Source organism: Vombatus ursinus, unplaced genomic scaffold (assembly GCF_900497805.2).
Source record: "Vombatus ursinus unplaced genomic scaffold, bare-nosed wombat genome assembly UNPS02005143.1, whole genome shotgun sequence".
NCBI lineage: Eukaryota > Metazoa > Chordata > Mammalia > Diprotodontia > Vombatidae > Vombatus > Vombatus ursinus.
The window spans coordinates 1-52,157 of NW_020944921.1; the positions used below are offsets into that span (position 1 = coordinate 1).

At 43.4% G+C, this 52,157-nt stretch overlaps 1 protein-coding gene across 3 annotated transcripts; it reads right to left on the bottom strand.

Moving 5' to 3' along the window:
- Positions 1–2,382: 2,382 nt before the first annotated feature.
- On the bottom strand, positions 2,383–33,952 carry PHF19 (PHD finger protein 19). Of its 3 annotated transcripts, none has more exons than XM_027843528.1 (15): positions 33,723–33,952; positions 26,859–27,050; positions 24,573–24,654; positions 21,083–21,178; positions 18,632–18,732; positions 17,607–17,755; positions 15,946–16,041; positions 14,693–14,761; positions 14,110–14,230; positions 12,600–12,667; positions 8,320–8,496; positions 7,544–7,625; positions 5,614–5,699; positions 4,710–4,805; positions 2,383–4,382 (listed from the first exon to the last, which is right to left on the bottom strand). In XM_027843528.1, exons 2-15 carry the CDS (start codon positions 27,033–27,035, stop codon positions 4,040–4,042), a joined length of 1,743 nt encoding a protein of 580 aa, XP_027699329.1. In that variant the 5' UTR covers positions 27,036–27,050; positions 33,723–33,952; the 3' UTR covers positions 2,383–4,039. The 3 variants fall into 3 exon arrangements, with proteins under 3 accessions (XP_027699329.1, XP_027699315.1, XP_027699322.1); XM_027843514.1 differs by having other exon boundaries at positions 33,582–33,952; XM_027843521.1 differs by lacking the exon at positions 33,723–33,952 and adding an exon at positions 33,504–33,568.
- Between the last annotated feature and the right edge of the window lie 18,205 nt (positions 33,953–52,157).

The following is a 52,157-nucleotide window of genomic DNA, read 5'->3' on the forward strand; positions in this document are numbered from 1 at the left end:
GGGGGGATGGAGCGGAGAGGAGGGATAGATAAGGAGAGGCAGACAAAAAAAAATACAAAAAACAGATTTACTAATACTGGACTTCAAGTCAGACAATGAGAGTTTGTGTTTCATCTTTGACACTGACTAGCTGTGTGACCTTTGTCATTGCTTTACTGTTTGGGCCTCAGTTTTCTCATCTATAAAACTGTATCTTATAGGTTTGTCAGGGTAGTGTTTTGTAAACCATAAACAATTAGAGAAATGGGAGGTGTTACTGGTGATGGTGTTGAGAACTTAGGTTACTGTTCCTCAGCCTCAGTGGGGCACAACCAAGAAGTTAGTCACTTTATTTTGCTTTTGTCAGTTGTCTCCTTCGGCAAGCCTAATGACTGATGTCGAAAAAAGCATGTGATTTTACAAAGGGAGATTTTAATTGTACATCAAACATTAATTACAACTTTAATATAAAATGTTGGTTATTAAAAGCAGCAACTTGGAACCATAAATCTTTTTAAAAGGTGCACAACAGAGTCATTACAGGACCTATTACAACTAATGTTGAATAGCCTCAGCAGTCCAGTGAGGATGCCAAAGTTGTGTCCAGCCCCTATAAAGGGCTGAGGGAGGCTTCAGTGTGCCCAAGCAGGGACCCAAGAGACTCCCAGAGATGGGTAGTGCACTTGCCATTCGAGTATGGTCCTTTAGTGGGGAAACTCTCAACTACCCATATATGGTGACTTTGGGGGGGCCTAAAAGTGCCCAAGGCATGGGAAAATGTCTACATAATCTGGGAAAGCTGTTCAATTTTCCCCCCACATCACATGGCTCTTGGGATTGCCAGGGAATTGGACTGTGAATAACTAGGGACTGATGCCCAAACTTCCCATGTTTTTAGCTGCCCCATTTGTCCCCACAATTCAAAGGCATCCATAGCCATATAGTATGGAGACAATATCTTGAAAAGGTTACCCGTCCTAAGGTCCCAGCTTGGCCAGTGTCCTCAGTGACAGTACAAGACCCAGCTCATTTTTTGGAAGATCCCAGGACTAGGGCCCTGGACCAATTGAAGGAGGCCCATTTACCACCTCAGATCCCCAACAGAACTTCCAAATAGCCCTACTGAACTCCCTGCTTCTTCACCCCAGGTTTAAAGGAACCATTAGCTCTGCCTAAGGCTGGAACCAGGGTCAACTTGATTGGGCATTTGTTTTAATTTGTGAATGGTATTCATGGGCCCACTGAGTCAAGAGGAGGGGTCTCTATTCTACTCTTCCATGGCGAGTTTCTTAGGGCCCAGACACCACCTAGCAGTATCTGAGTGGATACTCACCAAGGCTCAGAGTCATGGCTACTCAGACAATACAATTTTTATGATTGAATGGGAAAGTCAGTGGAGTGTTGGCACTTTTTTTTTTGTAGGGATGAACAGAGTGAGGAATTTAATTTGAAAGGCACTGTCAGTTCTGAGGTTTGTAAGTATTGATTTAAGTCCCTCAGTGGGACCAGAGATGCTCTTTCTAAGGCATGAGGATAGATGTTAAGACTTGGGGTCCAGCAAGGTAAAATAATGGAAATATCTTAAGACCTACTCAAATACTTGTTTGGCCACTTAAAATTGCTATCCTTCATCCTGTCCCTGATCTTGAAGATTCCCAGGGCCAGCCCCATTTAGAGACCTAAGTCTACATAAGTGCTTCACCCCATCTCCACCCCCACCTTCCCCACTCAGAATTTGGTAGAGCTGGTGAGTTTTCTACGCTATGAAGAAACATGGGCATCTGGTTTCCCTTTTCTGTGAGTTGGTTTTGATTATTCATAAAAGCAGCAACATCAGGAACTTCCCACTTTCTTCCAACACGAGTGATTCCTCTTCTAGGGAGAAGCGTGGGGAAGGGCCTCCAGCTTGGTTACGACTTTCCCTTTGCTGTTCGTCACTTTGCTCATTAACACAGCGTTTATCTGTCTGAGGAGGCCTACTTCTTTCCCACCTCATTCCCCAACCCCTCAGCTCTCCTCTTGAGAGGACAGGGACAGTGCAAGCACTGGACTTCCTGGAAAAATGATTGTCAGTTTCAGGGGAGGGGGATACCTCCTCTGGATGAAGCGTAGCCAGCCCTATTGCCACCTTTAGGCTGTTAGCTTGGCATCCGTTGGCGGATCAGTGGTAGGGTTACATACACAAACATACAATCAATCCAGAAGGCTGTAGAGTGCAGAGAGCATACTGCCTTTGATGTCAGAAGACCTGGGTTCAAATCCCAGCTCCGGTACTTGGTATTTTTGTGACTTTGGGCAAGTCACTAAGGAGAAGATTTAGAACTGGAAGGGAGAGATCATCAAGGCCAACCTCTTCATTTTACAGAGGAAGAAAATTAAGGTTCAGAGAGATTTAGTGACTTGCCCAAGGTCACATGGATTATAAATAAGAGAAACAGGATTCAAACCTGGATCATATAGCTAAAAGCTGGAAGGAACCCGAGAGGCCATCCAGTCTCATTTTACCACTGAGGAAACTGAGGTCAAGAAAAATTAGGTGACTCATCCAAAGTCACAGAGGCAGGATTTGAATCCAGGTCCTCTGACTCTGGAGTCAACATTCTTTTAGATCCTTGAATTCCCAGTCTAATACTCTTCCCCTTACACCACCACTCCATTTCCTTATCTGTAAAAAGTGAGGTTGAGCTAATAGCCTTATGAGGTTTCTTTGAGATCTAAAGTACCATGATCCTCGTTATAGCATCCCTATCCCTAAAAACACATACATTCAACACCCAACTCCATCTCTTAGTCTTCCTGTTCCAGGAACTGGGTAAAGGGATTGTTCCCAGGAAAAGATGCACTTAATGAACCCATCTGACTGCCCCCAGGAAAGGGGGAAATGTGATGTGTGTCCAGGATCCCAGGAAGGGAAGAAGCTGGGTTTGGGGCACTGCCTTTGGTCAAGTTCTTGTCTTCCCTCCTGATCCAGGGCTCCCACCACAGAAAGCCCTTAGTGACCAAGTGATTTCTATCTCAGCTTCACAGCAAAGTTTGGGGAGAGGAGAGGGGGGTTTCGGTTATATCAAACAGGAAATAGAGATTCTTCAAAGTTAAATGCCATTCCATTAAGGTAAGAAATAAATACAATGGAAAGAAATGACCCTTTCTGTTGTTCATTCTGGGTGGGTATGATGGGGATGCAGGCCTCTCATCCAATAGAGGAATTCCTCTGTCCCATAAGTTGGGCAGTGTGAGGTTGCATTGATGTCTTTGTCCTACTTATTCTCAATCTCACCTTTACCCCACCAATGAAATCCACATTCATGTTGGATGGGGGGAGATTGGAGGTGAGAGTAAAGCTGCAGGAGGGAGCTAGCAAGAGGGTCTCCTCCACATTCCAGAGAGAGGAACTCCACCCCACTCCCCCCTTGCAATTCCCCACTATGCTAAAGGCACTCTCATGTCATGAGAACATCTTGCCAAGGCCAGGTCAGAGAAGGGCATGTAGCAGCTGCCCTCTGCATATATTCAGCTACTAAAATAATATAGCTTGGGGAAGGGTGGAGGAATGGAGTGGAGAGGAATAGATAAGGAAAAACAGACCAAAAAAAAAAAGACAAAAGCAGACTTATATCATGGAATAGAAAGAAACACCTAGACGGGTAAAACATGTGGGTACAGAGATGAAGATGCAGAGAGAAATATGGACAGACATCAAGAAAGAGTAAAACAGGACTAGGGAAGGAGACAAAAACACAGAAAGAGGCAGAGAATTTTTTTTTTAAAAGGACACAAAATGGAGAGAATATGAGAAGAGAGAAGTCAGTCCAAGCTAGGAGCTCAGTCAAACACCATGGGAGCTTCTGCCCCAGAGCTTTTATCTTAGCCTTTCCAAAAGGCATGGAATTCTAGAGCTGAGCAACACTAAATTCCCATCTCCCTTGAAACCCCTGGGGATAGAGAGAAGCCCAAGAGCTTAGTAGGCCCCTGGGATAGACTTCCCTCTTCTCTCCTTTGGTTAACAAGACTCTTTAAAGACTGTCTTCACACTCTCCCCACCCCCATCTTCAACATTGGGTCAATAAGGGGTAGTCCCCTCCCATTCCACCAGGTACTGGACCTTCCCTTCGGGGGTCACCCTTCGAGCAAGGACCTGGTACTTTTCACCACATGCCAACCGCCCAGCCGCACCAAAATAGTTGGTGATGGAGGACTTGAGGTGGGAAAGGGATGAATCGTCCTCACTGATGCTCTCAAAAGTGTGGCTATCAATGCCATCATCAGGTCTCTCAGGGCCCGAGCCCCCTTCGGCACTGCTGTCTGAGGTGCAGCGCCCATCAGGCTCTGTTGCCCGTCGCTTCGCCCCTAGGGATGTGTATGCTTTGGCTGCCAGCTTCCTCTTCCGGCTGCCCACAGTCCGCCTGTCCAGGAGGGGCAGAAGGTGATGATGGGACTTCTAACTGGGAATGGGGAGCTGGGTGGATCAAACTGGGGTGTGGAGGGGTCATGAGTGAATGTTTGAGGACCACATTATGCAGACTTACTCCATACAGAAGCCAAGCCTGCTTCACCCCTGCCCACCCCCCAAGACTGTTTAGTCCCACCCTGGGTACTTAGAGTATTAGGGATGGAAGGGACCTTATAGCGTAGGATATTAGAACGTAGAGAGCACAGACTCATGGGATCAATGCTAGGGTACAGCCGGGGCTTGGGACCATTACGTGAGAGTAGCTCCTGCTCTTGCTTACCTGGACTCATAGGACAGGCTGGTGGAAGCCGAGCCGGATGTGCTAGCAGCGTCAGTGGAGTCCACATCTGAGAAAAAGGTTTGGCCTGAGCTGGCACTGAAAGAGAGAAGGGGCAGAGAGGTAATGCTGTCCTCCTTCCAAGCAGGAGCTCAGATCTCCAAGGCTGCTATAGCATGCCACAACCTAGATCATAGAACATTACGCCCAGAGTGGCCCAGGAAACATAGTTTAGGCATCTTTAAAGGTCATCACGTCCACCCTCTTCTTACAGAGGGGGAAGCTGGAGCCTACTGAGGGGACACGACTAGCCTAAAATTACAAGCTAGCAAGTCTTGTAACTCCCAAATCCGGTGTGCCTTCTATAACTCTAAGTTACCTCCCTCTTCTCCATTAAAATAGTCGCTCCTCCCCACCCCCGACCTCCACTCACTGTAGAAGCATGACACAGTGCAAAGAACACTATATTTGGAAAGAGAAAGACCCAGAGTTCCAGCTTTACCACTTGTTAGCCGTGTGACCTTGGGCAAGTCCGTCATATCCCTTCTTTGTCTTCAGTTTTCTCATCTTTAGAATGAGGGCATGGGACTAGATGATCTTTCAGTTCCCTTCCAGCTCTAAATCCTCTGATCTTTAGCCCCTTGTCTTTTTTTTTGGGGGGGGGGGTGAGACAATCAGAGTTAAGTGACTTGCCCAAGGTCACACAGCTAGTAAGTGTCAAGTGTCTGAGACCGGATTTGAACTCAGGTCCTCTTTACTCCAGGGCTGGTGCTCTATCCACTGTGCCACCTAGCTACCCTTTCCCTGTCTTTTTCAAGGACACTGGTAACACCTTCCCTTCCTCCCCACCTTTTTCAACCCCATCTACTATGTTCAGACCTATGAGGTGGGAATTAGCTTCAATTACCTTTTTAAACTCTGAATCTCATCTAGAGTAAAGTCAAATATGCTGGCCAGGTGGTGATTGGTACTCCAGGCTGAGGTGAAGTCACTCTAAGGGCACAGAAGAAAGATGAAGAAAGTCACTGATTATCTGGCATATAGTCTGGACCCTTTCCCCACCCTCTTTCAGAAAGCCTTCCTCTTCTCTTCCTACCCTTTCCCCTCCAAAAGACGTGTGAGAGCCCTGAACCCCAACAATGGCATAAACCCTAGGAGAGCAGGAAGCATAACCTCATCATCCCTTGGACGCTCTACAACACCTAGTTTAGGGCTGGGGCTCTGGTCAAGAGACTAGCTTCCATGAGTCTCAGTTCTCTCTTCTACAAAATAGGAAGAATACTTCTCCCCACCTCATAGGGTTGTTGCAAAGAAAAGCATGTTGTAAACCTTAAAGTGCTGGAGAAATGTGAGTTCTTATCCTGGCCAGTACTTAGCACTTGATTGGTTCAAGCTTCTGATGCATGGTGAAAAGAAGATTAGGCTTTGAGTCAGGAAACCTGGGTTCAAATCCTGACTCTGCCAGTTAGTAGCTGTGTGACCTTGGGATAGATCTTTTGTGAAAGTGCTATGTAAACATGGGGCTCTTAGTTGTTCATGCAACTTTCCTGCCCTTTCCCAGGTAAGTTCAACATATTTCCTCCTAGGCTGTTAGTACCACAAGGGCAGAGGCCATATCTTCTTTACCTTTATCTCTCTGCTGGAAACAGAGACCAGATTTAAGGAACAGGGTTCTGCACCTAATAGGCAGAGATTGTTTGTTAAATACATGAGCTGCTCTCGGAGCCTTCTAACCAACAGGGTAGTGAAGGCAAAGTGCCAGATTCAGAATGGAAGGGACTTTAGAAATAATGAAGAAACTGAGGCTCAGGGAGATTAAATAACTTGCTATATGTCACAAATAGCAGAGACAGTACTTGGACCCAAGTCCAGTACCTTTTCTACTACATACCTGAAGAAGAGGGTCAGGCACTCCCTAATATTTGCTCAACAATTCCCTCAGCACCATGACCCAAATAGCCCCTTTAAGCTAGGAGCACTCCTAGTTCCTCCCAGGATGGGCAAACCCGGCCTGCTCCTAGCATCACTGTTATCTTCCCCCACCCAACCTGACGTTCAGTCGTTTGGACCTAACAGGCCTAGGAATGCACAGGACCACTGGACCTTCAGCTGCCCCGTCCTCTGAAATTGACAGGGGAAGAAGATGTTCTGTTCCTTAAGTCTGGTGTCTGGTCATGGATGCCAGGGTTCAGGATGAGAAGGTAGCACTAGAGGTGACATGTTCTGAAAAGAGTACAGCGGAAAAAGCCCCGGCTTGGGTTCTAGGCCAGACTGTCAATGGCCCACTAGTGGACCTTGTGTATATTATTTACCCTCTCTTGGCTCTTATTTCCTTACCTATAAAACATGGATAATAATCCCTGCCACACTTCTTAGACAAGATTTATAGGTTCCAGAAGTTAGAGTTCAAATGGCCCTAAATAGTTGGACCATCTAGTCAAACTCCCTTATTTTATGAATGAGGAAATCAAACTCTAGAGAGAAGAAGAGGTTTGCCTGGGTTTATGGAGTGGCAGAGCCAGGATTTTAACTCAGGTCTTCTGACTACACATCCCTCTCCCTTCCCATTATTATACCACAAGTTTTTACAATGATCTAATGGTGTGGTCAATGTGTAAGTGCTTAGCGAAGTATAAAGCACTGCATAAATGGAGGGGGCATTATTCTCACCAAAGGTACTGGAGTTTTCTCCCAAACAGGGCAAGTTACATATGGTCACCAAAATTAGGGATTGGAGGAAGAGAAGGCATATTTTTTTTTTAAGTAAAGTTTTGCTGGTTTGTACAGACCCAGGAAAGTAAAAGTGTGGAGAGTAAGACAGACAGTGAGAAACTAACACTGGGAATAGCATCTTCCAACAAAAATTTTGATCTTTTTCTTCTAACAACTCGCCTTTTCTGCTGTTCATGAGGCACCGAACTGTGGACACAGAAAAGGGAGAAAGAGAGAGAGTGTGTCAGCCTCCCCCCTCTTCCCCATTGCCTTGGGGAAAAGGGGAAAGGAATGGGAGTCTAACGTGGGGAGCCTGAGCAGCTGGATATCTAAGAGAGGGGAGGCCAGGGCAGAGATCCAGCTGTTCACACCCTGGAGAGAAGTGAGTACTGGCCAGAGAGGGACAGGGACTAGGGTCATGGAGAAGGCAGGGGATCACAGGAAAGGCCAGGGGCTTGGGTTACGGGGGAAGGGCAGAGGGAAGGTCTGGGCTCATAAGATTTTAGCAGTGGGAAAGGACAGGGGCATCGTACCATGGAAGGTTGGGGCTGGAGTCATGGAGAGGTTACGCTTGTAGGGGTGAGAGAAAATGAGGACCGGTATCAGGATGAAAAGCAGGTGGAAGATAGGGGCGAATAGGGGTCATGAGAAGGCTGGGAACATGGGGTGGAAGGGGCTAAGAAACTCTTCAGTTTCCATGACATAACTAGGATGAGAACTGAGGTCATGGTGCAAAGGGCAGCGATGGGACGGAAGAACAGGAGATGGGGAGGGAGGGGAAGTTCAGTGTCTACTGTACTTCCCTGTCTTCTCAGGCTGGGATCTGAGGGCAGAAATGCCAAGTCACTGCTGCAGCTCCAGCCCCCTCGGCCTGTGTGGGGAGCCACCCTAGGGCACTGACCTATGCTTAGTTTGGTACTTGCTCTTCCCTCTCTTCTGTAGGTCAGAGGAAGTGCCGCCATTTTCCTTCAGAGCCACCACCTTGTCAGGCAGCAGTTTACCAGGTGGGTTGGGAGGGACCCGGATCCTTAGTCGAAAGATACATTTCTTCTTCTTGATCTCCTTGCCACAGAGAAACCTAATACAACACATGCATATAACCAAAATTTCTTAAGTACTCAGTGTATGCAAAGCACTATGTTTTAGGGCAGTGGGGTAGGAGGGGAGAAGAGTAGTGAAGGGCCCAGGAAATGCTTCAGAGCTTATCACAGCTCCTTATCTCTGAGGTCAGAGATTAGGCTCTAATCCAGCCCCAAATACCTTCTCTACATACTCTGTGGTCCAGAGACAGACACAATATACTTATGAGCTGTGAGGGGCACGAGGTAGCCTCAAGTTCCCAGGTAACTGGGGACCCCGTGGCTTTTCATTGTCCTTTCCCCTTTATCCTTTCAGAAATAAAATAGAACAAACATTTATTAAACACCTGCTGTATACATAGAACAGGGGTTCTCAACCTGGGGTCCATGAACTTGTTTTTTAAAAGGTATCTTGATAACTGTATTTCAAAAGCAATTTTATGTATTTTATTTTATATGTTTTAAAAACATTGTTCTGAGGAGTCTACAGGATTCACCCAGTCTGCCCAAAAAGTCCATGACACAAAAAAGGTTATGAATCTCTGCTTCGGAATATTGTGGATAAAAGACATAGGTTTATATAAGACATGACCCTTGATTTCAAGGAGCTCACAGATCAACAGGGTCAGTGACACCAGGGTCAGTGACACCAAACCAGATACCATCACCTGAGTGTACTAAAAGGGTACAAAAGAAATCCTACAGTGAGATCTAAAGAGGAAGATCATTACAGGCCCAGAGAACCATGGAGGGCCTCCTGGAAGAGGTAGGATGGCATTCTGAGTTTTGAATATTTCTCCTCATTGCACCCCCCCCCCCAAACCTATCTCCCAAAATTCTGTTCTTGCTGTGCTTCGCATCTAGAATCAGATTTAGAAATGGAAGGAAACTTTGGGGCCATTTAGCCTAGCTTAATTTTACAGATGAGGAAACTGACGCCCTGAGGTTGCTCTAGGTCGCCAAGGGAGGCAGTGTGAGCGTTATGGAATATGAGTCCAGCCCCCCTAACTCCAGATTCAGGGCTCTTTCTGCTGTAACACACAGCTTCTCTTGAATGCCTAGACTAAGGGTAGGGAACCTGTGGTCTCCAGGCCACACGTGACCTTCTAGGTCCTCAGGTGCAGCCTTTTGACTGAATCCAAGTGTTACAGAACAAATCCTTTCATTACGAGGATTTGTTCTGTGCAGTTTAGCTAAGAGTTCAGCCATGCCCTAGGCTCTGCCCTTATGGACCTTAACGTCTAATACTTTCTTCCCATTATTCTTCACGTATCGTTCTTCTTTGTGTCTTTGTTACATTTTGCATCCTGGGCCAACTCCAGTCACCCTGATAGACATCTGGCCACTGGACCCAGATGGCTCCGCAGGAGAAAGTGAGGCTGGTGACTTTGCACAGCCCTCCCTTCCGCACTCAAATCAAAGTCAATTGCAAGTCATGTCATCATCTCCCTGATGTCCCGGTCCTCCTTGAGAATGAAGGTGAAACCACACACAACCGCAACAATTAGAAAGTAAACTCCTTGAGGGCAGGAACTATGTAATTTTTTATCTTTGTATCTCCAGTACCTTAGACTGTAGTAGGTTCTTGATAAGTTTTTTTTTAATCAAAAAGCTACTTGAGTATGCTAAACCATCTGCCTCCCACTTCAGAAGAATTTGAGGCTAAGTAGCATTGTCTTGGGCAGCCCCAGAAACAAAGACAAGTGCTTAAGGAAACTGGGTGTTGCTGCCTTCACAATTCTGCTCACCTTATGTTGAATTTAACTTAATACATTTATCAAGAACTTGGACTCCATCCTGGAGAGCAGGTAGGAGAAGACAGCTGTGACCTTCAAGGAGCCTAGAACACTCAGAATGTAAGGAGGTGGGCAGGGTTGGGAATAAGCATTACTATAGCACCTACTATGAACCAAGCATTCTGCTAAGTATTAAATGCAAAATAGAACAATTTAAGATACTATAAACAAAGTCATAGATTTAAGGTTGGAAGGGACCTTTGAGATCATCTAGGGGCACTTTAGTATCTACTATACATTGTCTGGCATACAGCAGGTGCCTAAGAAATAATAGTTGATTGAATGACCTGTGATCTTATCAATATGGATATTTCCTTCCAACAGAATCTGATTCTCTAATCTAACCTTGCCATTTCACAGATGAGTAAGCAAAGGCCCAGAGAGTTTAAATGACTTGCCTAATATCTGAGATAGCTAGGGGCCATGGCTAGAATTTTAACCCAGGTTCTCTGACTCCAAACCCAGTGATCTTTCCACTGGACCATGCTGCCTCCCAAAGGCTAAAAGATGTTATCCAGGTCTCAAGTACAATCTATGGTAGTTGTCATGTGGAAGAGATATCAGACCTGGTCTGCTTGGTCCCTGGGCAGAACCAATGGTGGGAAGTTCCACAGGCGCAGACATGGGCTGGGCATAAGGAAGTAGTTGTCATCTACAAAGGCACCTCGTTGCCTCCTGACATAGGGATTTCCTCCTCACTTGAAGTGTCTAGTCAGAGGCTGAATGGCTCATCTCAAGTCTTGGACATATCAGCGTTAGACAGGAGACTGGACTAGACAAATTCTAAGATTCCATGATTCTAAGAATCAAGGTCTAAATGGGAAGAGAGGCAGCATGGCATGATGAAGAGAAAACTAGACTGTAAGTCAAAAGAACTGGGTACTTACTATCTGTCACTAGATCTGTGACTACAGGCAATTTGCTTAACCTCCCTAAGCCTCAGTTTGCCAAGATGTAAAATGAGGACGTTAATGGTACTTGCTACAGCTAACAGACCCAGAGCTGTTTTGAACAACGTACTTTGTAAACCTGAAAAAGTATGCTTCATGATTCTCAAGGATCCTTGGTACCTACTGCACAGTGCCTGGCATACAGTAGGTGCTTAAGAAATAGTAGGTGACTGAATGACCTGTGATTTTATTAATATACTATGGACACTTCATTCCAATAGCAATAACAATAATTAAAAATATTTACATAGTGCTTTCAGTTTCACAAAGTGCTTTACAAATATCTTATTTGATCCTCACCATAACCCTGAAAGGTAAGTGCTATTATTACTGCTAATTTACAGATAAGAAAACTGAGGCAGGCAGAAATTAAGTGACTTGCTGCTAAGAAGCATCTGAGATTGGATTTCCAATCCAATCTTCCTGACTTTAGGTGTAGTGTTCTATCCACTATACATGGCTGCCAACAGAAATCACAATTCATCTGCTTCTTCTCATCCTGTGTAACTCTTATCTATGTTTTACTTGTAAATACTCTACCCAACTGGACTTGATTGGGGGGGGGGAGGGAAAGGAAGTATGGCCTTTAGTTCTCCTAATGTGGTTTCTAGAGAACACACAAGCTGACCACTGGCTATCCCTCACTCTTGCCACACCTTTCCTGATGACATTATCTTCCTAATGGTATCTTATACACTGCCTGCCTAACTCCTGGTTGGTGGTAGTTCAAACTGCTCAGATTCAACGTGTGTCTCTCTATTCACGGCTTTTTGGATGACCCTCAGCAGTTCTTCTCCACAGCCTATAACATCCCATGACTTGCAGCCCTAGAGCACCTCTGGAATGGACATTAAAAAGTCGACAGTTTGTTTCAGGGAGAAGCTCAGGTCACTAAAAGCACTGCTTGATGATTCAGCCTGCTCCCTTTTAGACCTCACTCACTGTTGAGGATGTATGCACTAACAGATGGGCTGTCAGTTCTAAAATGCTATGGAAATGTGAATTATCATCATTATCATCTATAAAATGAAGGCCTGGACCCTAGATGATCTCTGAGATCTCTTCTAGCTCTGTTTTACCATGTTTTAAGGTCTTTTCTAGTCTCTACATTCTACTTCCCTGAGATTATTGGGGAAAGTATGGAAAGATGCTCTGTATTTATATGGGCACAGAGAAGGGCATTTTTTTTGTAGGCAAGGCTTGTAAGTCTAGAAGGTTTGGGGTGGGGAGGAGGGAAAGAACCTGATCAAAGGTGCTGAGGTAGGAGGGAAGAGCACCAGGGTTGTGGGGAAATCAAACACTTGGCTATGAACCCAGCCTGTCTTTCTGTCTCTCCCAGTGTTGTCCCCTGCTCACCTGCTTTTGTAGCTGTTCAGTGCATTAAGGAGATGGGGTCCTCGCTCTGTCACTGGGGTGCTGGTCAGCTGAGGAAGGAATTCAATTAAACATTAAGCACCTACTATGCACCAGGTATTGCTCTAGGTGCTGGGGACACAAAGGCAAAAATGAAACAGTTCTGGATCTCAAGGAGAAATGTGAGCATTGGCCTTCAGTTTGAGATACCTGCAAAGTCCCGGGTCAGGGTCAAGGTGTATACTCTCTACTGCTTCAAGCTGTCTCCCTAAGCAACAACCCCAATCTCAACTTTTAGATAAGCATGGAGTTCCTTGAACCTCCTAAACTAGGCAGTGACTTCATTAACCTAATTTTACCTCTGGCCTAGGGGCTATGGCTGACAATTAGAGCAGTGCCTTTTGTCAGAGAGGCAGCATAAAAAGGGAGAGGAAGCCTGGATTTCAGGAGACCAGAATTTGAATCCCAGCTCTGCCACTGATACCACATGACCTTGGATAAGTCACTTTCGTCTCTTGGGTCCTCAGCATCCTTATCTGTAAAAAAATGAGGGGAATGGACTAAATGATCTCAGAAAGATCTTTCCAGATCTAGCTGTCTAGGCTGTAACGTCTCAGAGCCATGGTCTTCTCATCTGTAAAACGAGACTAATATTCTTTGCCTCATTTATGCTATATGGCTGCTTGGAGGATCTAGTTGGATTGTAAAGTACTTTGGAACTGTAAAATGGTAAGAAGATGTAAGTGAGATGAGGCATTGAGCACTGGATTCCAAGTCAAGAAACCTGGGCGGCGATGCTGGCTCAGCTATTTATTAGCTGTGTGGACCTGGGTAAGTCACTGTACCTCTCTGAGCCTCAGGGATGGTGTGGGATCAATTGGGAGCTCCCTAATGTTTCATGATGTGTATTAAAACTATGAAAAAGATGGAAGAGCAAAAGAAGTTTCAATCTTCGTTCACCAAAACATGCTATTCACAGTTTCACCAGCAGGGAGCAGTATTGCCTTAGCTTTCTCCCAGAACCCATAGGTCTCCAGCTAAAGAAGCAAGCATTCCCCTGAACTGCCCATCTTGGCTTTGCCCTTCTTCCTATCCCTTCCCTCTCCCAACTCTCTCCCAGACCACCGAGGCCCTAGCTAGGCAGAGCTAGGTTAGCAGTCCCATTTCCTGAAATTGGAACCTCTGGGTCACAAACAGTCTTTTGGACTTCACATCTTTTTAGTTCAACTTAACATACATGCAATGCAAAGAAACTTGAACTGAGTCCTGGATTTGCCACGAGCTAGCTGCGTGTCCTTGCAAAAATCACTTCCCCGTGATGGGCTTCAGTTTCTCTTTCTGTAAAATGAGCTGGTTGGAGAAGATGCTCTTTAAGATCCGACATTTTCTCTTCTTGGGTCTTTTCCAGCTTCAGCAGACTGATTCTCAGCTCTTAGTTTTATTTCCTTCTCTATTCTCTGCCCCCATCTCAGTCACTGCTTGCGCTCTCCTTCCCAACCCCCAATCCCAGTACCTTGCCAAGCTGAAGAAGATCCCAGTGGTGATTGACAAAGGCCAGGATTTCTTCAAAATCAAAATATTTCTTTTTGCTTTGTACTCCCAAGTTATAGAGGGCAAGGTGAACCACATCCACCCTGGGGACAGAAGGAAAAGGTTTAGAACTGGCTTATCCTCTAGGCCTCCTGCCCCTCTCCCAAGTGAGAGACTGGGGGATGTTCCATGCTCTAAATCCAGCTTGGTGATGGGAGCATCATAGCCAGAGGAAGGGGGCTTATAGCTGAAGAGGGTCAAATCTGGGGCCAAATGACAAAGAACAAATGGTATCTTTCTTTCTTCTAGGAGGGACAAACCAATTTAATCCAGAAAGGGTCAAGACCTCTGTTCTTTTGGCCCCACTTCCTGATCCATAAGTTGGTATAAGAATAATAATAGCTAGCATTTATAGAGCACTTTAAGGTTTACAAAGTGCTTTACATCTTATTTTATCCTTATAACAGCCCTGGGAGGTAGGTGCTATTATTATCCCCATTTTACAAGTGAGGAAACTGAGGCAGAGGACACAAGATGAGATCTACCCAACCACACCCTACTCTCACCATCTTAGAGGTAGCCTCTTAATGTACTCTGGTCCCTGGTTACACACCGAGCAGAAGAACACATAGAACCTGCAAGAAAAAGGAAGAGAAAGGGTCAGGGACAGCTGAGAAAGCTCCGAGTGGCAGAACTGGACATCTAAGAATCTGTATGACTCTGGCCTGGAACACTCTTCTTCATCTCTGCTGCCTACCTTCCTTCAAGTCTCGGCTAAAATCCTACCTTCTGTAAGAAGCCTTTCCTTGGGGCAGCTAGGTGACGCAGTGGATAGGGCACCAGCCCTACATTCAGGAGGACCTGAGTTCAAATCTCACTTTAGACACGTAACATTTACTAGCTGTGGGACCCTGAGCAAGTCACTTAACCCCATTGCCTAGCCAAAAAAAAAAAGAAGCCTTTCTTAGACCTCCTTAATTGTACCTTCCCTCTGAGATGAACTTCAATTTATCCTATACATATTTGCCATGCACATAGTTGTTGGCATGTGGTCTTCCATATCAGACTGTGAGTTCCTTGAGGACAGGGACTGTTTTTTTCCTATTTTCTTTGTATTTTCAGCACTCAGCATGTGCCTGGCCCACAGTAGGCATTTAATAAATACTACTTAAGTGACTGGTTCATCAAGATTCTTCAACTTATCCCCTACTTCATGTTCTTGAAAATCCCTGGATTGCTGAGCTTTTGATAGGCGGTCCCAGGTGTGCTCAGAAATCCAGTCAGTCCTTGCCCCCATAGACTTTTTAGACCAAGGAGGCAGGAGTTAAATTAAACGGGCTTGGTCAGAGGAAAGAGATGAGGCAGAGTGGCTTTCCTCTGGAAACTTCACCATGAATATATGCTCAAGGAGTTGAGAAATTCTATGCACTCACTCAATGGGCCTCCTCAGAATCAACTCAGGCCCTGCTGTTGAATGCTAACAGGAATTGGCTGCAGAGTCAAGACACAGAGAACCAGTCCATGTTTTGTGATACAACATGCACAAATAGTCGCACAAATAGACAATCACACACATACACAGAGAACTAGAGATGCATATACATAGTATTGCATGGGCATACACATACACATACAAAGTACAAATAGAAATAAACATAAACAAATAGAAACACACATAAACATGTGTGAGAAAAGCAGAGATGGTTGCAAACATAGATACAACTGCCCAGAGAATGAAGTATACATAATCTTATACGAGGACATATATACCACACAGCCTTGGTGGGGCAAGCCAAGATCACCTAAGAAAAACACATACCTGTCTCCAAACATCATGGGCTCATTCAAGCACTGGGTACAGGCCTCATGAAACCATTGCCTACACCTATAACACTGAAGCATCCTTAGGTACCACCTAGGAAGAGAAGAAGCCCACATCAACTTTAGCCTCCTACTTTTTCCCTTTAGGATAAGTTGGGATTGGGGAGGAGGGCAGTAAGGAAGGAAAAGCCAGGCCATGAGGGCCGGGATAACCTTCTTCCCTTCCCCAACCCCAAAGAAAAATCTTTTCATGATTCCTTCCTTTCTGGGTAATACATGTCCAACCTATACTGGGAAACTTTTGTGACTGAAATTCACATCAAAGAGATATACATTTCCATAGGAGATAACCAAAGCAATTTTCTTAATAGGATAATAAGCAATAATAACTACTATTACAAGCTAGCACCTTACTTGGCTTTATACTTTTAAAAATCACTTTTCTCTTCATTTCATCTTATTTTCATAATACCCTTAGGAGGTAGGTAGGGCAAGTATTGTTAACCCCATTTGATAGATGGGTAAACTGACATTCAGAGAAAGGAACTGAATTGCCTAGAGTCACGGAATGAGTGGCAGAGCAAGGACTAAAACCCACATCTCTTCATCTTCAATCTTTTTCATTTTTCTTCTATATAGGTCAGAATATGAGGCTGAGGTTTAAAACTGCAGTGTCTCTTGTAGGATAAGGTTTCTAAGGCTCGAATATGGATCTTCCATTTATGTTCTGTGCCAGTTCCTTAAAACACTTCTACTTACCAAATGAAACAATACAAACTGACCCCATATAATGCTTTAAGATCTGTAACGCCCTTTATCTATTTTATGTCATTTGCCTCCCAACAAGACTATGACAGGTGCTCCAGGGATTAATGATCATTATCCTCGTTTTACAGATGAGGAAACAGGCTCAGACGTGACTGCCAATGGGGGCACAATTAGTGTCAGACACAGCATTCAAACTCGGTTCTTCCTTGTTCTAGATTCCACCCTAGACACACTACCTCTTAAGTACAGGTCTCTTACACCTGTGGATGATCAATTAACACTTATTTGATTCATTTGTTCTATTTTCTTCTTCAACAACTAGTTCTAGTTACCATATCCTTGCAGAACTAAGTTCTACAGAGAGAAATCCAATTCCCCTCCCTCTCTAACCATCAGAAAAAAAAAAAACAACAAACCAACTTGGGAAAAGAGCCAGCATGGTCTGGTAGAGAGAGAACAGAAAGGGAGGTCCTGTTCTCCAAGAACCCAGAACTGGACCCAGACAGTTCCATTGTCCTTTCCCCCAGTCACACCCTATTATTTTTCTGCTCCAATGTTAGCTTTCTAGTGATGTGGTCTTCCTGTTCCTTATGTCACAAGGTTTATAGACCTCCTTCTGTCTCCAACCCTAGCTGCTCTTCTGTGGATAGACTCTAATCAGGATTCAGAAGCCAAGGACTGGAACGATACTCTGGAGAGGGTCTGACCAGGGCAAAGAACAGTAGGACTAGCACCTCCTGGGATCTCCACCATCATCATCCCTGCCTCCCCGACTCTGTATTTGGGGCCAACACCTATGCTCCAAACTCAACCCAGAGATGCTTTGTGCCTGGTCCCAGCTCCGCCTCCCAATAACCCCAGGTGCCCCTGTGCAGGTAGCCAGGCCCTTACTCTCCAGGACCTCCACAGTAGCAGTAACACTGCTGCTGGTTGGTCCGATGTGGGGAATCCCAGTCCAGCTCCTCAGGCTTGTAAGAGAGTACCATTTTCACTGCTTGCAAGGTCTTGGCAATGGCTCCTTTCTTCAGCGCGCCACCTTTCTGGGGAGAAGATGAGGAGAAGGCATATAAGTCATTCCAAGGACCCCAGAGGGTTCCAAGAGAACCCAGAGCCTCCCTAGCAGGCGTATCAATGGCACATGTGTGGAACAGTCAGTCAGCTGGTCAGTCAGGTAACAAAGCATTTATTAGGCTCTTACTATGTGCCAGACACTGCTAAGTAGTGGAGACACAAAGAAAGGCAAAGATCTGGTCTCTGCCCTCACGTTCTAAAGGAAAAGAAAACATGCAAACAACTGTGAACATACTATAGAAGGGAATCTCAGAGGGAAGGCACTAGCAGTTGGGGAGACCAGGAAAAACCTCCAGCAGAAGATGGGACAGTCCAGTCATCTATGGGTACCACATTCATAAGGAACTTAATTATGCTAGAGATATCCTGGACAAATGTGTATAGATTGCTACATGGACAAAACAGATGTAGTTCAATGACTGGCAGCTGGAATGGGTGTGACTCATTCCCCACCCAAAAGAGCTGTCTCTGCTTCCAGGGACAGATAGTCTGGGGAGTAGATGATAAGAATCAGACTTGGGGTCTGGGAACCACCAGTGTCATAGATCCATGGTGGAGGTGGGGGGAGGGGGAAGAAGAGAGAGATATTGAGAGGGACCATAGATGAGATAGACAGAAATGGAGAGAGACTGTTGAAGAGACTGGGAAAGAGAAAATACAGAATTATAGATGGTCAGAGATAGAGAGGACTTTAGAACATACACTGTCAGAACTCAAAGAGAGCTTGGAGATTTAGTCCAGCCCTCTCATTTTATAGTTAGGGAAGAAAATAAAGAGACAGCTGGGGATAGGAAATCAGAAAAGACTGATAGAAAGAGACTAGAATCTAGGGCCTGAGGGCTCACCCGCACAGCCAGAGCGAAGATACAGCGTCGGCAGAACCATGGTGTTAGCAGGGGCCCTTCGGTGCTGCTTGCAATGGGGATATGGCATTGCTGATGGTAACCTATGGGGGGGCAAAGGCAGAGAGTGTCCCCTGGAAGCTGGAATGTAGAGGCTGGGCAGCTCCTCATGAAAACCACCATCCTGGGAAAAGAGGCTCTGGCTACCACGATGAGCTATAGTCCAATTCTGGGGCTTCTCCAGGCCAAGCCAAAAATTATTCATTCCACTCAGCTCACACATCCCCCATTCCTGGGCTGTATTCTTCTAAACTCAGGAAAATTAAGTAGATGGTTACCTCCTTCTTAGCCACACTCCCTCCAATTTGCTGCCCTCCCAAACACACACACACACACACACACACACACACTACAAGCACAGATTCACACACAGGTACACATACAGGCATATACATACTCATATATATACAACCTCATATACATGTATATATCCATATGTACACAAAAAATCACCCGACTATGTTTTGGGTGTTTTCTCCTCACTCCTCAGACCTCAATGTCCTCTCCAGGCCCAGCTGGGGAAAGCCTAGTTCTAAGAAAGCTGGGACTCTGAGGGATATAGCTATGACTTGGGTGACACGTTCTGCTTATGAGCAGGCAGCCAGGGAGATGGCCAGGGAAGAACCAGCCAAGGAGCTGAGGGGAAGAAGAATGAAGAAGCTGGTTTGATCTTGGTAGCCAGGACCTCAGATCCTAGATGGACAGCTCTCAGTTTTTTCTTCAGGAGAAGCCACCTAATAATGTCATGAAAGAACCCAGAGCTAGGGAAGGAAAAAAGGAAAGGAGGCAGAGCCAAAGCTGGCTAAATAGGGTAAAGTGGGAAAATGTCTTCCCTTTTCCTTCTATCTCTTCTTCATCCATTCCTCTTCCCCAGGACCCTAGGTCTGCCATTATGGGGCCTTTAGGCAATGCCTTAAGTTCTGATCCTTCTCATCCCTATCCAAAAGTTACATATAGAGGTGCCATGATCTCCTGAGCTACCAGCTCTCTCCTAGGATTAACCCGAGACAGTGAAGTATAGTAAAATTAGAATCAGAGGACTTGGGTTTCAACTTCAGCATTGCTATATACTACCTGTATGAGCTTGGACAAATCATTTGCCCTCTCTCGGGGCCTATTTTCTCATCTATAAAACTGGAAATCTGACTTATCATCTGTTTTTGTACTACTTGAGAGTTAAGAATGGTTTTTATGGGGTTTTTTTTTTGTTGTTGTTTTGGTGAAGCAACCAGGGTTAAATGACTTGCCTCAGTGTCACACAGCTAGAAATCGTCAAGTGTCTGAGGCCACATTTGAACTCAGGTTCTCCTGACTCCAAGGCCAGAGTTCTATCCACTATGCCACCTAGCTGCCCCTGGTTTTTATGTTTTAAAATCTCTCAAGCCATACAAAAAGAGCTGGCAGGCCAGATTTGGCCCATAGACCATCATTTGCTGAGCCTTGGCCTAAATGACCTCTATTGTCCCTTTCAGCTCTGGAGCCTCTGCCCTGGTTCATGCTCTGGTAGCAATGGGTGACTGGGGGCTGAGAGATCCCCTCTCTTACGTAACATCGGCATGTTGACAGTGCCTTCCAAAGGAGGAGAGGATGTGGGAGTCTTACGCATGTGGCCAGGCTGGCAGTGGAGCTCTAGGAGGGGGAGGCCTTACCTTGGGGCCTCAGTATGGGAACACTGTTTGGTTTTACCCCACATGGAGAAATGGGAGCAAATGCTCAGAACTAAACACAGCAGCCTCACTCACACATTAGGTGATACCAGGTGGTCAAAGGAACGTTGAACCTAGTGTCAGGAACCTTGGATTTAAATCCTTGACTCTGGCACTTACTTACTATGATTTAACCTCTCTGAACATAAGGTTTCTTCTTTGTATAATGGGAAAATACTTGCACGACCTACTTGGCAGGACTGTTGAGAGAAAAGTGCTTTGTGCATCTGAAAGTACTATAGAAACATGACTTATCTATCATTTTGTCAGCCTTTTTCACCCCTTGTCTCCTTCCTCAGACTCCCCTTCTACCTTCTCCTTCTGGCACAGAGTCATCAATTGTAATGGCTCACATTTATGTAGCAATTTAAGGCTTACAGAGCCCTATTCTCAACATAGTCTTGTGAGAGAGGTAATACTGATATTATTGTACCCATTTTACATATGAGGAAATTGAGGTTCAAAGAAGTTATCTAACTTGTCCAAGACTATACATCTACTAGGTGTTCCCCATTCTATCTTAGGCAACTGCCCAGCAAAGACAAGGTCAAGGGTGAACTTCTAATCCTGGGACAAAGTTAGAAGAGAATGGCAGAGCCATAAGGAGTGCTGCTTCTACCCTGAACAAGGATAGATTTGACCTCAGTCTGATCTCATTGTCAGCTCTGACTCCAGCGCCATCACTCACCAAGACCACACTTTCCACAGATGAGAATCTCATTCAGGGGTCCAGATGTTTTTCCCAGACAGATGTTGCATTTGGGCTCTTCGCCTGGAACACCAGCTAAAAGAGAAAAAAACAGTGAAGAGTCAGGAAATGAAGGCCAAAGGCTCTCCCATCAATGTTCCAACTGGAAAGGACCTTAGAAGATCAGAAGAGAGCAGATTAGAAGAGAGCAAATTCAGAATGATGTCGATAAAAGGGACTTAGACATGATTTAATCTAACCAACATAGTACAGTAAAAAGAATGGTGGATTTGGAGTCAGACTGCTTGAGTTCTTACCCCATTCTCACCATTTACTACTTGTGTAACCTTAGGGCAAATCATTTAATCCTGCTGGACCTCAGTGTTCTCCTCTGTAAAATGGGGAGAAGGGTTAGACTAGATGTCCTCTGAGGTCCTTTCCAACTCTTAAATCTGTTATCTTGATTCAGTTTAAAAATTATTCTGAGCTTATATCTCATGCAAACACCGGAATTACAAAGACAAAAATGAAACAGAGCATGACCTCAAAGGGCTTAGTTTTTCACCTACAAAATGAAATGAACACAAGTGTTAGGGAATGGAAGTGACTGGTTCAAGGTCACATAACTTATAAACAGCAGAGAACAAGGTCATCTGACTCCAAGTACTGGCATACCAGGTTAGCTCTCACAATGGAAGAACGAATACTCATTTGTTTATCTAAGGGTTTGCCTAGCCCTGAGATAATAGGGAAGACCAGAGGAGACTGGCTCTCTGCTAGGGATGTAGGGAATTTTAGAACACCCAATGAGCTAATAATCTTCGAAGGAAGATATGACTCTGGACTCCTTCAGGCTCTGAGGGCATTACACTATGTGTACTGACCTGCTAGTTCCTATAAATGCTAAATATAAAAGCAACTCAGGGAAAATACCCCAATTTCCTCATTATGGGGTTAAACCAGATCACCTCTTAGGTCCTTTCTATTTCTACATCCTGTGATTCTTTGAGGGACTACTTGACATCTGCTTTCCTGTCCCTGTCCTGCCATTAATTAGCCGGGTAACTTTGGACAAGCTGCCTTGGCAACTCTGTTTTTCTTTTAACCTCAGTTTCTTTGTTTGCATAATGAAAGAACTGAACTAGATTATATTTAAGATTCCCTCTAGTTTCAAAAGCTACAATCATATGAAGAGAATAACAGTTCTGGATTTAAAAAAAGGCAAAAACTGTGGTATTGGTAGGATGGTATTGAGGGGGTTGGAACGATCAAGGGTTAGAAGGATTTTTTTCTGAGTTCAGTAATATTTGTTTCTTAGGGAGAGTAAAAAGGCAGAGACAGGATAGAATACTGAAAAGTGTACAAAATGTGTTAATCTGCCATTAACTCCTTGTGATACCCTTATCATATATTTTCCCTCTCTGCCTTCAATTTCTTCATCTATGAAATAAAGAGGTTAGACCAAATTATTTATAAAGTCATTCCAGCTCAATTTCCTCATATGTAAAATGGGTACAATAATATCAGTATTACCTCTCTCACAAGACTATGTTGAGAATAGGGCTCTGTAAGCCTTAAATTGCTACATAAATGTGAGCCATTACAATTGATGACTCTGTGCCAGAAGGAGAAGGTAGAAGGGGAGTCTGAGGAAGGAGACAAGGGGTGAAAAAGGCTGACAAAATGATAGATAAGTCATGTTTCTATAGTACTTTCAGATGCACAAAGCACTTTTCTCTCAACAGTCCTGCCAAGTAGGTCGTGCAAGTATTTTCCCATTATACAAAGAAGAAACCTTATGTTCAGAGAGGTTAAATCATAGTAAGTAAGTGCCAGAGTCAAGGATTTAAATCCAAGGTTCCTGACACTAGGTTCAACGTTCCTTTGACCACCTGGTATCACCTAATGTGTGAGTGAGGCTGCTGTGTTTAGTTCCAGCTTTTATTGTTCTTATGTTTGTTCAGATAGATACTCTACTACTCACCCAGCATCTGATTGGACCTGCTAAAAACTAGCCTGTGGCTCAGGCTTAATTTGTTTTGTTTTGCTTTGCTTTGGCCCTAATTAGTAGGTCTTATAAGCCATACAATTCCCAGGGTGACAATGCGGCTAGCTAGGAGCAGAATGGGTTATCACAAACAGATTTGTCTGAGGTATCAGGGCATTTGCGTTGATGATAGAGCACCAGCCCTAGAGTGAGGTGGACTACTCTTCCTAAATTCTAATCCAGCCATAGACACTTAGTAGCTGTGTGACCCTGGGCAAGTCATTTAACCCTGTTTGCCTTGGTTTCCTCATCTGTAAAATGAGCTGGAGAAGGAAATGGCAAACTACTCCAGCATCTTTGTCAAGAAAACCTCAAATGGGGTCATAAAGAGTTGGACATGACTGAAAAACAACATCATCATCAATAATATCTCTAGAACTAACTTCCTGTGTCCTTGAGCAAATCACTCCTCTTAGAGTTTCAATTTCTTCTACTCTAAAAATGGAAGGAATCATAAGATCTAGACCTAGAAAGAACTTCAGTGAGAATTTATTCTAACTTCTACATTTCAGAAGAGGGAATTGAGAGAGAAATGACTTGTTCAAGGTCATACGTGTAGTAAGTTGTAGAACTAGGATTCAAGATCAGGTCTTCTGAATTTCATATCCAGTGCTCTTTCTACTCCACCCCTAAGAGGACTGGAAGATATCATCTTTAGGATCCCTTCCTGTTCTAACATTCTGTCTTTATTCATACATCATGCCATTCATCACCTATAGTACCCTAGGCAATAGCAGATAGTATCTGAATTAAATGATCCTTGCTACATTCTTTCTTCCCATTTCTACCATCCTACCTTCCCAAAGGAAAACTAAGTCTTCAAGCTATATGGGGTGTGGATCCTCCTCATGGTGAACTGAATTAAATTATCAACACTCAGCAAGTATATGATGAATGAATGAGTGAATGAATGAATGAGTAAATGAGGGATGGGCTCTATGTGTCTCAGTGAAGTCAGTCAGTTCTAGCCTAAAATAGGCAAACCCTATGACTGTTTCCTTTTCAACACTATTGTTCCTGTGAAGCTCCCAGGTATATATACCTATTAAATGAGGAAGTCTCTCAGCCTCAGAATTCCTATCTAGGCATCCATCTTTTCTTCCCATCCTTCTAGCACCAAATTTTTTGATGATAATAAAATGATTCTTATTATCATTATTCTTATTACTATGCCATGCTAGCCCTTAGTTTCCTCATCTGGAAAATGAGAGAGGGGGTGGTAGTGAAATAACTACTTAAGACCCCTTCTAGCTATACCCTTCTATGATTTATGATTCTAAAACCCAGAGAGCCCAGACATTAAACAAGGTGTCAAGTTGGGAGGAAGGTAGGCAAAGAACAGATGGAGGAGGGAATGGAGAAGGGAAATTCTAGTGAAAATCCTAGGAGATCAATTCATAAAGGAAGTCCAAGGACTGTGACCCAAGTTTTCAGGTTACTTACCATGTTGGATATCCTTCCATAAGACCCAGTACTTGGAGTTATCTTCAAAGGTCACGAGGCAGCTTTGCTTGGAACTGCTGACCTGTGGTTAGAAAGGGGACTAGAAGTGAGGGCCTCAGCCCACCAGATTTAGCCCCAAGCAAAAGTGTAAAGTACACCCAGCTGGTCTTAGGTCATCTTCTACTTTCCCAGATGGTTTGATGATGATGATGATGATTATGATGATGACGATGATGATGATGTCTGGATCTGTGACTTCATTGGCAGAGGGACCTTGATGTATGAAAACTTCCTCTACTAATACATATTGACAATTCTTCTTTAATTTATAGTATTAGAGACTTTTGCTTGGAGTACTGAATGATTAAATGAGGCCCATGGCTACATAACAAGTATGAATCACAGGCAATACCTGAATCCAGATCTTCCTGATTCCAAAGGCAGCTCTCTTTCTACTATGCCCTGAGCCCTCTCATAATAGTAACTTACATTTGTTTAACTCCTTATGATGATCTCTAAGAGGATAAGTGGCTGGCCCAATGTCAGAGAATTAGAAAGCAGCAGAGATGGTTCCAGAGCCCTAGGAGGATTCAAGTCTTCTCCTAGCTCTAGATTCATCCAAGTCTGTCCTCCCTAAGTGACCAGTCCTGGATAGTCCTCTTTTTCTTTCTCTTTGAACTTATCCAGCCAAGGTCCCATCCCCTCAGGCCGATACTCTTAGGGCTCACCAGAAAAACATTCATCCAAAGGGGCATTTAGCTGACAATGATTCAGTGTATTACCCTCCAGAGAACATCTGTATCCTAACAGGGCTGGATGTGTCAATCCAGATGGAGAATTGTGAAGGAATTGTGGATGATAGTTTTAATAGATTAGAGCTGGAATGACTTTATAAATAATTTGGTCTAACCTCTTTATTTCATAGATGAAGAAATTGAAGGCAGAGAGGGAAAATATATGATAAGGGTATCACAAGGAGTTAATGGCAGATTAACACATTTTGTACACTTTTCAGTATTCTATCCTGTCTCTGCCACTGGTCCTTAGTAAGGCTCAATGCACAGACTAAAAAGATTACCTTAAGGGCCTGGCTGAGAATTAGGACTCACCTGCAAGAGCAGATGAGATTTAAGCTAGCTCTCAAAAAGTATTTCCTGATGAAGAATTTACGAAATAAGTGAGTGAGTGTGGGGAAGAGCAAGTAGGGGTGCCTTCCGTGAGAATATTTATAGACAAAACAGGCACTCAGAAATTTGAACTGGTTTATTAGAATAATAAGAATGATGGAAATGATTTTTGGGTGGCCTGGCCAAGGCTACGCTGCTAAGACTCAAAAGATTTCTCAAACTTCAGAGCTACAAGAGATCATGTTGTCTAACCCCTTTATTTTATAGACAAAGAAATTAAGGCCAGTAGAGGGAAAGTGGGTTGTCTGAGGGCACACAGCAGGAAAGGCTAGGTGTACAACCAGGATCTCTCAATTTGTGCTCTGGTATTTGACTACACCATACTGCATCTGCTGGGCAGATTTTTGGATTATCCCAACCTGGGGACCTTCTCCACACTTAGAATGTGTCTTTTTCTTCAGAAAGATGCATCAAGAACCCAAAGCAAACACAAAATACCTCTCAGATACATCACCCTCACTTGATATAACTTCCCTGTTCATCTTTCTCACACATCCTCACCCACTGCTGAGCCACATTTTTGCCCTCTGTTAAAGAAGAAGGTTGTCAGAGTATAAGAGTTATCTTCATAATGACTTTCTGAAGAATAGTGGACCATGGAGTCCTCACCCTTGCATTTAAGCTTTCCTTGATCTTCCCCTCAGGGGCCTTTCCCTTCTCAGCCAAAGGTAAAAAAAAAATGACTATGCCAGTGAGTTGTAAAGAGACATCTTGCTACACTATAAAGAACCTAAGACTTACTTAGTCTTAGTTTGGACTCCTAAGTCCTACACTACTTGTGTGACCTAGGAAAAGTCATTTCACTTCCCTGGGCTGCTGAAAAAAAAAAAAAACAGAGTTGGATTAGATGACCTCTAATGACCCTTCTAAGTTCTAAGTCCTATAAACTTATAAACAACCTAGGTTTTTTCTGTCTTGTTCCACTTCCAGCTATGTGGGCCCCTAAAGGATAAGAAGCAATCATCAATAGTTTTAATAAGTGAATTAATTATTTTCCCAGCAATCCTCTCCCCTTTCTGGCTTTGGAGCTCAGAATCTGATGGTGAGGGAATGGGCTATGGACCTGGGGATCTGGAGACCTTAGTGTGCCAAGTTTTACCCTTTTAATCTTTCCAAGATAATACAGTCCATCCGTCCATCTGCACAGCACATACTGGCCCTCAGTCAGCTTGACCATCAAGTCTTTGAAGTTGTTCCTGGGCTTTGTGGAAGCACCCGTTGCCCTGGGTGGCCCACAGTCATCTTGGATTTCAGGCTCCAGAGAGAGGTTCTCCATCAGTTTTGACCACCCCTAGGATTAAAAAGACAAAGATACACTTTCATTCTATAATGTTTAACACAAAATTCCTTAGTCCCCAGAGAGCCACATCCCTGGGTAGGCTGGTGGGTTGAACACACACTTAGCCTTTTCTAGGGGGAAAAAAGGAGGTGGAGAATTTTACCTGCATTCACCTTCAGAGCAGAGGTTTTGGCCAGAGGCTTCAATTTCCCTCCAGGATTCACCCAGAGAAAAGAAAACTTCTGGGTAACTTATGGCCCACTAGGGTCTTGATTAAGTAAGATTTTTATAATGCCCCTTTTTCCTGATTTTAAAGTATATTATTTTATGAAAACTAACTATCACTTTGATAGCTGAGTGGTTAATAGGTTGGAATGGGGAGAGACTTATGTCAGAGAGATCAATGAACAGGCAATTGCAATAATCTACATGATGAGGACCTAAACTCAGTGGTAATGTCAAAGGAAAGAAGGGTACTACACTTTTCTCCCTCCTGGGCTATCCTGATCTTCCTCTTCTCTGAGCTCCTAGAGAATTTCTAGTCCATACCATAGTCAGTCAGTCAGTCAACTAGCATAAGTGCCTACTTTTATGGATTGCTTCACAGGATATAATTTTTAAATGAATAAAATAAAATACATAAGATTACTAAGGAAGCCAATTATATTGAAATAGTTATGAAAACATTAATTAAAATAGTTCATAGACCCTAGCCTTAAGAACCCATGATGAATTAGACTACAAGCTCTTCAATAGCAGGGACTATGTCATCACCTTTGAATTTCCCACAGTGCCTAGCAACAGATCTTTTATATGTGTTTGTTGACTTGACTTCCCCTGTCATCAAACACCTTTATAAAGAATCTCAATAAAAATTTGTGGATGGATTGATTCACTGCCATTTATAGGGAGATTAGATATAGGTTTCCCATGTTACCAGCAATACTGGAGAAGGGTTTTATAGTCAACTCAATTGTTCTCAGAATCAGAAGTGCCTCAGAAATGCCTTTAGCAGGCATCATCAGTCTTTCAAAAGTGAAAGATGACTATGGTTCATCTGGGATGCTGGATTAGAGGGAAAGGGAAGAAAGTCTCTTACCTGGACACAACCTATCTTTCTAACCTACTTCCTAATCAAACTGTACCATCTACTAGTGGTTCTCTGATCTTAGAGAAGCATTGTGGCAGAGTCCATAGAAAGCTGGTCTTAAAAACAAAAGACCTGTGTTCTGGTCCTGCCTCTCACACATACTGGCTATGTAACCCTGGGCAAATCACTTTACCTCTCAGTGGGTAATTCTCTGAGATTATAAATTGCAGAGAAAGTACCAATCTGCATTAAAGGAGAGTGTTTCCTATACCAAGGAAGTCATAGGGCCTGTCCCAATCCCTGATTTTGTCCTACCCTCTCTAAGCTTCTGGCATTTGTGAAGGTCAATTCTCATGCCTGGATTGTGCTCCCTCCTTACTGCTGCCTGCTGAAACCCTTTACATTTAAGACTTAGTTTAGGAGCTACCTCTTCCTCCTCAATTAAAAGTAATCCCTTTCTCTTCTCTTTCCTAGAGCACTTGGACAAAGTGACTTTGAACATGTCACTTAACCTGTCTGAGCCTCACTTTCCTCATCTGTAAAATGGAGATACTACAACTTGCTTCACAGGGTTGCTGTGTGGAAATACTTTGGCCTTTCAATTTTAAAGGTTGACACTGTGTCAAAGACCTATAATTTTACTGAGATGGGAACTCTTCCCAGACTAGAAACCCCTTAATAGATGCTTTATAGAAGGTTGCCAGAGGTTCAGAAAGGTTAAGTTGCTTGACTATGGTCATAAGGGCTAGCAAGTGTCAGAGCAGAATTTGAACCCAGGTCTTTCTGACTACAAGTCTAGCACTCCATCCACTATATCACAAGGTCTTTCTAAATATGTATAAGAGCATGAGCTACCATTATCTTTTGCCTCTACCAGATGCTACTTCCTCCACACCACCGTGGTACCATACTTATTGGAGTATATGTCATATACTCACCAATGGGCTGTAAATCATTATTGCCAAGGATTGTGTAATTTTTAATCTTTGCATTCCTATGCCTAGTGTAATGTACAAAATAAACATTTATTGACATGAATTCAATCCTAGGATACTGTGTTCTATCTCAATGGCTCTACTTTCTGCATACTTTGACTTCATTTAAACAGTGTGTGTGTGTGTGTGTGTGTGTGTGTGTGTGTAGCTAGGTGGCACAGTGGATAAAGTGTTGACCTAGAGTGAGGAAGACTCATCTTCCTGAGTTCAAATCTGAACTCAGTCACTTAATAGCTGGGTGACCCTGGCCAAGTCACTTCACCTTGTTTGCCTCAGTTTCTTCATCTGTAAAATGAGCTGGAGAAGGAAATGGTAAACAACTCCAGTATCTTTGCCAAGAAGAGTCCAATACAACTGAACAACAACAACAACAACACACTCTCATATAAATTCATAGTTGGTTGGTTGTTGTCCTTCATTCTCAGAGAGGATCAAAATGACATCACTATGTTAGAGTCAAGTTACAATGCATTCAACTGTGGCTGATCAGACCAATAGGAGCTCAAAATGCTCTATCACAGGTTGGGCACAGACAGTTCATGTGAACATTTGGGGTGGGTTCTCTAAATGTGCACGTTTCAGGTTTCTTTTGAGCTACTTCAATTCTGCTTTGCTCACATGGCACAGCACCTTCTCTGATGAGGTCATGCCATATATATGTATGTATGTATGTATGTATATGTACACACATGGATGTATAAAATTTACTATGTGCAGAGCACTGTGCAAAGATAGAAGGTTTTAGCTAAGAAAAAGTTGCTTGGGGCAGCTAGATGGCATAGTAGATAGAGCTCAGAACTTGGAGTCAAGAAGACCCCACGTCAAATCCAGCCTCATATGGTTACTAGCTATGTGATCCTGGGCAAGTCACTTAACCTCGGACTGGCTCAGTTTCCTAATCTGTAAAATGGGGATAATAATAGGGATATAAATATAACTATTTGTAAGGAGCTGCCTCACACATAGTAGAAACTTAATAAATGTTTGTTCCCTTCCCCATAGTATAGTTCCCTTGCCTCATGGTATAGTTATTTAAACAGTACTTTAATGTTTGCAAGGCATTTTGCACATATCTCATTTGATCCTCACAATAACGTGTGAAATAAGTACTAGAGGTATCATTCACATTTTACAGATGAAGAAACTGAGGCTTTTAGAGACCTGACTTGCCCACAGTCAAACAGCTGGTGTCAGAGAAAGGATTTGAAACCTGATCACCCCAACTGTAAATTCAATGTTATATCCATCATGCCAGAAAGACACACATACTTACTAACTCTTAAACACACTTACACGGAGTTATGATACTCAGAAGTGCATTAAAAAGCTACAAAATTAGCTACATAATAATAGCTATCACATATATCACCTACTCTTTGCCAGGTACTATGCTAATATTATCTCATTTGATTCTCACAATAACCTTATGAGGTAGGTGCTTTTATTATCCCCACTTTACAACTGAGGAAATCGAGGCAAAGAGGTTAAACGACTTGTCCAAGTTTACAGAGCTACTAAGTCTATGAGGCTGGATTTGAACTCAGGTTTTTGCCCAGCCACCTACCCACTGAGCCACCTAGCTGCTTACCCAAGGTCTAAGGGGAAAGGTTATTATTAATGGAAAGGGGATGAGATTCAGAAACATAAAATAATTTCCATTAAATATGACCCTTTATTTCATTTACCTTCCAAATGAGAGGAGTGCATAGAATTATAGAAGCACCTTGGAAATTTAATTTCCCCCTGTGAGAAAGGGAAGAAGGATTCAGACTTGGTGAAAGGGGAAAAGAGGTAGGGTGTATTGAATTCTTCAGACTGGGCAAGTAAGTCACTTCATCGCTCTGTTTCAAGTTCTTCATAATTAAAAAATGATAAATAAAAGATTTGCACAACCTATATCGTGGGGCTATTATGTGGTAAGTACCTTATAATCTGAACAAGTACAGAAATGTAATTATTATTTAGGTTGACTAATCATCCAACCTAATTCCCACCCAGCTCCCAGGATGATTGATCAACCGTTTTCAACTCTCAACTTTCCTGCTTGCCTTAGATACCCCAAACTCAGTTCAATTCAGCATTAATTAAGTGCAAGATAAAGAGGCAGCAAGAGTAGTGCAGAGAGAAGCGCCTCAGAATTAGGGAGATCTAGGTTCAAGTGCTACTTCTGGCACCTCCCGGCTGAGACCCCTTGGGCAAGTCACTTGACTTTAGTGCCCCAGGAAACTCTCAGACTGTAAATTGCAAAGCAGGTGCAGCCCGGCAAAGGTAGAGAGTTTTTCCTCTAAGAAGTCTAGATCGATTCCCCCCGGCCCCAACCCCTACCTCGAACTTCCAAGTCTGCAAAGCACCCTACTAGATGCTGGAAAGACAAAGACAAAAAAAAAAAATAGTTCCTGCCCTCAATGAGTTGCATTCTAGAGGAGGGGCACAACAGGTACACAGATATAAAGTAATAAAAGTAAACCTCAAGACAGAGAGCAAACCAATGACTGGGGGTAGGAATCATGTAAGGTCTCCAACAGGAGAAAGGAAACATTTTCCAGTTCTTTCTCTCTTCAATTCACTATACTCCTTCTCTCTGAGTGAAGGTAGAGAGTGGTCACACATCACCGAAGAACTTGAAATCCCTTCACTTCCAGGACCAAAAACCAGGTGTTAGGAACAGCTGCCCAACCCCCTCCCTTCCTTTCCCCCCAGTGGGACCTCGAGAATTGATTCGTAGAGACAGACCCCTTGTAGAGAGTTCAGGAAAATCTCACAGGGAGTCCGATCAGTTGGGGTGGAGCAGGGTGGAGTCGGTGTGTCAAACTGAGCACTAGGAAGAGAGATAAGAGTCTATACTCAGCTACCACCCACACATTCTGTCCTGCCCCTCCAGTCCCTGGCTCCTAATAGAGGATACATGCTTTTCAGGGATATTCATTGCCTTTCACCCCCAATGTTCAGCGAACCCTTCAGACAGGAAGAGAAACTTGAGTGAGATAATCGAGGTTGGGGATCGAGCTCCTGCTGCTGAACCTGACTCTTCCTTTCCACAAGGAGGAGAGGATGGGAGCAGAGGGAGTAATGCCTCCTACCAAAGTAGGGGTTAAACTGTATCTCTGGCTTCTGGTTGCCCAGAATCCGAGGCAAGGATGTGACTCTTTAGGGATGGGGGCCCCTGGGTGAGGGGGAAAGAGTCTGAATTACGCTTCTAACTCTCCACCTTTTGGATAGATCCGGCAGCATGAGTCAACCGGGGCAAGGGAAAGGGGTGGGGCACACAAGGTTCCCGCTCGGTTCCAGTCGGGATCCGGTGCCTCTCACTCATCCCCGGCTCCTGCTGCAGGTTCACAAACTGACACTTCCTACCCCAGGATCCCGGCTCCCGCCTCCCTCCTCCCTCTAGGCGCCGGCAAGTGCAGCAGAGGGAACACGATTGGGAGGGGGGAGGGGAGGGAAGGACGCGCGGGCCACCCCGCAAGGTCTCCAGCCTCAGTAGGCTGGGGAGTCCTCCTATTCTACACAAACAGGAGTGTTCCCCCTCCCAAATCACACCCTGGCGTCCCCAGCCCCCAACACCTCAGTCTCTGCAGCCTCCGACTTTTCGGAGCCGGGCCCCCAAGGGCTCTGATTGGCTGATTCAAACACATTCAAAATAAAATGCATTTTTGTGGGTTACACACTCTGTCCAGTTCAAATCTGAGTCAAACTGGTGTCTGGGGCCCCCGGAGAAGAGGGAGGGAAGGGAAAAAGAGGGGAGGGACGAGATGATTCATAAAGAGAGAGGCCCCCAAAGCCCGATGCATTTCATAATTTTTATTTTTATTTATTTTTTACAAAAAAAAAAATTCTTTAAAAAGTTACGTCTCTAGCTTTCCCAGAAGCAACCAAATGCTGTCCCGAGCACCTCTCTCTGCAACTGCCCCCGCCCCACCCCATCCCGCGAACTCCCTCCAACTTTCCCCGCAACCCGGAGTCGTTGCCCAAGTACTGCCAACGTGCTCGAAATAACAATCGCTTTCCCCTCTCCTCCCTCCATTCCCATCCTGGCTCTGCTCGCCCACCCGAGCCCGCTAGTCTTCCGTGAGGCCTTTGGACTCGGAGACTCGGAGAAAACATTTGACAAGATTCCCTCATTCCCACTGTGCCCTTTTTTCTCTTGCTTCCACTTCGCCCCAAGAATCGAACCCTGGCTCCCTAGTTTCCTCTGGCCGGATTGCGCTTGGAGATCCAAAAAGCAACTGCCTCCCAAAAAACCCTTAGTCCTCTTTTCCCCCCTTCTCTCTAAAAACAAACCCACTCCGCAATCTGTACAAATTTCTGAAAAGAGCGGCGGGAGGATGGGAGGTCAAGAATAGGAGTGCCTTGCGGAAAGGAGAAGCCCCCCACACCTACCTCCCGGCAGCTCCAGCCCCTCAAGGGACCCAGGCGGGGCAGAACGAGGGCGGGGCAGGGCAAGGTCGCCGTCCTTACCCCGAGGCTGCGCGTCCGTCCGGCGGTCCCACTTGGAGTCTGGCCACCAGGCGCATTGGAGGAGAGTGCTGGGGGACTGATGGAGAGGCTCCGGGTTGGGAGCTGCTAGAGCTAGGGAGGGGACGATGAGTGCTGTAGTACCTCTAGGTCTGTCCGTCCCCTCCGTACGTCTGTCGGTCCCTCCGTCCCTCTGTCTGTCAGTCTCTCAAGGGGCAGGGAGTCCCGGCCATGTCCAGCTGAAGAAGTTGAAGTCCGACTCAAGCCGGGGACAGAGGGATGCGGGTCGCCATCTTTTTCGCTTTTTTTTCCCGCGAATTATTTACGTTCTGCTTATGTAATTAACACGGGCATCCTCCGGCTCACCATTGGAGGCCGTCGGCCAGGAAGTGGGGCCGGGGCCCCGGGGCCGTCAAAGCCGCGCCGCCTCCCGGCCGCCCACCCGGAGGCGCCCCCACCGCCCCCCCACCGGCTGGCTCCCCGGGCTGCGCTTAAAGGGGCAGCGTCCCTCCCCCCCACCCACTCCCGCTCTTTGCCCTCCCTTTACCCTTCCTTCTATACACACACGTGCCCAGCCCGAGTGGAGAACCGCTTGGGGACTTCCTGACCACTGGTCTCCCACGCGTGCAACCACCCACGTGTGCCCTCTCTTGGCAGTGCTAGGAGCGTGAGGAGCCCCGGGGGAGACATGACCGGTACGCTCTCCTCGGAATGGCACAGTCCTAACATGTCACCTTTTATGTAAGCCCCGAAGTCACTTTCCTCACTCGAGCTCGGTGATCAAAGCTGAGCAGAGGAATATTATTCCGTATTAAAGAAGAGGAGCCAGAGGCTCTCAGATAGGACAAGGGACTTGTCCAAAGTCACACGATTAGTCGTTGGAATGAACTCATGTCTTCTGACTCCAAGATTCCCACCTCTGGCACTGCCCCAGACTGTGGTTCCCACCTGCCCCTCCCATCACCCTGCCTCAGCGACTGGATCTCTGACATCTCTATCCAATCCTTCTCCCTAACACTTCACCATCCTATTCGTAGGACCTAACGTGCCCCACAGCTAGTTAAGGCATTTCTCCAGAGCAGGGACACTCATTCACTCTAGAATCTCTCCCCCCAAATCCTGCATCTGTAGTGTTGGGCGTGTACTTCCTTACAGGTGCTGGTGTGGGAGTGGAGGGGGGCGGTGTGGAAAGGGTGAAGAGAAATGCTAAGAGCTAAGGAGATTATGGGACAGGGAGATTTAGAGTAATAGGATATCAGAACTTGAAAGGATTTGGGGGATTTAGCATATGATCCAATACACTCATTTTATGAATGTGGAAACTAGGGCCCAGATAAGGGAAGCTACTTTGATAAGAGATAGTTTAATTGAGCGAAAAAGGACTGAAGTTGGAGTGGAAGACTGGGATTCTATCCTTGGTTCTACTACTGAAATTCACTTTGTAAACCTGGGCAACTGGCCTTCCAAATGAGTGGGTTGGGCTAAATGATGTTCTAAGGTACCCTCTGGCTCTAATGACTTATGATACACTAAGCAGAGGAACTAGGACTAGAAGCCAGGTGGTCAAGTCCCAAGTAGAGTGTTCTTTTTAATATGAAATTCATCCCATAATACTTGGATATTAAGGGAACAGGGAGAGTAGGGCCCTGAGAAGAAGTAAGAGGAAGACATAAAAGGAAGTTGAGAAGATTCTGTACATAAGAAAAGTTCAAATGTTTATTGAATAAATTAACGAATGAAAGGCTAGGGAGTAAGAGATTCAGGGGACTCCATCCCTAACCCAGTATACTAATTTGGTAGAAGGAAGACTACCCTAGTTTATTTCTCCCTCCTTTTCCACCACCTGGCATGACCCATGAATCTCAACCAACCTAAGGGAGCAAGTTGGGGACTTTGGAATAGCGAGGAAGAGTGCTTGACCTACAGATAGGAGACTAGGTTTAAATCATAGCTCTGACACTCCAGGTTGATTGTGGCCAAGTTACTTCCCTGTTTTAATTTCCCCATTTGTAAAACAAAGAGTTGCTTCCTCTCAAATAGTCCAAAATAATTTCTATTTCCATAACACTTTAAAGTTTACAAAATTCATTCCCCACAAATCTCCCCTCCAAGTAAGTAATACAATTATTATTATCCCCATTTGACAGATGAACAAACTATGTCTCATAGGAATGCAAATAAGTGACTTGGCCATGATCACACAACTAAAAGTATAAATGTCATGTTATGAACCCAAGTCTTCTGAAGCCAAATCTGGCACTATTTCTACTACATCTTGCTGCCTCTATGTTCTAAGTTCCTTTTCACCTCTAGCACTCTTGTATGTTCTTAACATCCTATGTTTCATCCCCCCCTCCTCTTTTTGGTGGAACCATTAATGAACACCCAAACAACCTTCCCCCGCACACAACAAAATACATTCCTCATAATATTTTAACATTAAAATTTAATTCAACAAATGTTTATTAAGCGCTTACTACATGCCAGGCCCTGTGCTGGACGTGAGGTTATAAAGGCAAAAATGAAATTGCCCATGTCTTCAAGAAGCTTACATTCTCCAAATCCTGGGTTCCAAGATTCCCAGCCTGAATCTTCTGTATTTCTATGATTCTTTAACCAATCTTCTTCATCTTCTTCAGGAATACATTCACATCAAACAGTACATCATTGTCAGCAACACAAAAATAACATTGTTACAACTGGTTCCCAAAAGAGTAATAATATTTTGCTACTTAACAGCAGTGTTGCCAAAATAACATGTGTCCTTAGACCTAGCGAAGCTGATGATGTGAGAATGTTACTGGCCAACATTTGCTTCTTGTTATTGGCCCGAAGTTTACATTGCTAAGCCTACCATTCTTGCATTGTGGGCTGCATGTGGCATATGAAGTGCCCTTTCTTGATACCATTTTTTCCCCCCTTTTAACTTTTTGCATAAAGAGCTATACATCCACCAGATGACAGAGGAAGAAACTGGGTGGCCAAGACACCAAGAAGTCAATCGTTGCATAAATCGATTCTCTTTCCTCTTTATACAATTCCTGTTTCATAGAATATTATTTTGCTTAGAGGATACCTGTTAACTTGTCAAGCAGGAAAACACAAAACATAAAGTGCTTTACAAAGGCATCACAAGTATAAAATGAAATAATATAATAGAAACATTTCATGTTCTCCTCCAAGTAGGTGACCGCTAAATTGGCTCAGATTTCATAGGCCTAAATTTATGGGTCGCTTTATTATCCTTGTCACCACTGAGGTGTTGATAGGTTTAAAAGTCTTACCACAAATTCTGGTTGTTAACACCACTTAAAAAATTCTTGGTTGCAAGGGCCAGGCATTGCATCGTTAAAGAGCATATGGCCTTCCTCAGCACAACTAGGACATAAACACCTTTACCTGTGGCTTCTGTGGGAAAGTATGGAAAGTAAGGCCCTCAACCGATGTGGTGTATGAACCTATGAGTTGGCTTCCTACCCAAGTGAAACTGTATTCTGAACAAAACCTCCCTATGACCTTGGACAAACCACTTCCCTTCCACGACCTTCAGTATCCTCATCTATAAGTATAGGGGGGTTGTACTAAGTATGCTCTAAGGGCCCTCCCAAGTCAATGAAATTCAATAAATGTTTATTTAGAACTTAGTCCTTGTAACCTGTGCTACGTGCTGTGGACTAGGATAGAACACAGGCCCTGGTCTTGTTCGTGAGCTCCTTAAGTAATAGGAAGGAAGAACCAGTTCAATGTATAAAAATAAGAGTGAGATAAGAGCAAAGGAGAAACCCTGAAGACTTTTGAATGGGGAAACCTTCATAGAAGAGGGGGGCTTGTGAGTATGAATTTGAAGGATAAGACAAACTATATCCTTCCAATTCTACCATCCTATGTTCTGTTTCCTAACATTCTAGGTTCTAAAGCCTTTTCCAGCTCTAACATTCTATTTTAACCTGCATCTATTCAGCTCCCTTCATGATATAACATTCTGAGATTCTAGATACATGTTATGGTTTGAGGGGCCTTGCAAGGAACTCCCTCCAATAATATCTCCTTCATCATTTCTTTCATTTGCCTGAAATTCCCACCATTCATTTCTATAATTTAAAGCATAGAAGGCCCCTTGTTAAAATACAGACATGTTAAGAGACAGCCTAGTGTGGTGGAAAGGACATTGGACTAAGAATTCTGGCTGGGCTCTTGCCCTGACTAGAGGACTTCCTGCCATGAAACCAGTGCAGACTTACTTCCTCAGCAAGTCACTTTACCTTTCTGGGCCCCAGCTGCCTTATCTGCCAATTAGGAATCACAGTCCCTTCCCTCTGCTTATCTCACAGGGTAAGAATCAAATGGTATCGTGTCTGAAAGCTCTCTGAAAAGTAGGAAAGGATGTTTATTATTATTTATAAAAAAAGTTCTCTTTGAAGCTAATTGTCAAATATGGAAACACAAATATGCAACCCTTCTTGCCTTTCTGGTTAATGGATTTTTGTTTTTCTCTCTTAAGTATTCATTAGAAAAAAGGTCTGGAAAAATATTAACTTGAATTTATATTGCTATTATTATGTAATAATGGCTTACATTTTGTATGGTGCTTTAAGGTTTACAGCATGTTTCATATGCATTATCTCAGCTTGGTATAAAGGGGAGGGAAATGAACTTGGAACCAAGATGTACCTAAATTGGAGGATGGAATCAGACACTAACTAACTAGATTGCTGTGGGGAAGTCAAATAACCTCTCTGAGCCTCGGTTTTCTCACTTGGAAAATGTGGCTAATATGTGCAGTACTTGTGTAAGGGGGTGATTGTAAGGACCAAATAGAATCAGGGGTTTTGAAATCTTAAAGCACTACATAAATGTAAGTTATTATCTCATAGCAATCCTGTTAGACAGTAAAGTATTATTGTCACTATTTTATAGATGAGAAAACTGAGATTTAATTATTTATTGGGAGGCAATTAGTGTTAAGTGACTTGCCCAGGGTCACACAGCTAGTTAAGCATCAGAGGTCAAATTTGAACTCAGGCCTTCCTGACTCCATGGTGGATATGCTATCCACTTCGCCACCTCACTGCCCAGAAAACTAAGATTTAGAGAGGGAAAGTGACCTACCAATGTCACATAGCTAGTAAGTAGGATCACAGGCTCCAGGGTTGGAAGGGACCTTAGATTATGTCTAGTTCAGGGGTGGGAAATCTGTGGCCTTGAGGCTGCATGTGACCTTCTAGGTCCTTGGGTTCTGCCTTTTGATTGAATCCAAGTTTTACAGAAAAAAAAATCCTTTTATTAAGGGGATTGGTTCTGAGAAGTTTGGATTCAAAGGGTGGCACTCGAGGACCTAGAGGGCCACATGTGACCTTGAGGCCACAAGTCTCCCACCCCTGGTCTAGTTCAACCACTTCATTTCAGAGCCCTGGTAATGGAGGGTAGGTGTTGTGGGGGGAGGCAGAAAAAGAAGGAGTAAGGGTGCTTCCCTAATACCTGATTGGAAATCATGAAAATTTAGCCCCTTTTCCAGTTTCCTGAACTGTCTACAGAACCCTATCACTTTAGCTTTCCAGTTTCCGGTTTAGACTATGATGTCAGAGGTCTTTTCCACCTCTAATTCTAATAAATCAATCAGAATTTATTAAGTGCCTACTATCTGCTAGGCACTGTAGAAGGCACTGGGGATACAAAGACAAAATGGAATGGTGTCTGCCACCAAGGCACCAAAGAATTACATTTTATTGAATGAAGAAACTGACACCCAAAGAATTCATGGGATTTGCTTAAGCTTACAAAGATTGAGTTAATAATGGAGCCTAAACTTGAACTCAGGTCCATTGCTCTTTTCATCCCTGCATAGCTTGGCCTTGTGGTCATTATGGGGTTTTATTTTAGTTTCTTGGGAAATTTTAAAAAAGCAAACAATGGACCACAAACAGGTGCTCCAACCAAATGGCCCAACCAAAAAGGACCATCAAATATCGAGGCTTCCTAAAACCACAAACATCATGCCTCTGAGTTTTTCTATTCCCAGGAAGATCCTTGAAAAATTTCTCCAACCAAAGTTTCAGTGACTCATGATTTTATCATGAACTGAAGGAAATTCCTGTATTGGTAGGAATTTGGACTACGTAATATTTAAGGTCCTTTCCAGCCCTGAGTGTCTATGATTTGTGACTCATAGCTATACAAAGACAATTTGCGTTCCACATTTCTTCACCCAGATAAAACTAAGGCAGTGTGGTATGGTTTTTGTTATTGTTGCTTCAGTTGTATCTGACTCTTCATAACCCCATTTGGGGTTTTCTTGGAAAAGATAATGGAGTGGTTTGCCATTTCCTTCTCCAGCTCATTTTACAGATGAGGAAACTGAGGCAAACAAGGTGAAATGACTTCCCGGGGTCACATAGCTAGAAAGTGTCTGAGGCTGAATTTGATCTCAAGTCTTCCTGACTCCAGGCATGGTGCTCTACCCAATGTGTCACCTAGCTGTTGGTGGTACGGTAGAAAAAACATTAAATTGGGAGACAGAGAACCTAGGTTCGCATCTCAGCTTTGCTATCTGGTAATAATAATAGCTAATATTTATATATAGCACCTACTATGTGCCTGGCACTATGCCAAGAACTTTACAATTATTACCTCATATGATCTTCACAACAACCCAGAGACATAGGTGCTATAATCACCCCCATTTTACAGATGAGAAAACTGAGGCAAACAGGGATTAAGTGACTTGTCCAGGTTCACGAAGTCAGTAAGTGTTGGAGGTCAGTTTTGAATGAAGATCTGCCTGACAACAAGCCTTCTGTCCACTGCACCACCTAGCTGCCCTCACTTCCTACTGTGGCATTGGGCAAGTCATTTAACCTCAGTTTCTTCTTCTGTAAAATGAAGGTACTGGACTACATGACCTCAGAGGTTTCTTCTAGTTCTAAATCTATGACCATAATCTTTTCTTCACAGTTTGTATTCTCAGATATTTGTCAGAAATTGGGAAGTTGTTATCTATGAATTTAGTCAGACCTGGTTCACATCTGGGCACAGGGCCAGTTTTGCCCAGTAATGTGCTGGTCAATGCTCTCTTTTTTGCCTCCCCTGATCCTGTTCTCACATTGGAAATAAGTTTGTCTTTCATCTCCTGTCATGGACAGTTTAAGAAGATGAGAAAAGGGGGTGAACCTGCCATTAGGAGATATTAGAGATGGACTTTCACCTCTTCTTTCTCTGCTCCCTCACCCCTCACCCAGGGCTGTCATCTAGGCACCCAGTCAATACATAAAATGGAAGAGTCTTAGAACAGGGAACGTTTGGCAAACGAATTAACCTTTCTGAATCTGTTTATTCGCCTGTAAAATAGGGATAATGATGTCTGGAGGACCTGCCTTTGCAGGCTGTTGTGCAGTTCAAATGAGATGATGTATGTAAAGCATTTTGTTAACTATTATTATCTTCTTTTTATACATCTGGTGACAAATAATAGAAGCAGTAGTATATTTGAATATCCTTCTGAGTTACTAACTGGCTCATAGATTGAGGGCTAAAAGGGAATTTAGAGGCAATTTGGTCCAAACTCCTTATTTCTTACAGATGAAGAAAATGAGGCTTCAAGAGTTGAAATGATTTGCACAGGGTCACACAAATAGTAAATAACAGAGGCAGATTTTGAACCCAGGTCTTTGGCCTCCAAAGTCAGCATTTTTTTCCTTTCTTCTCTTCTGCCTCTCTGATTACTTCTGCTGTTTCTCTCACCTTTCCATATTTTTCCTCTCTAGAATACAAACTCCTTGAGGCTAGGGACCGTTTCCTTTTTTCCTTATAGCCCCAGCATTTTGCAGAGTGTATATAGTAGGTACTTAATGTTTGTTATTGAATCCTTCCTTTTGTTAAGAAAAGAAAAAAAGAACAGGGAATGTTAGAACATGCAATATATAGTATTAGACTGGAAGGAATCTTAGAATAACATGTAGCAGCTTCCCTGGGTTGGTTCTTCTAACTTCCACTACCACTGTCCAGTTGTTGCCCTAAAGGGTTTCCCTCTCCCTTTAGAGTGCTGGGAGTAAACCTAAGGGGTTGCAATTTCTACTACTTTGCTAATGAGCCCCTGTTCTGGGTACTCCTCATTAAACAACCAGTAGAACTCTATTCATTTTTAGAAAAAAAAAAAGATTTATTGAGAAAGTATGGCAAGAACAATAGTTACAAAAACAGCCTCTCCCATCTGTTTCCTACTCCCCATATTGGGTTGCTTTCTTTCTTTGTACATGTAACGGCTCTGGGCTTAAATTGAAAGTACGATGATAACTATTGCTTAGATCAGTGGTGTCAAATATGCAGCAGCCTACAATAGTACTGCCCAGATCAGATTAAAATGTAATTTATTTAACAAAATAAGTAAAAATACAATAAAACATAGACAAGATAACATTTTAAAATTAGGTCAATATGTGGCCCACAGGGATCCTTATGTATGATCAGTGGCCTCTATTTCTATTTGAATTTGACACCAGTGTATATCTCAGTGTGACTCAGGACCCAGTATTTACTGTTGGGCCAGAACTAAGTGTGCATGCAAAAAGACATGAACAAGTCAAATCAGACCCGTTTTCCTGGTAGTGATTGAGGCAAGGCCTACTGTGGGGTTCCAGGTGGGGCAAGAGGCAGCTCTAGCAGCCTATTTCCTCCACGCCTATCTGTACCACTAAGTAAGTGGATAGGAAACAGTCATACATATACTTCGAAGTGGAGGGCAGGGCTCTCCAGTAAACATGCTTGGAAGCAGGATCCCCAAGTATCCCTGCGAGTTGGCCCCAGACAGGACAGATAATGCATGTTTGAAGACTGGATCCTCATTGGCCAGTCCCTACATTACACATTTAATTATATAGATGAGAGGCAATGTGTGGCCACAGTGGATAGAGAACTAACCTTGGAGTTAGGAAGACACAGGTTCAACTTATGCACCTGACACATACTACCAGTGTGGCAGTGGGTAAGTCACTTGGTGTTTCAGTGCTCCATACAATTTGCTATTTAGAATTAAATCAAATTTAAATTAAATTAAATAAATTAGATTAGAAATTACAGATGAATTGCTAGTCTATACCAATGGAAAGAGTTTCCATCCAAGAAAGTTTCCCATGCCAATGAAATCACAGGATTAGGTTTAAAAAAAAAGTGTGTGTGTGTGTGTGTGTGTGTGTGTGTGTGTGTGTCCATAGACTGATCCAGTGGCTATCTAGTAATAGTGGTGATGTTGATGATGATGATGATGATGATGACGACAACAACTCCAAAGACAACGACTGTGAAGACGACAACAAGGAATCTCCATCAATGGCTGACTGCTAGTAGTGCAATTAACCCTCTCTTTGCCCTGAAGGAGTTTATAGTCTAGCTGGAGAGATAAGAGAACTGTAAGAGATCTCACAAATCAGTAAATTAGTGGTGTATGTAGCTGGTACGTGTTACAAAACTCCGGAGGCCAGAGAGATTATTTTGCACAGTCATGGGGAAGACTTCCTGGAGGAGGCTGGAAAAATGCAAGCTAGCCTTTGAAAGATAGAATGTGGATAGTTGGAAAGGCATGAAAAGGGAATGTTATGATCAAAGTTGTAGAAGCAGGAATGTATATGTTTGAAGGGTAAATAGTGGACTATTGCTAGAGAAGAGCAGTGGGAAATAAGACTGAAGAAGTAATGTGGGGCAGCTTTGTGGAGGGCCTTGAATGCCAAGGTAATGAGTTTATGCTTCATCTGGTAGGCAATGGGAACCCATTGGTGGTTTGATACGTAACTTTCTGTCCAGCAAATTAGCATTGTGATTCTGACCACCTTGTCTGCGCACTTGGATATGAAGGTAACAGAAATGTGAATAAATAAAGCCCCCTTCCTCCACTCTGCCTTCTTTTCCAGTTCTTCTAGTCTCCTTTGGTCTGTGTTGTTGTGGCTTTGATGATTAAACCCAGTTTCTTCACCTTCTCAAGGTTAAGTACTTTCTTTGCTGGCACTACCCTGGTCTGGTTTGCATTGACTCCTCTCCTCTGTAACACAAGCAGCTCTCTTATCAAACCCATCACCGTGGGGTCTGCCAATTGAAGACTTATGGTCGAACATCACCCATTCCTTCCAGGAACCCCAGCCCAGGAAACATCTTTATGTTTGGAATGCAACCACCACTCACTCAATGCATTCCATATGGGCACCATCATGCTATGCAGTGTTCCCCATACTCTGGAGCCAGGCTGGGGAAGCTGTGTCTATCCCAAGTGTCTCACAGTCTTGTGTGTTCTATGCTCTAAATCCCTTCCAGCTCTAATAGTCTATGTTCTATATATTAACATGGCATGCGCTAAGGTTACTTCTGGCTTTCACATTCTAGTTTCTAAAATTCTAAGAATTGTATGCTTTAAGATTCCTTTTAGTTTTAACATTTTATTTTTAAACATTATATACTTTAAGACCCCTCACAGCTTTTATGTTCTGTGTTCTATGGTACTTTTCAGCTCTACTATTCTATTTCTAGCTCTACTATTCTGCTCTGAGCCATGAGCTGTGCAGTACCTCCCCTGATTAACTGGGAATTGGGATTTGTGCTGGATCTCGAAGGATGGGCAGGAGAGAATTTGGGTAGGTGGAGGTGGGGAATTGAAGACATTCTAGAGAAGGGGAGCATGCCTGGTCCCCATACTGGTCAGGAAGGCAAAATCCTCCTGTCCTGAAGGGGAGGCAAGAATATAATACTTGGCTGAGGCAATGTGAGCAGGGAATCTACCTCTTATACTACATTCCTACCTCTCCTTCACTAAACAAATGTTTCTTCCTGAAATGTCATCTGCCTCCTGTTATGTCATAAAATAGATTTTAGAACTCTAAAGCTAGAAGAGATCTTAGAAATAATTTTGTTCTCCATATATATAGAGAGAGATACTGAGACCCAGACTTAAGAAGTGACTTGCTCAAGCTGAAACATCAAGTTAGCAGCAAAAACCTTATTCCTTTTCCACTCTAGGCCTTTCTCTATTTTCTGTTGCCCTGTATGATTCCAAAACCCGTTCCCATATCTTTATCAGCAACTCCTTTCTTTCTCTCTCCTTTCTTTCCTGTCCCCAAAAGATATACCTGCAGAGACTGAGGAGAAAGTATTGTTCTTATGATGACTTGAACTTTAAGTATCTCATTGCATTGCAATAAACTGGGTCCAACTAAGTCATTTCCTTTCTCTTTTCCAAACCAACTGTGTCTCCAGGATGATTTGATGGAAGAGGTTCTCGCTTTTTGATTTTGATTTGATTATTTAACACAGGGATACCTTGATGAATCAACCATCTACTTCAGGTACAAAAGTCTCTTAGGAAAGTCAGAACCCAAACCTGGGTGAAGGAGTAACTACTAGAGCTTTTCAAGGCTCAGTCACCCGGGAATGGAAGAAGCCTCTATCTGTACATTAGAAGAAGCCTCTGTACATTGTGTAGCTTTATACATTAGAATCATTCAAGGTTCACAGAAAGGTGTAACAACAAAAAACTCCCTGATCATAAACATCAGATAAAGCATAAAATAGGGAAAAGTATGCTGATTAAAGGTGATTGTTAATGTGATGGAGAAAATAGAGTACAGAATCCAAGTTGAAGAAGGAATCTGGGAAATGGTGAGATCTTCCATACACTCCTATTTGCAGATAACATTGTACTAGTTGCATTAAGTTCTAGAATATTTTAAAGTTTCCTATAAGAGATATTAACCACTCAAAAGAGTTTGATCTAACCATGTACACGTGTCAGGAGAGAAAAAGTGGATGAAGAATGTCTATTGGCCATATTTTCACATGTTGTTTGGATGGATAACCTATAGAGCTTATCCATCAGTAGATACACACACAGACATAAGTATATATGTGTGTGTTTGTGTATAGATATAGATATAGATGCAGATGACAGATAATACAAATGGACAATAAGTTGGGCTCAGAACTAAACTGAAGGAGGTTGATCTGGTTTTCCTTTTAAAAAATGTAAAGCTCCCCTAATGACCCCAAGCTTCTCCCAGGAATAACAACTCATTTAAAAAATGTTTATATATTTTGTTTTTATATCACATATATATCTCTTTCACCCCCTCTCAGAGAGTCATCCCTTATAATTAATAATAAAAATAGGAGAAAATTAAGCAAAATTAATATAAGAAAAATTTGTGCAGCATTCTATACTTATGGTCCCCCACCTCTACAAAGGAATGGGATAAGGTATCTTCTCATAATGTCCCGTTTTTTAAATTTATCAATATTCTACCATTGCTGGCATATAGCTGCAAGTCAGGTAACACTATTCAATAATTGAAAATGAATATGACACTGGGCAAATGGAGAGGTGCATGGTGGATGTGAGCAAGCGGCAATGCATAACCAATAGGGAGGAACTTCAAAGAACACAAATAAACTATGTTGCCAGGGAGATGTTATGATAGAAAGAGAAGATGGGCTAGTTACAGTCAAGGGCAGAGAATAACAGGTGGACAGCCTGAGGGTTCCACTGGTATCCTTGCTATGTTTGGAGTATAGAGGAAGGCCTCCAGCACATTGGGTGGATTGTCTATGATGAACTTCGGGACGTATGGACAAGAGTCTCATGGGAAGGGCAGATAGGTTGTGAGCTGTGTCACTGGAGGAAACATTCAAATAAATGAGATCACAAATCCATGTGAGGATTTGAGAGCAGCTCCATAGAATATTAGAATATTAGCACTTGAATAGAACTTAGAATGTAGAATGTTAGTCCTAGAAGGAACCTTAGAACACAGAATGTTAGCTCAAGAAAGGACTTGGGAGATCTTCTAGTACCTTCATTTTATAGATGAGGAGACAGCTTCACAGAATGAATTTGTCTAAGGACACACAGTGAGTTGGTGGCAGAGAAGAGAAGAAAAGAAGGAAGGAAACAAGTATGTATTAAAGCACGAATATTATCTCATTGATCCTCACAAGAACCCTAGGAGGTAGGTGCTATTATCCTGTTTTTACAGATGAGGAAACTGAGGCAGATAGAGTTAAAATGACTGTCCAGGGTTACACAGCTAGTAAGTGCTTGAGACCAGATTTGAACTCAGGTCCTACTGACTCCAAGGGCTAACATTCCATCCACTGCAATACTTAGCTGTGTAGATGAGAGATTTCCTGACCTCCACATCAGAATTAGGATTAATTCCTTCTCAGAGTTACTAGATGGAGAATCATCCTGAGAAGATAAAAATCCTACTCCCTTCCTCCACATCCCCTCTCTCCCACCCCTTCCTCGCCCTGAATCTGATACTTCTGACAATCAAGTTTCTAATAGTGAAGTATGCTGCTTTAACAGAGCTTCTTTGTTACTAGAATGATACTGAGGAAGAGAGCTAAAAGGGAAAGGACACTGGTCTGGGTGTCAGAAGAGCTGGGTTCAAGTCTTGACTCTGTTGCTGCTTATTATTTGTATGACCTTGAAACAGTCAGCTCATCTCTTTAACCTTCAGTTTCCTTATCCATAAAGTGGAGACAACTATGTACTTGGCTTTTGTGGGGAAGGTGTTTTGTAAACTATAGGACTATAGGAGTTGTTATTTTTGATAATATTATTAGAAACATGGTCTTGTATTCCTGTTCTGTCTCTCCCCCACCCTTTACCCCCTTAACAAACTCCCTTTATTTTTTTTTTCTCTTTGTTTAAATTTCTTTTCTTGGTCAGGTCTGTGTGGGAGACTAAGTGCTCTTCCAGCTGTGTGGAGATGACATAAATCACAACATGTGACCATGACATAATCGCCATATTGATCAGTTACACAGCCACTCACAGTTCCAGCACCCGGAGACACTTGGAGACTTGGCAGACAGAGAAACCGCCCCCCCCCCGCCAGGGCACAGCCCAAGCCTAGGGAGTCCCTGAGCCAGTTGTTGGGAAGCAGTCAGGAGAGCTGCTAAAAATAAACACCACGTCTCACAGAGGCATGTCTTGGCCCAACTGTGGATGTGGGTCCAGGCAGATGTGCTGTGCACAGAAGCCACCCCCACTCTCTGTGTTCCCAGATGCACACAGGACTAGGGTTTATGCTGCATGCCCCTTTTCTGAGCCCCACCTGAGGCTCAGGGAGTGCAGGAGACAAGCAGAGAGGGCAAGGCTCTGTGGACAAAGTCACAGAAGTGAAAATCAGGCAAGGAGTTGAGTTATCGGAGAATTTCTGTTTGGGGGCAAAAGCTCTTAGGAATAGAATTCTTTCTATCTTGCAGTGTGGTATTGTAGAAAAGAGAACTAAACAAGGTGTTAGAAGAACTGACACCAACTCCTGGTTCCCCTGCTAACGCTGTGTGTTTTGGGGCAAGTCACTTCTCACTGAGCCTCAATTTCCTTGTCTCTAAAATAGGGCTAATAATATCAGCAATACTAATTCACATTTATATATATGCATATTTGTATATGTATGAATATATAAATATATAATATGTATGAATATGTAACTATATATAAATGTGAATTACTATTGCTAATATTATTATTTTGGTAAGGCAACCTGGGTTAAGTGACTTGCCCAGGGTCACACAGCTAATAAGCGTCTGAGGCCAGTTTTGAACTCAGGTCCTCGTGACTCCAAGGCTGGGGCTCTATCCATAGCACCACCTAGCTACTCCCCATTGCTGATATTATTAGCCCCATTTTACTATTGCGGATATTATTAGTCTATACATACATATATTATATATGGACATAGACATTCAGGGATAAATAGGTAGACAGCTATAGCACCTTCAAGTTTATAAATCACTTTCTTTACAAGTATGTGAGCTAAGGAGCAGAAGTATTATTATCCTTGCATTCATATAGTACCATAAGATTTATAAGTAATTTTTTCACCACAACCCTGTGAAGGAGGTAGTATTTTCCCCCTATTCTATTTAGAGAAGGAATCTGAGGTTCAGATAGAAGGGTCCTAAAGCCAGTAAGTGTCCCAGTGGGATCTCAAAGTGAGGTCTTGGATTTTACATCCAGTGCCTTTTTCCTTGCTCCGCATCTGCTTCCTGAGCAAATGAGATATGAAAAGGCTTTGACAACTGTAAAGCCCCAGACACATGTGCCATTGAGGCAGCAAGCCTGCTGCTGGTTAGACTTGAGTAGCTCAGGCTCTCTGTGCTCCTGCTGAAATGGGACAGATGACACACCCCAGTCCCTCCACTTTGCTTCCCAAGCCTTGGCCCGAGGCCCCATTCTGGATCCTGACCAGGAGCCGGGGCCCGGCAGGCAGATGGTGAATTTCCCAAGAATCTCTGTTCCCGCTTTTTCTCTTTTTTCCTTCCCCCACTCCAGAGTGGAGAAAAGCCTGAAAAGCAGCCAAAGGCAGGTTCTTCTTTTTATAAGTGGACTTTCAGCAGTTTCCTGGAAACTGGCAGCTAAGCGATTAACTCTTTCTCTGCTCATTCCACCCCTTTTCCCTAGGATTGAGTTTTACAGGCACTTCTGAAGATTGCTCCTTAGGGCTCTGCTTTAAAGGAAAGAACACTATACTGGGCAAAAGGAGGACTGGATTCTAGCCCCAGTTCTTTCACAAACTCAATCTGAGACCTTGGGCAACTTCCTTTCCTCTGGGCTTCAGTTTCCTCATCTGTAAGAATGAGGGGGTTGGATTAGGTGATTTTTGAAAGTCTTTCTAACATTCCCTGTTCTAAAAATCCTTTCCAGTTCTAACATCTTATGTTCTAACAATTCATTAAATGAACACATTTAGGAAGCACCTACTATGTACAAGGCGCTGGGATATTTTAGCAGAGGTGAAACAGCTCATATCCTACTGGGGGTGGGGGTGAATAGCACATATACAGATTAAGTCAGTACAAAATAATTAGGGGTTGGAGAGAGAATTGACATCTGGCAGAAGTGGGCTAAGGGAAAATCTCAGGGAGCGCTTCACAGAAGTGCTGGCACCTGAGTTGAGAATTAAAGAAGAGGATTCTCAGAAGCCAAGCAGAGGAGGGAATGTATTCCAGGCATGGGGAATGACTCATGCAGATGATGGAGGGGGAGATGCAATGATCCAGTCAGGCTTTTTTTGGCTAGGCAATGGGGTTAAGTGACTTGCCCAGGGTCACACAGCTAGTAAGTATACAGTGTCTGAGGCCGGGTTTGAACTCAGGTCCTCTTGACTTCAGGGAAGATGCTTTATCCACCACTCCACCTAGCTGCCCCCTCCAGTCTGGCTTTCTTAATAGAAAAGTTAATAGTTATATTTGACTGGAACATGGGAGGGTAATATGGAATAAGTCTAGAAGGGTAATTTGGAGCTGTATTATGGAAGGTCTTAAACATCACAATGTGGAATGTGTTCTAAAGACAATAGGGATCTGCTAAAGGATTTTGAACAGAGGGATGATGTGATCAGGTCTGGGTTTTAAAAAAAATAATTTTGACTGCTATTTTAGGGGTCAGATTGTACAGGGGCAGAGACTGATCTCAGGGAGGCCAATGAAGAGGCTAGGGAAATACTTTAGGAGAGAGATGATAAGGACCTGAACTAGAGTGGTGGCTTTGTGAATGGTTATAAGGGAACACAAGAGATATTAACTGACTGAATGTGGGGGGTAAGGGAGAACACAGAAGAATACGTTTCAAAGTTGTGTATCTGGAGAATGGAGCTACCTTGGTCATAAGTAGGGAAGTTTGGAAAAGGGGTTGATTTGGAGAGAAAGATAATGAGTTCCACTTTGGATGTTTAACTTAAGATATCTACAAAACCATCTAGAGATATTTATCAGGCAGAGCTAGTAACAGGGGACTAGAATTCAGGGAATAAATGAGGACTGGACATCTAGATTTATAAGTCATCTGTGTAAAATACTCATGGTTGCTGATGAAGTCTCCTAGAATAGAGAAAAGAAAAGGAGGCCTAAGATACAGCCTTGGCAAATGCCCATATTTGAGGGGTGTTAGAGTGGTAGTGGGAGGAGATGCATTGAAAAACCAACAGAGATGGCTAAAAAGGAATGATCAGATAGGTGAAAGAACGAGGAGAGAGCCCACTTCAGGGAAGCCAAGATAGGAGAAAAAATTCAGGAGGAGGGTCAGACAGTGTCAGAAGCTGTCATGATAATGGAAGGCTCCTTTTAGCTCTAACATTCTTTGTTCTAAGGCCTTTCCAACTCTAACATTTTATATTGCATCTTCTTGCCACATAAGTTCTAAAGCACCCTCCAGCGAGACACTCTAGGATTCAGAGCATATACCCAAAATAGGTCTCAAAGGTCTTTGCAAATAGATGTGATTGGTTTATTCTTTCACCTGCCTTAGGCTGAACCTGGCTGACTGAAGGGGAAAATGGGAACAGGAAAATTATGGAATTTTTTGTCACTAATAGAGACTCACTTGTCTATCAATACCCTTACCTGGGCCTGACATGCATATGGGATTCATACTGGATACAGGACCAAAGGCCCGGCAAAAGGAGATCGGTATATGCTTGGGAAATGAGGAAAAGATAGCTACCTTGGTCCTCATTCTCTAAAATGTTCCCCATTCTTTCCATAAAAGATTATATCTGTCCCAGGAGGAAATGATTCAATAGAATATTCAATCTGGTCAGCCCTAAGAGACCTCTGTGTTTGTATGCATGCATATATGTGTGAAATGTGGAAAGGGGAAACCATAGACTATAGCCATAGAAATGGAGAATGTTAGCACCTATGATTTTAGAACACTTAACGTTTCTTTTCTTTTCTTATTGAGGCAATCAGGGTTAAGTGACTTGCCCAGGGTAACACAGCTAGTAAGTGTCTGTCTGGGGCCAGATTTGAATTTAGGTCCTCCTGACTCCAGGGCCAGAACTCTATCCACTGTGCCACCTAACTAGCCCTAGAACACGAAATGTTAAACCATAGAATGTTAGAGCTGGAAAGGATTTTCTCAATACATAGAATGTAGAAACAAGAAGGGATCTTAGAATATAGGCTATTAGAGCAGAGGACACCGACTAGAATGTTAAAACAAATAACATAGAATGGGTCAGACAAGATGACCCTTGCTATCTCCTCCTACCTTAGGATTTCAGGAAATGTTAGCTCTGGAAGGGACCTTATTACATTGAAACATCAGATGTTAGAACACAAAATATAGACAAGGAAGAGTTCTTTCCATTATATTGTTGTTTCTCTCGACTATACCTGTTACACTCCTCATTTAGAGCCCAGGGCAAATTCTGCCTCTTAGGGTGCCCTCTAGGTCTCCTCATTCCTAGTTAGGTCTTCCCTATCCCTTTCCTTATCTGAGCCATTTTTTGTGCAGTGGCTACGGTACATGGTGGACCTGCTGCTGATCAGCAAGAAAGCTTTGACTTGCTCTATTTCTGACTTGGGTCAGTTCACCTTTCCTTAGGCAGTTTAGTGGTTCCCAGGTCCCACTGGCTCCCCATATTAGTGCCAGATAGGGTGCACATATGATTGATTTTAAACTTCTTTGCAGCTCAAAATTCCCAAACTCAAATGATCCAGTAGTCTCAGCCTCCCCGGTAGCAACACAGTAGATAGAGCACTGAAGTTGGAGTCCAGAAGACTCCCAACTGCCTAAAAATTAAAAAAAAAAAAAAA

Coding starts and splice junctions, on each gene's coding strand:
- PHF19 (XM_027843528.1), bottom strand. CDS start 27,035: ATGGAGAACCTCTCTCTGGAGCCTGAAATCCAAGATGACTGTGGGCCA. Junction 21,179..24,572: donor ATGGAAGGATATCCAACATG/GTAAGTAACCTG, acceptor TTTCTCTTTTAG/CTGGTGTTCCAGGCGAAGAG. Junction 8,497..12,599: donor CTGAACAGCTACAAAAGCAG/GTGAGCAGGGGA, acceptor GTGTTGTATTAG/GTTTCTCTGTGGCAAGGAGA.